The sequence below is a fragment of the Odocoileus virginianus genome, chromosome 15, assembly GCF_023699985.2.
Source record: "Odocoileus virginianus isolate 20LAN1187 ecotype Illinois chromosome 15, Ovbor_1.2, whole genome shotgun sequence".
Classification (NCBI taxonomy): domain Eukaryota; kingdom Metazoa; phylum Chordata; class Mammalia; order Artiodactyla; family Cervidae; genus Odocoileus; species Odocoileus virginianus.
The window spans coordinates 19323169-19395257 of NC_069688.1; the positions used below are offsets into that span (position 1 = coordinate 19323169).

Below are 72089 nucleotides of genomic sequence, written 5' to 3' on the forward strand. Positions count from 1 at the left end.
TAAAGTAATTATCCTCCACTAAAAAAAAAAAAAAAAAGGAATCTGCCTACCAATGCAGGAGACACAGCTTCGATCCCTGGGTTGGGAAGATCCCCTGGAGAAGGAAATGGCAACCCACTCCAGCATTCTTGCCTTGGAATTCCCAGGGACAGAGGAACCTGGTGGGCTATGGTCCATGGGTTCTCAAAGAGTCAGACAAGACTGAAGTGACTTACACACACTGTGATGCTTATATAAGAATAAACTTATACATCAGTCCAAGCCAAGTCTACAGAGATGTGAGGGCAAATGTAGACATTCTTTCCATGTCTAGTAAAGTTGTTTAATTTGCAGTCTGTTTATCCATAAATCCAAAGGGACCTTTCAATATGAATAACTTTTATAAATCTTTCTGCAGTAAAAATCTCTCTCTCTCTCTTTTTTTTTTTTTTTTTGCTCAAAAAATCTCTTTGGTGTTCACAGTAGTGAGGGCAAACACTTTGTTCTTACTCACAGAAAACTAGGAGCAATCCAGAAAAGATGGACTTGTTTCGGGCTTCAAGTTCCAGGAAAACTCAACTTCACTTGAAAATGGATAGGTTTTCAGACAGTCTGAGAACATGTGTTTTTTTTATTGTAGAGAATTTGTAGAGATTCTGAAGACAAACACATTTCATTGCTTTTCCTAATTTGCTCTTTATCAAATGTGTCGTCTAGATAGAGACCTTACCAAAAGTTTCTACCAAATTGTAATGAGTTTTTTCCATCAATATGCAATGAATAACTAAGAGGGCTTTCAGGAGAGCATATTGTCCACAGAATTAAGATTTGTGTCTACTGTTAAAACTTCCTTTGTTGGATATGTTAAAAAGCTGCCTACCAACTCCTTCTAAGGGAAGGCTCTATGCCCTGACAGTCCAGCGGTTAGGACGTCCCCTTCCAATGGCAGGGTGCAGGTTTGATACCTGGTAAGGGTGCTAAAATCCCACATGGCTGGAGGAGGCCTGAAAATCAGAACGTAAAACAGAAGCAGTATTGTAACAAATTCAATATCAGCCATGATCCCCTGTTTCCTTGTTTGTTATGCTTTTATCAAGTCTGGTGGCTTAGACAGTAAAGAGTCTGCCTGCAGTGCAGGAAATCTGGGTTTGATCCCCAGACCAGGAAAATCCCCTGGAGGAGAGCATGGCAACCCACTCCAGTATTCTTGCCTGGAGAATCCCATGGACAGAGGAGGAGCCTGGCAGGCTACAGTCCACGAGGCAGCAAAGAGTCAGACATGAGTGAGTGATTAATACTTTCACTTTTTCACTTTTTTCATCAGGTCACTGACTGTGAAAATAAATCCATACAGATGCCTTGCTTTTTATATATAACCACAGGTGACAAACCAGCAAACAGTTGGCAACAGGAATACTGCCAATTGTTTTTGAATATTAACAGTTAAAAATATCCAAGCATCAAGAGGACCTGAAGTGTCTCAGATTTCCAAATAAAATCCTCAGCTTTCTCAAGATGACTGGCATCAGAATAGAAATTAGCCAACTTTTCCCTTCAGATGTAACCTTTGAAAACATTGACAACCCAAGCCTGAGTACACCGGGGTCTGACACTGCTGCTCTCTGCCCTCTCCATCCATGTCAGATGTCAGGGCTTGGTTTGCAAGCGTCTGTCAGCTGGGTAGGCAGAGAACTGACATGTGACCCCCAAGGGCTGCCCTTTGTTTGCTGTGATAGGAAGGAATTGACCCCAGACCTTTGGCTGTGCCCCATCACAGAATCCTGGGGCAAATATTTATTTAACTACTCATCTTCCAAATAGTGTCTCCCTAAAATTCATATCCACGCCAAACCCCAGATATGACCTAATTTGGAAACAGGGTCTTTGCAGATGCTAAGATCCAGCTGAGATGGGGTGATGGTGCTTCAGAGGGGACCTGCAGGCGTGCTGGTGTCCTTGCAAGGGGGGCAAGAAGGCAGAAAAGACACAGAGGGAGAAGGCCACGTGGCCTAGGGCCGAGACTGGAGTCTTCATGTGAAGGAATACCTAGAATGGCCAGCCACCTCCAGAAACTAAGAGACAAGGAGGGAGCCTCCCCGAATTTCAGAGGGAGCCTGGTCCTGCCAACGTCCCAACTTCACCCTTCTAGTCCCCCAACCGAGTCCAAGTTTCCTGTTGTTTCCTGCTACCCATTGTGCGGTACTTTGCCTAGCAGTCCCAGGATCAAATCAGGGAGCATCTGGGGAAGATAGTGTTTTCAAAGGTTGGTTTCTACATATTTGAAACCAATGAGTGATGGGTTTTCTTTGTACAAGAGCGAGAAAGAATCAAGGATTTCCTCTCAGGCGGGGGCTCCAGCAACAGCTAGTCCTTGCAGGCCCTTCCTCATTCTCAGGGATGAACACTTTTCCACAGTGAAGGGCAGCCATACAGTGCAATCAGGGCCTCAAGGCCCTTCTCCCCAGGACCAGTGGAGTCCTCCCAGACAGGACCTGTGAGGCTCTGAATCTGGGTCACCCTCGTTGATGAAAGTCTCAGAGAACAGAGGCTGCTCGGGACTTCCCTGGTGGTCCAGTGGTTAAGAATTCACCCTCCAATGCAGGGGAAGATCCCTGGTCAGGGAACTAAGATCCCACACACTGTGGAGCAGCTAAGCTCTCGTGCTACAATTAGAATAAAGCCCGTATGAAAACAAAACCCCAGTGCAGCCAAAAAAAAAAAGATAGAGGCAGCTCTCTGCAAAAAAACATTGACACTGGGCCCCAGAGCATAAGCTTGTACAGGTTGCCTAACTTTCTGAAACCTTAAATCCTTCATCTAAGAAATGAGACCAGTGGTATTGTCTACGTCGTTGGCTTACATGGAGTTAAATAAGCTAATGCATAGAAACTGCTTAGACAGTGGCTGGCACCCCAAAGCACTTAATAATGGCAGCTATTGTCATTGCCTACTACAGCTGCAAATACCATGGCAATCCTCACCATGGTGATTACAATGATGACCTTGGCTTGCTTGCTCAGTCTCTTCAGTCGTGTCCAACTCTGTGTGATCCTGTGAACTGTAGCCCCCCAGGCTCCTCTGTTCATGGAATTCTCCAGGCAAGCATACTGGAGTGGGTTGCTGTTTCCTTCTCCAGGGGATCTTCCTGACACAGGGATTGAACTAGCACCTCCTGGATTGGCAGGTGGATTCTTTACCACTGAGCCACCAGGGAAACTCTATATGTCAATTACATCTGCATAAAGTTGAGGGGAAAATGTAAATATTTTGTTGGAAAATAAACCTGATAAAATTTGGAATTTTCTAAAGTCCCATGGTTTGATTGTATAGGCTTATTTCCACTTAAATTCTAATTAAAGGGGGCTGTTTATAAGTTAAATATTTTGAGATCCATTATGTACTGTATTGGTTTGCTAGGGTGGCCATAGCAAAGTACTATAGACTGAATGGCTTAAACAACAGAAACACGTTTTCTCACAGTTTTGCAGGCTGGATGTCTGAGATCAGGGCGTCACCAGGGTCGGCTGCCCCCTTGGCTGCAGACAGCTGTCTGTGTTCTTGATCTCCCTGCAAGAGATGCTCATCCCCTCTCTTTATAAGGACACCAGCTGCACTGGATTAAGAGTCACCCTAATGACTTCATTTAACTCCAGTACCTCTTCGAAGGCCTTATCTCCAAGTACAGTCATTTTCTGAAGTTCTGGGGCCTAGGACTTTACCACATGAACTTTTGTGTGGGTGGGGGCACAGTTTAGCCTATAATATGTGCTTTAATAGGCTTCCCTTGTGGCTATATGATAAAGAACCCGCTTACAATGCAGGACACCTGGGTTCGATTCCTGCATTGGGAAGAGCCCCTGGAGAAGAGAATGGAAACCCACTCCAGTATTCTTGCTTGGAAAGTCCATGGACAGAGGAGCTTGGCGGTTACAGTCCACAGCATCACAAAGAGTCGGACACAACTGAGCAACTAACACTTTCATCTGCTTTACTATTTTACTCTCAATTTTCAAATTAACATTTATCACAAATTCAGTGTAGACTAGATACATAGGAATGTAGGAGAAAAGCTTTATGAAGAAAGTAACTCTCAGGGAATGATTTTTTTTTTTTTAAAAGAAACCACTCAGAAGTGCCCAGCAGGACTATGGCCTCTTCTCCCAATCAAGGGCATTTCCAGCTGCACCATTTTCAGCCCAGCTCTGGAGTGACAAAAATACCTGTTTTGAGGACTAATGCCTCCAGGAAAAAGCTGACCCTTCCTGCTGGCCTCCAACTGCCCCCATTCCCGTCCAAGTTGGTCACAGGAAATCTGAGAGGAATAAAGAAGGAGGCAAGGATTAGGCTTACTCCAGAATAAACTATTTGTGACTATTGCTCACACCTTCTTGTTTGCAGTGAAAATTCAATTCAGTTCAGTCGCTCAGTTGTGTCCGACTCTTTGGAACCCCATGGACTGCTGCATGCCAGTCCTCCTTGTCTATCACCAACTTCCAGAGTTTATTCAGACTCATGTCCATTGAGTCCGTGATGCCATCTAACCATCTCATCCTCTGTCGTCCCCTTCTCCTCCTGCCTTCAATCTTTCCCAGCATCAGGGTCTTATCTAATGAGTCAGTTCTTTGCATCAAGTAGCCAAAGTATTGGAGTTTCAACTTCAACATCAGTCCTTCCAATGAATATTCAGGACTGATTTCCTTTATAATGGACTGGTTGGATCTCCTTGCAGTCCAAGGGACTCTCAACAGTCTTCTCCAACACCACAGTTCAAAAGCATCAATTCTTTGGTGCTCAGTTTTGTTTATAGTCCAACTCTCACATCCATACATGACTACTGGAAAAACCATAGCTTTGATTAGATGGACCTTTGTTGGCAAAGTAATGTCTCTGCTTTTTAATATGCTGTCTAGTTTGGTCATCACTTTTCTTTCAAGGAGCAAGCGTCTTTTAATTTCATGGCATGCAGTCACCATCTGCAGTGATTTTGGAACCCCCAAAGATAAAGTCTGTCACTGTTTCCACTGTTTCTCCATCTATTTGCCATGAAGTGATGGGAACAGAGGCCATGATCTTCATTTTCTGAATATTGAGTTTTAAGCCAACTTTTTCACTCTCCTCTTACACTTTCATCAGTGAAAATTAGGGGCCTTCAAAGGTAAGACTAGGATGTGTGTGTGGGTTTAGTTGCTCAGTCGCATCTGACTCTTGGCGACCCCATGTCAAGTTCAAGTCATTTTAATTGTTTTCAAACCATTCACGAAGTTTTAGGATTTCTTTCCCATGAAGCCATTGCATTGCTCATTCATCATTGGATTTCCCATGCACAGTTTTGTTGCAGTGGAGGAATGGCCAGGAATGAGGGTCCACTCCTGGATCCCAGGGTCTCCCTTAGGCCCAGACCCCTGCTTATGACATCTCCCCAAAGGTGTGGGAGCTGGGGGGCAGCCACCCCCCAGGCCCTGTCAGAACCTCACAGCCTGTGGATAGGGGTCCCACGCCAGCCTTGGGAGCTCTTTGCTCAACAGTGAGGGTGGGAGGATTTGCAGTTTGTGCGTCATACTGAGGGCACAGTTGGAGTGCGTGAGTGTGTGTGTACAGAGATAAACAGATATGCATGTCAGGTCATAAAGTAAATGCTTCCAGGCATTTAAGTGAGTTACTGCTTCTCTTTCACGGAGAACAGTGGAAGTACAACTTCTTCCACCCACCCCAACTCAACCATCTATTTTTCCCTGAAAAGTCTATTATCAGTCTTAAAGAAGAGTCATGTACACTAGACTCAAAATATTTTGAATTCTAGAGAGTAGACCATGAACCCTCCTGGTCTCCTTATTCTATTAAAACTTTAATAACCTGCTCTCGTGTCTAGTCCTGTAGCCTAGTGCCCCAACTGCCACTGACTCAGATCAAATAAATGTCACTAGTCTGAGGACAAATAATTATGGGCTTTTTGTTGTGTTGTTCAGCGTATTAAACATTATATAATTTGTCTTGGGATATATATTCACCATTGTGCTGAAAAGTACATATCTCATTGTGTTTCTGACTTCTGAATCCAAATTCAAGCAAGCTAACTTGATAATATATCATCAAAGTGGACATGTTCTTTTTTTTTTTTTTAAGTGCATAAAGAAGCCAGGACTGAGAACTGTTTAATAACATGTTCAAGGTCATCAAGTCAGCTAATGCAGGTGATTCCAAATTCAAATTGCTCTGGCTCACAAACCCACCATCTTTCAACTTTCCTACAAAGTAGTCAGTGATGACATTTCTATAATTTGATACCATAATATTTGGAAATCTGGGGTAACATACAATGAAATTTACTTTCTGCAAATGACTGTGATAGGGAGACATCTCTACATGAAACTTAGTCTCTGTGTTCTTACAAGATGCCTGCAATCACAGTTTTCACTGCTAATAAAAGCACTGATGTTTTATCTCCTGATACTGAGAGGTCTTTCATATATTCATTGTCTGCTGCTTCTGGTCCAGTGGTGGCTGGAGGGAAGGGGGTCTAAGATGAGTTTCTTAGAAGCTTTAGTATCTGTGTATTCTACTCCTTAGGAGGTCTTCCCAGGAGGCTCAGTGGTAGAGTCTGCCTGCAATGCAAGAGATGTGGGTTTGATCCCTGGGTCAGGAAAATCCCCTGAAGGAGGAAGTGGCAACCCACTCAGTATTTTTGCCTGGAGAATCCCATGGACAGTGGAGTCTGGTGGGCTACATTCCATGGGTTCTCAAAGAGTTGGACATGACTTAGTGACTAAACAGCAACAAATTCTTTAGAAAGGATGCCGAGTGGTGGGTGTACAAGGTTTGGAAGCCAGGCTAAGTCTGCTTCCAGGATGTTCCTTCTCATCACTTCTCCATCTGTACTGTGGACAGGTGACCAGGGAGGTACTGATGGGGGGAGGCGCTTACGTCTGAATGCTTCTGTCCGTGTGTCCCAGTTATAGCTGCTACATGACAGAATGGGAGGAAGCAACCACTTTGTTATGCTCAGAGACTCTGTGGGCAAGGAATTAGGAAACAGGGAGATGGCTTGCTGTCGTTAACAATGTCTGGGTTCTCCCTGGGCAGTGACTTCACAGCTGGCGGCTGGAACTGTGGTCTGGCAGGGATGCCATGGGGTTTCTGGGGCCTCAGCTGGGCTCTTACATGTCCCCACGGCTCTCACACCCACGGCTTCTCCATCTGACCTCTCCGAGGGCTTGTTTGGGCTTCCTCACAAGATGGCAGCTGGTTCCAAGAGCAAGCATCTCAAGAGAGAAAGGTAGAATTACACAATTCACTATTTAATCTCAAATCACACAACTTCCTTTCTGCCACATTCTGGGGATTGAGATAGCAACCCTGCTTTATCCAAGTTCAGGGGCAGGACATATGATGGGAAGAACGCCAAGATCAACCATGTTGTATGAAGGTCACTTGGAAAGAAAAATACTGTTTGCCATTTTGGAAAATACCATCTGCCATCATGAGTCAAATCTTAAAAATATACTTTCATAATGTTATAAGCTGTGTGATTTCCCAATGGTACAATGAGTCAAATCTTAAAAATATACTTTTATAATGTTATAAGCTATGTGATTTCCCAATGGTACAAATATGAAAAGAATAAATGATCTGGGACTATCGGCAGTTAAACCATTCATCCCATGAGTTTCTCCTTAGAGACCATTGGAAGTTGACTGTGTTAATATATCCACTGTCTGTGGCTGGATCTTTGTTCCTTCTGTTGTCCTAGGATATGGAAGCTCTAATACTTTATCCATGGATTGCCAATTAGGATCTGCTCTATGGGCACATTTAGGAAGACACTACAAAGCCTACTCAAGTGCACATAGCCGGAAAACCCAGTTCAACTTGCAGCTGAATCTCAAAACATGAATGTCTAGTGGTGCTTGAAAACCTTAGCCAAATCAATCCATAATAAAGACAATGTTGGCTCAATTTTCTTTATTCCCTGACAAAATATTTGAGATTTGTGTGTGCACCGTGGGCTAATTAAGTCCTCAATTACATTTGAACTAATATCTGAGTGACATAATCAAGAAAATCTCCATAAACCAAATAAATTTGCCTGAATATTGATCTAAATGGAAATACCCTGCAGTCCTTAAACAACGAGTCCTTCAAAACTAATGCTTATATACAGAGGAGCAATTTCAAAATACAACTTAAAGGAACACTGAGATCTATTTTTAAATCTGAAAATAAAGTTGGGAAGAGATATATCATAGAAAAAGAAAGAAAGAGGAAGGAAGGAAGAAAGAAAAAGGAAAACTGGCAAAAGACCTTGAGAGGGTCATCTTATCACTGTGCATCTAAGCAGAACTCAAAAATGAAAGCAGGTTATGGAAAAAAATATTTTAGTTTACAAAAAGAAAAGTCAGCACTAAAAAAAAAAATCTGTCCAATTATCTCAGAAAACAAACACTCTTAATTTTCACTCAAATGGAAACTTGCTCCAACTGGCACATGTCATGGCCTTGTGTGGTGCTGCAGGACAAATGGCAGAACCCTCTTTTCTGTAGACAGATGGAAACACATCATTCTATGAGTTTTCCTTTCACCATCCCTGTGTCACAATCTCTTCTCCATGCAATCAAATGCCTGGATCTACCCTCCTTGGAATGATGTCTAATTTAGACCTGATAGCTGCAGGATAAATGGAGCTATAAACAGCCACCATATGACAGAGTCTCATCTTTACGGAAGATATAAAAAGTGGTAAGACATGGAAGGTATGGCAGGTGTAGGAACGCATTAATTTAGTTGGCAGTGGTAACAGTACACCGTATTCTGTACTAGCAGTACCACTTTCAGTATTATTCCAACATCTTCAAATATTAATTTTTTTCCTAACAAATGTCACCTTGTGTTATTTATAAAATAATGTTGGTATTAGAACTCTTCTAAAGCATTCATTGTTTTATGGTTCATGTGTTAAATTTTACTTGCTAATTTTAAGAGTACCTTATTCTCCTTTATTCATCCAAAATTTGTAAATTTGAATGCTAACTGCTATTAATACTTGGGAATATAAATATTTGAAGTGTGGGTTTTCTTCTTGGCGGTGCATAAATCTGGAGCCCTGTCCCCAGAACAGAAGGAGAAATGTGACGTAGGTTGTCAGAGCGCCGTGTCCCTGGATCCTGTGGTCCTCACGCTACCTACTGCTGCCCTCCTGCACGCTCCCACACCTCCACTCACCCTCCTCCCACCTGCAAACACCTCCTACAGGTACTTTCCTTTCAAAGCTTTGGTCCCCATGTTTCTCTTCCCACCAGTTTCCTCCCCTTCCTTCCTGTAGAACCATCAAGGAAAGAGTGAAAGTTTGACTAGATGGACACACTGGTGGATAGCTGCTGTATTTCTCTTTCAAGAGTCCCTTTTGGGTGGATCCCTCCTTTCAGTGGAAATCCACTCTATGAGGTTCAAGGCAAACCCGTCCTCCCCGACTCCTCCATGCTGGTACACCCCTGGGGCTGGTGGGGGAGGACACATAAACGAGCTTTGACCAGTGGAGCACTGCATCCCTGGCCCCACCATAACAGGGATTGACTAGGAGATGGGGAGGCTGGAATCCCTTCCTTGGATGTATGGGAAAATAGACGGGCCCTTCTCTGCCTTGGGTATCGTGAGCTGTAAGGACCATGTGAGCCTGGGGCCGCCAGCACCACCCTTAGAGAGAGACTGCCTGAAAATGAAGGCAACACAGAACAAAGATACGAGGAGCGAAACAAAGCCCTGAAGTCATCATTTGAGCGTTGAGTCCAGCTGTGTCTCTCACCTGAGATACACCGCATCTCTGAGTTAAGAGGCAAACAAAGTGCCTAAAATTTACTACACATTGAGTTTTCCCTCCAGTCAAGTAAATTAACAATTTCCTTGAAAAATAAATTTCTAATCATGTTCAGCATATTCCAGCATTTTTACAACCAAATACATAGCATCCTGCTCAAGGAAAGGACCTTGTTTTAAATGAAAAACTATTTGCTTCCTTAGACTTTTTCCAATTCTATTTGGTCTCTCTTTTACTAGCAAGCTGGAGGATATACCAAAAGGGGATCTTATAACATACTTGAACTCCAATCGCTAATGAAAAATTGAGTTAAAAATTAAATAGTGATAAGAAATATGCTCTTCTAAGTGAGAATATGACTTGCTAGAATGTTCTCCTTAATTATCAAGGAGTCCCTTTTTCATTTCCCTTCCCTAAGTTTTTATTAAAAAAAAATCTTTCTTTTGTCAACATGCTGATTTTACATTGATCTTTGTGTGTTCAAACACCATGAGGTTTGGAGACCATTCACGACAGTGATGCGGTTGCATTTCCTTAGAAGCGGGACAGAAGCTGCATGCGTTTCCAGGAGTATTTGATTTTTTTATGTTTTTATTGGTGGAACAGCTTGAGTTTGAATTGCACATACTTTTCATAGTGAAATAGTGGCTTTTCATAGTGAAAGCAGTATGCATCAATTCTGGAATCATATGTTTTCCTAAGTGACTGATAAAGTGAAAGTGAAAGTTGCTCAGTCCGACTCTGCAACCCCCTAGATTATACAGTCCATGGAATTCTCCAGGCCAGAATACTGGAGTGGGCAGTCTTTCCCTTCTCCAGGGGATCTTCCCAACCCAGGGATCAAACCCAGTTCTCCCACATTGCAGGTAGATTCTTTACCAGCTGAACCACAACGGAAGCCCAAGAATACTGGAGTGGGGTAGCCTATCCCTTCTCCAGAGGATCTTCCCGACCCTAAACCAAACCGGAGTCTCCTGCATTGCAGGCAGAGTCTTTACCAACTGAGCTATCAGGGAAGCCCTAAGTAGGTTTCAGAATTTAAGATCACACACAGTTTAGATTCCCACCTGTTCTGTTCTTTTCCATTAATCGTCCACAACATTGTTGTGGGTGGAAAATTAAAGCAACACTTTATGTTTTGGAGACTCAGTGAGCATCGTTCTTGCTGAAGTGCAGTGTCATTAAAGAGCAGATGACTGAGCACAGCAATGGAAAGGCTGACTTTAGCAGGTACAGTTTTTATTTTCTTGCAAGGCACACAATCATATAGACAATGCACAATCATCACAAAGTACAAGCTATAAATCATATACATTAAAGAATATACAAATATGCCTGTTTCAGAGAAAAAAACTGCCTTAGGGTGAGCAGGTTCATGGCCTTTGGGGACAAGATTTTCCTATTTATGCTGAATCTTCCAAACAGCTCTTGCTTGGAAAATAAACCCCACTGAATGGACATACAACCCAGTCATAGTTTTCTCCTTAAAAAGCTCTAATTTATAGCCAGCTGATGTATTACTTTTATTCCAGTTATTTATCTTATGTCCCAATACTAGAGGAAGCATCTGTAAATTGCCAGGATAACAGTTATGCAGATTTAACGACTTCATTTCTCAGCAATGCATCATCAAATGAAACCATTTTCTTAAGATTTTTGTTAATTTCCCTTGATTTTTGAAAACTATCTTTCCAAACTATGCTTCCTTTTTAATATTAAGCCTAGAGTTTTGACTCAAATTTTGCATAGGGGATGCATCCAGATTCATAAGAGTATTCCAAGACACTAATGGTGGTTCTTATTCTCCTTCAGGTCAGAATTGCAGGGGTTTTTTTTTATCCTCATGGCTGCCTCCTGTAAGGTGTTTCCTTTTTATGCATTTTTCCTGACCCTTCACTAGGTCCTGTCTCCAAAAAGATTTTACCAGGGAGGAAATAATTCATGGAGGACATTGAATTCAAGGTTAGAAACACACATTTCTGGTCCTAAAGAGACACAGCAGACATTGCACTCCTTGTTGGGATGTGAGACAGGAACATCAAGAGATGGGACCCAGACACACACACAGTCACACATGGTACATGTACACACACACAAACACACATACTTTTGACAAAGAAATACATCTGTGTAAGTGGTACTTTTCCTAACAAATGTGATTCAGTTGACCATTCTTTAAAGTCCTGCCCTAAAATGACACAGCCATCCTCTCCTCTTCTGGCCTGGGAACAAAGGTGCTTATGACAAAGGAGATGCTTAGAACACCATGACCTCATGAGCACTGAGGGCTGCATCTCTCTCTCCTAGGGTGCAAACTTACATATGAAGAGCTACGTGATGCTCAGAGCTACACAATGTTCAGTCTAACATTTAGATTCTAGTCATGGCAAGATTCTGTGAGGACATAAGGAGTGTGAATTTAAGGAGATTTTCCTATTTCACACATCAGCAGGATTTCTTCCTGGAACTACCCTCCATGTAAATATCCCTCCCACAGAATGGTAAGAACTTTCAGCCATGGGGTGAAAGTCAACCAATGTTCAAGCCATTCCTATGTGCTTTCAGTTATAAGAATATAAGGACACCTAAGAAAATCAATGAAATGTAAGAAATGCTCAAAAGAACACTTCATTTTCATTAGGGAAAACTTTGCACTGCTGTCTTCACCCATCCACGTCAGGTGTGGTGAAAATCTGGAACACAAGCATCATCACAGTAACCTTGGAGAAGGAAATGGCAATCCACTCCAGTATTCCTGCCTAGGAAAGCCCATGAACAGAAGAGCCTGGCAGACTACAGTCCATAGAGTTGCAAAGAGTCAGACTTGACTGAGTGACTTAGCACATATGTCACGGTGAAATTCTGGAGCCACATAAAAGCCTCCCATGCAAGGTACATTTCCAAAAGGAGAGTGTGCACACAGTAGAGAGAAAGTCCACAGTGAACAGATCCTGTAGATGTAGTGATGTCTGTAGTTAACGTTTCACATTGCTATAAATTCCAGAGGGTGTTGCCCTAACATACAGGCTTAAAGAAGAGATGAGTGTTATTTCTAAATTAGCCCTTTCTTCTGCCCAGGCAAGCTTCAGAAAAAGCCATTACCTTGAAACCATAAATTTCAGGGGAAAGAAGGAAGAAGTTATATGTTATCTGGAAGTTCTAGCAAAATTACCCTAAATGTGCTCCCTGCTGGTATTATCTTCAGCAGGTGTGCTCCTCACGGAATACGGTGCCAGCTATGTCCCAGCACCAAGAGTGACATAATGTCCTCATTCTCCCACAATTAGGATCAATTTCACTTCCGGCTAAAAGCCACAAAATAGTATCTCAAGATTCACATGAGCAAGATGCCCTCCTTTCATGAACAGAGAGAATCTGGTAATAGTGACATGTTCATAAAGAGATACTGCTTATAAACTAGATTCTGCCAAGGCTACCACCTGGGAGCAAGTTAAATATTTCCTGATTCATTAACATATGAGTTCTGAGCCCTGTTAAAGGGCTGACGGTGCTCAGGGACTCAGAGGATGTGACACATGACTGATCCCAGACAAAAGCTTATGCATCAGCGAAACATCTCTGCATCAGCCCTAAATGACTTGGGATTTCATCAGCATGCCCCAGGGAAGCCGCTTGGTGGGAAGACAAGCCCATTCCTTATTTGCACGTATACTATTATTTACAGATGAAACTGTACATATTTTTGGTGGTATTGAAACCACTTTGTGTCTCTTAACAACAGGACGTGCTTTATCATGAGGTTATCTGTCTGAAGAGCATGCTAGAAACAAACCAACCATAGTTTTCAAGAAATTAAATGGTGTTGGAAAATACCTTTTGTATACTTAAATAACTCTGTAAACATCAGGATAATTTTCTGCCACACGTCAACAGCAGACACCCCAGGGGTGGGGTCTTAAGCTGAAATCCTCACCATGCAGCTGCAGGAAATGCATGTTCACTCAGCATAAAGTGAGCTGGGCAGGGCCCTGGATATGGGTCTTCTTCTTACCAAGGTCATTGCTGTCTGAAGTTGTGTCTGGACTGGAGAGCCAGGAAGCTCTGAAATCACTGCATTTTTCTTTTTCCTAAATAGAGCTTTTGATACCACATTGCTTAGGAAAGTCTCAGCAGAATGGGTCCTGAACTAAAGGTAGAGAACCAGAAGAAAAAGGCTTATTTCTTGGTTCATCAAAGGAAGGGGGAGTCAGCACCGCTTCTCTGCCCTAGAAGGTGCTACATCTGCTCGCTCAGATCTCCAATGCTCCATCCCCAGAGCCCTGATGTTTCCACCGACCTGAGTCGCTAACACAGCCTGCATCTTGCGATCTCAGAACAACAAGATTTCTAAAAGTTTGTTAAAATTTCTCCCTTTCCATCTCAGACTGCGGTAGTAATCTGAGTTAATCCTAGATCGTTGAACTCTTCTCTACCCGGAGGACTATAAGAGGACATCTCCACGACTAGTCATACTGGTTTATTTACCCCATCGACCTCCCTCACGTAGGCAGGATCCTGAACGGTATTTCTGACCCTGCTTGTGTTCTGGCGCTCCATCCTCATCTTAATGGGAAAGCAGAAGTCCCGGAAACACCGCTTGAAGTTTTCGTCAAGGAAGGCGTAGAGAATGGGGTTCAGACTGCTGTTGGTATAGCCCAGGGCGATGCAGAAGTAGTAGCTGGAGAGAGCCGCCGTGCTGTGGGCCGTGCTCCCCAGGGCCTCCACGAGGATGAAAATGTGGATGGGGGTCCAGCAGACGACGAAGACCGCCACCACCACCAGCACGAGCCTGGTGATGCGCCGCAGGTTGCGGTCTTTCTCCCGGGAGCCGGAGAGGAGGCGGACGCTCTTTAAGCGCAAGATCATGAGGGTGTAGCAGACAATGATAATGAGGACCGGAATGACGAAGGCGAAGACGAAGACACAGACCTTCATGAACAGGTCCCACCAGGAGTAGTCGTCGTCCGGGAACTGTAGGGAGCACTCGATGACTTCCATATCTGCAGGAGGGGACAAAGCCACAAAGGGGAAATCCGTTATCACTGCGGCCGCCAAGTGTTTCAAATGTGGATTTCAATACCTTCCATTACAAAGGTCCAATTATGGCGAGGTGATATTACCTGAAGCTGATCACCAAGCTAGGAGTGAGGGTGATGTGTATTACCATCCTTTTTTTTTTTTCACACATAGAACAATGAAGTCAGAAAGGTTACCATTCACTGTAACAAACACACTGCTACAGAGTAAATGAGATTAGCCAGCAGTGCAAATTATTTAGCAGCACGAATTATCCAGCAGTAAGAATTATCTAGTTGTGGAGGCTGGTTTGATGCTGATTATTTTCAGGAGAGCTACACTGTTAATTTACAGCAGGAGTACTTACTTGCATGCCCATGTATTAACAATTCTCCCAAATCTAAGGCTCTGGCAATAAAAGCTAGTGGTGGTTTAGTCACTAAGTCGTGTTGAACTCTTGCAACCCCATGGACTGTAGCCCACGAGACTCCTCTGCCCATGGGATTCTCCAAGAAAGAATACTGGTGTGGGTTGCCATTTCCTTCTCCTATCTGCAATAAATGATAAATATTGCAAAACCAGCCATTCGACTTAACAAAAGCCAACTTGTCAGAAAAACCTTCAGTGGTTTACAGGAAATCACTATGTAGGTCCATGAGCATGTAAACAAAATTTGTCTAAATATCACCAAGTTGCTGTGATTTAATAGAACCAGTGGTGGTCATTGTGATTAAAAGCACGGCTGAAACATGAGGAAACTTTTGAAGAAGAAAGAGACGGAGGAGGAGGAAAGGAGGAGAAAGGAAATAGAAGAAAGGGGAGGAGGAAGAAGAGAGTCAGCACTATCATCTTCAAGGAAATTCATGAATCAGACACATCTTTTACTTTTGCCAATGTTGACTATGTAACAGGGAAAACAAATATGTGACTACTTAGACAATGATTTTATTTTGCTCTGCTGTTCTTTGCCGGGCAGCACTCTCTTTGGAGTGACCATAATATTAGAAACAGCAGAGACTCAGGACAAGTACCTTTTAGAGTATTTTCCCAGAGGCCACCCACCCGCCCCAAGCTCTAGCCACTGAGCTCAGAGAAGGCTAAATTTTTTTTGCCCTGATTCTTCCTTACAGATAAAGAAACAGTGAATGATACTAAGCTGTAGTTTTTTATAATGAAAACTTGTCTTCTGACATTGGAAAATCTGCTTCAAAAATAGCACAAGGATATTTTTCAAACAGTGAAACAGCTCTATTAATCATGTTTTCTAAAACATCTTAATGTGCTCCTAATCATATATCCCTTTGTAAAACAAAATCTATCTTAGAATTTCAATTAGGCATGCTTTAAAACACAAAGAATATAATCATTTCAGCCAACTAATGAAGATGACTATTTCAGAGTCATTTTTATCAACAAAATACCAGATCAAACCTTCCAATAGTAAATGAAAACTCCCAGATTAACTTATAATTTTTGATTCCCTAAAAAGCCCTTGTCCTAAGTACTATTACTAGGAAAGCTAAAAGAAACAAACAAGCATCTCTCTTAGTTTTTGCTTTAGTATTTAGGGGGATAAGAACAGCTAAAATCACCTTTTAAAAAATTCACCACTATTATCATAGTTCAAAATGTATTTATTAAACAACTTTTAGGATGGCACATTGCAATCTGGCTTCTTTGAAGGTTTTTTTCTTTCCTGCTTAAATTCTGTGTATTCCAGCAGTGTCTTTCTTGTGGTTGACTTCAGCTTGAATGTCACTTTAAAGACATTTATACAGAGTTTCTATGGTGGCTGGGTGGTAAAGAATCCACCTGCCAATACAGGAGAGACGGGTTCAATCCCCATTCCGGGAAGATCCCACATCCTGCAGAGCAACTAAGCCCATGCACCGCAACTACTGAGCCTGTGCTCTAGAACCCGAGAGCTGCAATAGCTGAAGACTGCCTGCCCTAGAGCCTGTGCTCAGCAAGAAGAGAAACCACTGCAAAGAGAAGCCTGTGCACAGCATCTAGAGAATGGTCCCTGCTTGCCACAGCTAGACAAAAGCCCACGCAGCAATGAAGACCCAGCACAGCCAAAAATAAGTAAATAAGTCAACAAAATTATAAAAAAAGACAATTATACAGAGGTGGATCCATTTGAATAGTCCTCTTCTCTGAAATTTATATTCTCCCTCTATACTAATACTCTGGAGAAGGAAATGGCAACCCACTCCAGTATTCTTGCCTGGAGAATCCCAGGGACAGAGGAGCCTGGTTGGGCTGATGTCTATGGGGTCGCACAGAGTTGGACACGACTGAAGTGACTTAGCAGCAGCAGCAGCATACTATACTCATTGTATTTTTCATCATTATTCAAAGACAGAAGCTAGAGAGAAACCATACAGTAGCTCTTTGTAATAATATGTTGCCTTTCCCAATGCTTTTCTCTCTATTCAGAATGTAAACTATCTTAGGGTAGGGACCCAGTTTGCCTTGAATAATATTCAATTCCTGCCACACAAGGAGACAGGAACATATGGTGTTTGAGAAAAATAAATTGTTAAATAAACAAATGAATACCACATGGAAATCCTTGAAAATATGGACTCAGTGCAGTAGTTATTATGGAAGAGTAACCTAATAAGATAATCAAGGCAACCTAAGGGCTGATGTTTAATTTGGGGACATCTTTTAACTCTGAGTATCAGCCTTCTCTTGCATGTAGTAGGAATTCAAAAATGTTTAATGATTTAAATCATTTAAGTAGTGATTTAGTGACTGAACAATGCACTCAACAGTGGAATACCCAAATATACAAAGTATATATACACAGAACTAAAGGGAGGCATAGATAGAAATATAGTAATCATAGGGGAATACAATACCACACTTTCAACAATGGGCAAACAATACAGATAGAAAATCAATAAAGAAATGGCAGATTTGAAAAAATTAAAAATAAAATGAACTTAACAGACATACACAAAACATTTCACTCAAGAGCAGCGGAAGACAAATTCTTCTTAAGTGTGCATGAAATATTCTACAGTGTATATATATATATATATATATATATATAAATATATATATATATATATATACACACACACATACATACATCATATGTTAGGACATGGAGCAATTAACAAATTAAGAAGATCAAGATCATATCAAGTATTTTTTCTGACCACATGAAAATAGATACCAATGACAGGGAAAAAATGGAAAATTCACAAATATGTAGAAATTGAACAACACAGTCTTAAAAACCTAGGAGTGGAAACAGAACTCAAAAGGGAAATAAAAGATTGCTTGAGATGAATGAAAAAGAAATACAATATACCAAAACTGATGGGATATAGCAAAAGCAGTTCTCAGAGAGAAGTCTATAATAATAAATAGCTACATGAAGAAAAAAGTAAGATCTCAAATAAAACACCTAACTGTACACATCAAGGAACTAGAAAAAGAACAAACTAAGCCCAAAGTTAGTAGAAGGAAAGAAACGAGAAAGAATGAATCAGAAATAATAAATAGAGACTAGGAAAACAATAGAAACACAGCTGCTTTTTTTCTTAAGATAAAAATAACAAAACCTCAGCTACATTAAGAAAAAAGGAAAGAAGACTCAAACAAGTAAAATTATTAATATCAATGAAAGAGGCGACATTACAACTGATAACACAGAACTACAAAGGATCATAAAAGGCGACACTAAACAATTATATGCCAACAAATTGAACAACTCAGAAGAAACAGGTACACTTCTAGAAACATACAACCTACCAGACTGAATCTGAAAACACAGACATTGGTCTGAATAGACCGATAACAGATACAGAGATTGGAGCTAAAGAAAAGCCTCCTTGAGAGAAAAGTCAGGTGCCAGATGGATGCACCCAAGCATTTAAGATGCACTGGCTGAGACTTCCTGTCCAGGTGGCTGTGTTCTAATGCACTGACACCTGGCTCCTTTCAGCGAGTTTTCTCCACAAACGTGACTCTGTGAACCACCAATGCCAGTCAGCTCTGACTCAAGAGCATGGAGATGACCTAAAGGACTCTTCTCGGTCTGCAACACCACAATGAGCAGGCTAGCAGGTCTGGAGACAATCTCTCATCACATAATACAAGTGTGTTTTACAAAATAAAAGACACATGGAAAGGATGGAGCCCTCCTACAAGACTAGTTTTCTCACTTCCTTCTCTATTTGCTGCACAAACTAATCTTCTGCCGACACTGGTGCATCTTTTCTTCCATCACATCTGCACACATTCATCTACAGCAACTCCTTCCAGGAAAACCTGCATCTATCTTTATTTCCTTTCAAAAACCTAATTGAAACCCAATTCCTTGAGAATGTCATTTTCTGACAACAGTTACAGGAGTAGTGGTTAAGTCAACAGGTATAACGTGAAATGTAAAAATCAATTCTTTATTTGCCCTGGGAAAAACCATCTCTCTTCTTTTATTAGTAACCCCAGTCTTCTCACATTCATGGAGCATCTCCTTTTGAACCTAAGTTATTACACACCAACCCCTAAGGCTCAGAAAAGTTTCCTGCAATTTTATTTCATGTGTTGTGTGCACGAAGAAGCAAAATCCTGTGTGTAATTGTTGCTGCTGTTGTTCAGCTGCTAAGTCATGCTCGACTCTCTGCAACCGCATGGACTGCAGCACACCTCTGTCCTCCATTGTCTCCCGGAGTTTGCTTAAATTCATATCCATTAATCATATTAATGTAATGAATAGTAAATAGTAATTAAATTAATAATATCGTGATGTAATTAGTGGAATTAATCTTAAAGTTCTTCTCTAGTAAAGCTTGGCATTTCTTAAAATTTATCAAGTATTATAGCTTAACATCTGCAGTATTTACATTGTAAATTCACTTTAAAAGGAAAAAGATGCTTCATTTAAAAATGTGTACCATGCAGGAGAAGCTATGGTTTTAGCACCTGCCTTTTCACTACAACCTGGAAAGTCTCTACTTATCTGTTCTCACAAGTATCATGAACCTCTCATAACCTGAAGCATTTAGACACCTGCTAAAGCAATAAAGAGCTCCTCTCACCCCAGTGAATTTATATTAAAACAAAGATATTTTCATAGCTTTATATTTCACAAGTAAAGCTAAATTCCTAGAGCAGAAGTTCTCGCCTTGGCTGTAGGTCAGTCATCTGGGGAAATCTTAACACTCTTGACACCCAGACTGTGCCTCTGAATTAAACTGAACCCTCCAGAGAGGGACCCAGGCAGCAGGGTTTTTCTAAAGGTAAACTTCCAGGTGATTCTAACATGCATCCCAGAGTTAGAAGCACTTGTCCTGGAAATACAGAGAAAACATCAAGTCCTGTTTGCATGGGGTGAAAAGCAATGAGTCCAAAGTTTGATGGCCTTGCTCATCTGTACTATCATCCACTGTGAACCTGATTTTGAATGACCTACCTTCAGAAGAAGGCTTCCCTGAGGGCTCAGTGGTAAAGAACCCACCTGCCAATGCAAGAGACATGGGTTTGATTCCTGGGTTGGGAAGATCCCCTGCAGAAAGAAATAGCAACCCACTCCAGTATTCTTGCCTGGAGAATTCCATGGACATAGGAGCCTGACACTCTGCAGTCCACGGGGTCACAAAAGAGCCGAACATGACTTAGTGACTGAACAACCACCACCACCAAGTAAAGTTGCCATGGAAATTAACCCCTTAGGAAAAGGGGTGAAGAGGCAGCCTGTGATGTTAATGACTTAGGACCCTTTTTAGGGAGGAAAAAGAGGAGCAAAGTGTATCTTAGAATTGTCAGGATGCAGCAAAATTGTATTTTAAAAATCCACATGCCTGTGGTTCCTTACTTGTCCTCACCCCTCCAGGTTCCACAAGCACTTTCTAAGTAGGGGATGGGATGGTGTCTGTGTTCTGGCCACGCCATCTCCCATCTTGTGTTAGACGAAGGAAGGAATGCAAATTGTTTTCTTTCACATTTTCCATGAATTTAGGCATTATATTTCTTTTGGCTTTTGGCTTTTCTTCTATACATGAGTCCTACTTATTCCCAAAGTAAGAGTCTGTGTAACTAGAAGCTACATTCTAAAAATGAAATAATGTAGCTGAGTCACTTTTCTGTACACCTGAAACTACACCACACTTCAATAATTTTTCAATAAATCAGCTATACGCCAATGATTTTTTATTTTATGGACAATGACAAAATAAATCACAGAGTGGTTTTGTTTTTTTTTTTAATGGAAACAGCAACCTTTACCTTCCCTAACTTTGGTTCCTCCAAGGACTATGGCAGAGATGCCAACAGATGAAGACAGGATCCAAATACAGATGTTGATGATCTTCGCCTTCAGGGGTGTGCGGAAGTCAAGAGCCTTGACGGGGTGGCACACAGCGATGTAACGGTCCACACTCATCATGGTCAAGGTGAAGATGCTGGTGAACATGTTGTAGTAGTCGATGGAGATGACCACCTTGCACAGCACATCCCCAAAGGGCCAGGAGTTCATCAAATAGACCGTGCTCTGGAAGGGCATCGTCGTGGTCACTAGAGCATCTGCCAAAGCCAGGTTGAAGATATAGATGTTGGTTGCTGTCTTCATTTTTGTGTATCTAAGAGACAAGAAACAAGATCATTGCTTTCCATCTTCATGCCATACTTATGAGGTAAATGTTTCTCTAGATTACTGAATGTTTCATCCACTTATTCTTTATGTATTTATCATCCAGACATCAGGGGTAGTAGAAAAATGGGCAAATATTTCCAACTTTATTTAGCTTTTATTCTAGTGCTTTGTTCCAAAATCTATTTAATTGTAAAAGGGTAAAGAAATGGGTTGGATAATCACTGACTCAATTGACATGCATTGGAGCAAACTCCGGGAGGTAGTGAAGGACAGGGAGGCTTGGTATACTGCAGTCCGTGGGGTCACAAAGAATCGACATGGCTTAGGGACTGAACACAGCACAAGAAACAAGTAGGCTTCCCTGGTGGCTCAGTGGTAAGGAATCTGCCTGCCAATGCAGGAGATGCGAGTTCAATCCCTGGGTCCCAAAGAACCCCTGGGGGAGGAAATGGCAACCCACTCCAGTATTCTTGCCTGTGAAATCCCAGGGACACAAGAGCCTGGCGGGCTACAGTCCTTGGGATCACAAAGAGTTGGAAATGACTTAGCAACTAAAAACAACAACAACAAAAGAAATGAGAATAGATACACAAATGGACGAATATACATATAGATCTTGTCAACAAACTTGTGTGTCATATAGGTCTTTATTTTGTGACTAACATTTTAATTCTACACAAGATTGCTTGGCTTTCATTATTTTTTTTCCATTTATTTTTATTAGTTGGAGGCTAATTACTTTACAATATTCTAGTGGTTTTTGTCATACATTGACATGAATCAGCCATGGATTTACATGTATTCCCCATCCCAATCCCCCCTCCCAGAGGAATCATTATTTTTTAATACTTTTTTTTTCCACTGTGTAAAACAAAGATAAAACATACCCAACTTTTCCTCAAGATTACTTTGAGAAATCAGTCATTGTAATTATGTCTTTTGAAAATCTAAATGGTTTTTTATTTTTTAAATAATTCCATTTCAATGACTACAACACAACTAAGTGTAGGTTTTTTTAACCAGTGACCTACACCTTTTAATTTTAAATGTGTTATGTAAAAAAAAAAAAACAAAACAGGCTGAGTTCTCTTATACACAGTATAGTATGAAACATAATCTGGTATGGTATGTGAGAAATAAACCTGCTCCTTTCACTTTCACCTTGAGAGGTTTATAAACCATACAATTTGTTTCATCTTCCAACTGAGGGAACAGAAAATTTTAAAATAAGTCAGAAAGATTGCCTTTAAGCCCAAATTACTTCTTTCCATTTTCACATGATGTTTAAAACAAATTGCCTCTTCTACTAAAACTGAATTAATAAGATTGTTTTATTTAGAGAATGCTTCCTCAGGGATCTATAGGGCAGGAAATGTTCCAGACTACCTCAGCAGGTTTTCTGAGGCCAGATGCTAAGATATGGTGAGGAAATCCACAAGCAAATGATTTTCTACACACCTCAGGGCTGTGGACCTAATCACAATTAATTCAACCACGTCCCATGTATCTTCAAGGAGCCAGACTTTTTTCCATATTAGGGCCCTGAGTTTAACGGAAGGTTATTTGTAAGGAGCTGATTACAGAAAATGACTTCTGCTTGGACTATAAAGTATTATCAATGGTATCTGTTGATCATTGTGTCTGTGCTGTCTTTTTTTTAATGCCTGAGTAATATTCCATTGTGTATATAAACCAAATCTTCTTTATCCATTCATCTGTCAGTGGACATTTAGGTTGACTCTATGCCTTGGCTATTATAAATAGTGCTATTACGAACACTGAGGTACATGTAGCTTTTCGAAGTAGAGTTTTCTCCAGGTATCTGCCCAGGAGTGAGATTGCAGGATCATATGGTAGCTCTGACTTTTAAGGAAACTCTATACCATTATTCACGGTGGCTACACCCATTTACAGTCCTATGAATGGTGTAGGAGGGTGTGTTTGTCAGTCAATCGTGTCTGACTCTTTGCAACCCCATGGACTGTAGCCCACCAGGCTCCTCTGTTCATGGGATTCTCCAGGCAGAACACTGGAGTAGGATGCCATTCCCTTCTCCATGGATCTTCCCAACCCTGGGATTGAACCCAGGTCTCCTGCATGGCAGGCAGATTCTTTACCATCTGAGCCACTAGGGAACATTATCTGTTTAAATGCCATCTTCTTAAAAATATGGTTTTATGTTTGAAAAATGCATCTTACAACCCAGCCTCTTACTCTTTCAGTCCCTAATACTAGCAAAGACTTGAGCGAAAAACACCTGTGACTTCTGCCCTCAAGTTTTGTAATGTGATATTCTCCTCTATCTTTGCAAAGTTAGACTGATATTCTCTGCCTTTCACATTTAGGTGGGCCTGGGTTCTAGTCCTCAGTTTTCCCTCCAACTGACAGACTTTGGAGAGGTCACTAAAAACCCTGAGTTTCAGTTTCCCCACCCTGGAATGGGAAACTTAACACTGATCTCAGAGTGGTCCCGAGATAACCAAGGGAAGGTACCTGATCTGGATTTTGTCTGGAATTTATCTCATGCAGCCAGCTCCTCTCCCTGCTCTAATATGGGTGGAAGCTACCAGTTAACAGAGGAAGCAGAAGGGAACACAGTTTGTAGTTAACACCTCTGGTCGTATTTACCCAGATCAGCTTGAATAGGAAAGATAAAAGTAAAAATGAAGGCTGCAACCTTATGTGCTAGCACACCATGAATGGAAAGACACATGAGTTACAAGAAAACAGCATATGTGTCTTTTGGGTAGTCAAAAAATGCTGGATGATAACTTGCCCTGAGCTTTTCAAAAATATTTTTATTAGATGTGTGAAACTGCTTAAGGCTTGAACTTTCAAAGAGTTCAAACCCTGTCATCAGATCTCAGAATGAGACAGATGACTACCTGCAACAAAGACGTCTATAAATGACACTGATCGCAATTTAACTAATTGCAGCAGAAGCTGGTGCGCCCCAAGAAACAAGCTCTGCCCATACACCTCCTGTGGGAGCTCTCTATTACAGCCCGAGGGCCAGAGGCGTCTGCCAGGGACAGAGGGAGACGCTGGCAGCCCCTGCCGTGGAGACCCCTGCATCTGCTGACATTTGATGTCTGAGCATGGGGTGGATCATGCTCGTGACAGTAATTGTAATAACCGTTCATCTCCGAACACTCCCTGAGTCACACTCTGCTGTGCGCGCCACACGCCGTATCCCACTCAGTCCTCACAGCGACTCTGCGTGGTGGGTACCAGCATCCCCACTCTAGAAAGGAGGCGCTGAGAACCGCAGGAGGTTGTAAATGTCTCACGAGTCGCACAGTTAGAAGAGGCACTGCAGGAACTCAGACTCAGGGATTTGAGCTCATGCCCACATTCTTGCATCTCTGCAGCACTTCATAACTTCGTAACTTGACTTCCACGTATCCTATTTGATTTTCACAACAATTGCTCTTCGAGTTGCCCAGGGGATGTCTTTTCCCTAATATGACTGAAGAAAGTAGACTCAGGAGAGTAAATTGATTTTTCTAGTGTCAGAGAGGGAGGGGCCCTGTGGCAGGACAAGGAGGGGGCAGCAGGGCTCAGCGTCCACTCCAGGGTTCTGGAAGACATGTGCTTACAAGCCTACAACCCTGAAAAGGAGAACTCAACAGGTACAAGTATTAACAACAAATAGACTATGAGTACAAGGAATATATATTAAGCCTTTTATGTGCTCCACTGAACTGCATCCAGTGAACACAGGATTTTAAGACCTACCCCCAACCTCAAAGACAACCTGATTGAGCCCCTGGGTATGGGTATTGTTTGCGTTGAACCAGAACAGAACAGCATGTGTTATTTCAATTATTATCTGTCTGCTGGTGGAAATAAACGAGTGAGCTTTCTCACCACAATCAGATGGGAAATCACTTTCCATTTCATCCATGCTGCCTGACAAAGACTCACAAGTCTTTCAAGTAAAATGGCACTGTGTGAGTGGGAATTCTTGGCTTGTGTGGAGCAGCTGGGGGTGGGCTGGCAGCGGGCGGCTGCACTTTTCGGCATACACGCTGCAGGAGCGTGTGGCATTAAGAGAGCAAAGTGTGTGGGCTGTACCCGCTAAACTTGCCAGTGTCACAAACCTGGAAACACGGTGGGATGCGGGAAGCAGGCCAGGAAGAGGATCAGGAGGGAGCCCAGGGTGCCATCCATGAGGAAGTCAGCTCAGGGCAAGGTCATGGATGGTGTCCCCGGGAGCTTAGAATCTCCCCATCACACATGAACTCAAGGCCTGCCTAGCATGGTCCTCGTCAGACAGGATCGTTGAGTGACTTCTAAACTAGCAGCCATACACGCTGGTGTGATATCGAGGGGAACAAAGGAATCTGTGGAGCTCTCAGGAACCAATATCACCAGGCAGAGATTCTAGGAGAGCATGGATCTCACAGGAGGAACTGACCCTGTGACATTGCAGGCTCACAGCTTCCTGTCCTGCCTTGCACCTGGCCGATGCAGACAGTCCAAGTAGAGACTTCATTCTTGGAGCATTACTATCCCTTATTATTGAGGTGTGCTGCCCCAGTGTTTTTCCTTAAATTTAAATGAGGCTTTTTAAAATCAGGAGCTGCTTTTTAGCTTTGGTGTAGCATAATAATCTTGATGGTTAATCGCTATATATCTTTAAACACAGACACCTTTTCAGTTTTGTGGATTTCGGTTTTTTGTGGTTCTCTTCCCTGCCCTCGTCCACCAAGCTGACATCCTTTCTGCCTCTTCAGCTGGCTCATGCTCCCTCCCCAGCCACATCTTCTTATCATTTCAACACCAAGTCTCAGCGCCTACTCCATACACAGCAGCATCCTGGACACTGAGGCGACTGAAAAACAAGTTTACACAGATCCTGCCCCCAGGATCTTCTAAACTAATTGAGTCAAGATTGTAACACGAACTAGAAGAACAGACTGCCTGATGGGAAGGACCGACTCATTGGAAAAGACGCGGATGCTGGGAAAGATTGAGGGCAGAAGGAGAATCTAATCTCTAATAAGTAAAGGAATTCAGGGCCATATTCCAAAGTTTCTTAAGGAGTCAGAAATTGTACCAGAGAAATGACAGGATACTCTGAATTACGCTCCTTCCAGCAGCTAAAGATTGAAAGACATTCCAGTAAGTGTGGTTAACTGTACCTTGTGAGGGCAGGAAGCATCTGACATGAGGAGGCAGGGCCTGAGCCAGAAGGGAATACCAACATAAAATACAGCATTTGACCCCTTGGTAGACAAAGGCCATAATACAGGTTATGGTGTTTCAGCTTTTCTATGAGCAATGCCCGTGGTTTTCAGGAGAGGGAACTCAGTGAAGAGGAAGTGAGTGATCTCAAATTCAAGAGACCATGGGAAAAGTAAAATATGAGCCTTCTGACTAGACACAGAATCACGGCTTCAACATCACAAAGAAGCAGACACCCTACTGGCCATTTATCTGAGGAGATTCCTTTAATATAGCAAATGCCTAACGGCCAACAGAAAGCACCTGAACAAACGCTGATCTGGTGAAAAGATAAGTGTGACCTGCCCCACGGGCAACTGGCTGCTACTCCACAAGCCAGGGCTGGACCAGGAAATGCAAGGCCTGAACTCCAAACTCAGGAAGGGAAGGCCCTGCAGGCCCGGGGAGGAGGCACCCCTCTTTAACCAGCTGTGGGGGAACAGCCCAGTGAGAGCGGGTTTCAGCATCTTTTCTCTGTATGACGTATTCATCCTCCTGGGATGTGCTCCAGATACACAGCATTCTAGATTTTATGTTTCAAATAACCAGACATTGGGGACTTCCCTGGTGGGCCAGTTTAAGACTGTGTTTCCAATGCAGGAGGCGTGGGTTCAATCCCTGGACAGGGAACCAAGATCCCACATGCCATGTGACCTGGCTAAATAAATAAATAAAGTTTGAAAAAGTAAAATAAAATAGCCAGACATGATAGCTGTATCAATGCAAATTCTCAGGGGAACTTTTTTTAAAAATATGATGTTTGTTTCATTAAATTCTCCAGATATTTCCAGTTCGTCTCAATGAATTGGCTAAACATCCTTTTAGATTGTTTACTACTGAAATTATGGTTCTTTACTAAAGGGCAGTAGCTTGTGATTTAAAAAAAAAAAAAAAAAGGGAAATTGAGCTGCTGTTTCTCCGATGATCTGATTTTGAAATAGCCTCAATCGATAGTACTCTATAGGCATCGTATTCATGTAGGTATCAAGCCCCTGAAATTGTACCACAAGCGGAGCAAAAGCCCAGCCCCAACTCCTGGGACTGCAGGTACCCGGCTGGTAGTGAGGTGCAGTCAGAAGGTGGACAGACACCTCCTCGGGTCCTGCTGGGCTGTCCTTAAAGGTGCTGAGGGGTAGGAGAGGAGGCGCTGCTGAAGCAGTGCTTTCACTGCCTTAGCCAGGGCCCCAGGAACTGCTCCCCTCCCTGAAGTCACAGTCCAGTGCGTCCTGAACAGTCCAGTGCGTCCAGCAGTGCACGCAGGGTGAGTGTTGATCACGAAGGACATGGCAACCCACTCCAGTGTTCTTGCCTGCAAAAGCCCATGGACAGAGGAGCCTGGTGGACTCCAGTCCATGGGATCTCAAAGAGTCGGACACGACTTAGTGACCAAACACCAGCAGGTAGAAAACTATTAATACGCATCTCAAATGACTGATGCAGTGTTTCCTAGTGTACAACTCTCTGGATACCTAGATGTATGTAGAATTCTGGAATTATTTTCCCGTTTTCATACCGAAAACTGACCTAGCTAAGGTGAACCACAGGATGCCACCCAGAGACGACCAAGTCACTCTCCTGCTCTGTCTTCTGTGGGAAGGAAGAGCCCCCTGTATTAGGTGGAAAGCAGTACAGCAAAGCAGAGGTTAGAGTTGTGTTGTGAAGTTAGAAGAGTTAATACTCAACAGAATCTCAGAAATTTGCTGTTTGCTACAACCTATCTCTAAAGGCACATAACTCCAGCCATGCTTAGTCTGAAGGCTTCCCTGCTCAACTTCAGACCAGTTCCTTTGGGGTATCTCAATTCATCCACATGTTTTATGTTTTTCTCATTTTTCATTTAAATGCTGACTTGCTTGGTCAGTGGAGTGAGTTAAATAAAAAGGCATAAGCATTTTACAACATTATCCCTACTCCTAAAATCCATTCTTCTCATGTAAGTCTTCTTTATCTAAGATATAAGCCAGCATCCCCGCCAGAGAGAGAAACAAACAAAATACACTGGCTGACTTTCTGTTGAGGAATGCATGAGTGTTATTCTGAAACCATCTTTTGTTAACCTGGTATTTTATAAAGCCTGTAAAAGCTTCTACCTCTGAAACACAGAAGCCAAATCTTAGAAAGGAAACCATCCTTCAGACATACGACTTTTGGTTTTTAGCTGAGCACAGAGGTACGTCTCCCATGGAGCAGGGCAGCAGCAATTGAGTGTCTCCACAGGTTAATCTAGGGAGAAGGAGATGCCAACTGCCCAGTTCTCATGAAGATGCTGCCTGCTGCCCAAAGACATAGCTGGAAAGAAAACGGACAGAGGCTGCCATTTCCCAGCGAGAAGTCAGTCCCTCCTAAAAATAACTCTAGGATGGGTGCCAAGAAAACTATATCAGCAACACCATCCGAAAGTGATTTTGAAGACTACAACTTTGCCTGAGCCTGTTAAATCTTAGAAGCTCTGTACCTGAAAACCACGTTGCTTGTTTTTCCCTTTCTTTTTATTTTTTCCTGTTTTTTTTCCCCTTTCTCTTTCTTTCTTTCTCCCTCTCTTCCCTCCTTACTCCTTCCCTCCTTCCTTCCTTTAAGCAGCCATGCAGCCTCTGGTCTCTGAAACAGCTCCATGAAGATTTGGGCTTCCATGACCAGATGTCCCACACGGAAGGAAATAGTCCCATTTAGCTAATTCATATAAACAGTGGCAGTGAAGCCAATTTTCTCTTTTAAGAGCTTGTCAAACAGTAAAATTACTTCAGGACATTCAGGATAGGCTCTTCTGAAAATAACTTCTGAAATCATTTTTCCTATGCTTGCTTTAAAGGAAATGTTGAGCACTGATTCCAAGAGAGGATCAGGATAAATTACAACATACTTATTTTTTTCTAATCGAAGCCTAAGGTAAGCCTGCAGTTGAACAGGAAGCAGGGAGTAGTTAATGATGCCTACACACCTCTGCCTTTCCTCTCACGTCTCCCTGCATGTCGTCAGGTGACATGATCTAAATCGGCTCCCTTAACATTTGAGAGAATCTAGAAAATACCCCTTACAAAGTTACCCCTTTGGGGAAATTCCAACACTGCCCAGGCTGAATTACAGGGAAGCCAAAGTCTTCTACGAGCAAGACAAGGTCAGCAGAAGACTGATCCCTTTAATGTGTCTTTATTGTAGTAGCAAAGAATTAATGAAAACTAATAAGAAAAGGCAAAACTTATAAGATCAAGGACCAAATAATGTTCTGATTCCTGTAATTTTTTCTAATAATTTTTCCTTGCTTATCCTTACATTTTCTGGAGAAAGGAATGGCAGTCCACTCCAGTATTCTTGCCTGGAGAATTCCATGGACAGAGGAGCCTAGCAGGCCATGGGGTCACAAAGAGTCAGACATTACTGAGCCACTAACACTATCCTTACACTTAATTTAAAAAGAAACATACCTTTGTAAGAGTAAAGCTTTTCTTTAAATTAAACAAACAAAATACCCACTTCAGTATCCCTTGCCTGGAGAATCCCATAGACACAGGAGCCTGTCAGGCTACAGGTCATACAGTCAAAAAGAGTCACATGCAACTAAAGCAACTGAGCACAAAGAGATGAAATGAGCTAAAATTAAGGTAAAATGGGGTCATTAGGGTGGGCTCTGATCCAACTTGACAACTGTCCTCATAAGAAGAGATCAGGATACAGAGAGTAGAAGTGTCCACACAGAAGAATGACCACATGAGGACATGGTGAAAACGCAGTCACCTGCAAGCAGAGAGACCTCAGGAGGAACCAAACCTGCCAGCACCTTGGTCTTGGACTTCTAGCCTCTAGAACTGCAAGAGAACACAATTTTGTTGTTTAAGTCACCCAGTCTGTGGTCCTTGTTATGGCAGCCTTAGCAAGGCAGATTCACTAGAAATCTGAGAAACCTACAAGACAATCCCATAGAACCATCCAGAAGGAAGGAGGGCAAATGAGTCTGAAGTAGGGACAAATAAGTTGAAAGAGAGATACACAGGTTTAGGACTGTTCAGAATTTCCCTGACAGTTATAGCCACAAGAATGGATGATACCATCAAGAGTGATGGTCAGTTTGATGAGCCATCTTGGCCAGGCTACAGTCTTCGAATACTCAAACACTCACCAAGATGCTATTCTGCAGGTGTTTTGTAGATGTGGTTAAAGTCCGTAATCAGTTGATCTTAAACAAAGGAGATGATCCTCAATTACCTGGGTGGGCCTGGTCTAATCAGTTGAAGGGTCTTAACCACAGGGCATACAGTTTCCCTGAGAAAGAAGAGATTCCACCTTGGAAGTGCACTCTGCCTCTCCTGACGCCTATCCTCAGGGCTACAGACCTGACTTGCCAGCTCCTACAATCACCTAAGCCAAGTCTTTGTAGTAAACCCCTCCACACACACACATCTGCTACTGGTTCTGCTTTTCTGGTTGAATCCTGACTAACATGAAGAGAGTGCAAAGAAAGCTAAGAAGGCTCAGGAAAAGATGATTATTTAGGACACATCAGGGAAGAGGAGCCTGTGATAGAGACTGACGAGAAACCCAGTGTGTGTGGAAGGAAGTCAAGGAGAAGGTGAAATTGCTCCAGCATGTTGAATCCCCATGGACTTTGAGGGACAGCCAGCCTGAGACATCACCTGTGACGTGAGACCTACATGTCTGAGAGAGGAGCATCAGGGAGGAAACTCAAGTGCCCTGACTGAGGAACAGATGGACGACACCAAAGCGATGGCAGGGGTTATTCCTCCAAAAGGTTTACCCAAGGCAGACACGAGGAAGACAGGACGTTAGCTAAGGGAACATAATCTGTTAAATGGGTATGGGGAAAAATATCCATGGGCTTTCCAGATGGCTCCAGTGGTAAAGAATCTGCCTGCCAAAGGAGAAGACACAAGAGACGCAGGTTCGATCCCTGGACCAGGAAGATCCCTTGGAGAAGGAAATAGCAACCTACTGCAGTATTCTTGCCTGGAGAACCCCATGGACAGAGGAATCTGCCTGACTACAGTCCATGGGGTCGCAAGAGTTGGACACAACTTAGCAATTAAACCACCAACCACCAAGCAGCTTTACCAGCCTGGCATATATTAGGTGTTCATTAAATGTTAATCGTTTTCACCACGGGAGGAGATAGCCATATGTGTTGGAAGTTGTCGGTAGGGTGGGGAAAGGAACATGAGGTATCAGAGGTGGGGCTGCCTGGCAATGTCCCAGGTGTGGGCTGGGTGGGCATCACAGCATTCACTGCAGGTGACCTGCAGAGGAGAGGTGAACAGAACATGGGGTTAGGACCCTGAGGGTCACCATGGGCACCCCAGGGTGTTGGCAGGACCCAAGGACATGAATCAAGGGCTGAGGTAAGACCTTCCTGCACCAGGACCACAAACCCCTATACCTGGAGAGAGGGAGGCTGCATTGCTTAAATTTTAAGGTCTTCACAGAGAAAGGTTACAGAACCCTAATATTGGGCAACTAGAGCAGTTGCTACACATTAAAGGAGGAAAATCCTTGAAACATTAGATGATCTTCAGAAGATACTGGATGACATTCCAGGTGCTCAAGGGAGAAAAGCTATTTGTAAGGTAGGTCTACAAACAGTCAATGCTTCTTCCACAATCCTCACATCCTCCCAGGTCTGAGATGGCCATCCCAGACCTGCACCTGCCCCACCATCAGAGCATCTAAATTCTATCTCTAGGATGATTTTCTAGATGACTCAACGAGGACCCTTTTGCATGTTCAATATTTTAAAATAACATCCTTTTCAAAAGTGATCCTCCATCTTTTCAAGTGACACTGTTCAGCCAAGGTCAATCACAAAAACCGCAATTGAACTCCACCCTCTGGTTCTGCTCTGAGTTCTGATGAGCACACAGCAACTGATGCCTGGCTCCAACCTTCAGTCCTTTCTTTGCCTTAGCAAAATAAACCCAAGTGCATCAGGTTTTTTTCTGAGGTTTTATTTTTCAATTCTCTGGCCCTGTATCAGTCTGAACAAATTCTAAATGCTTCTTAATGCTCTTTGCTATAGATTTAAGCCAACTATTGTTTCGATATTTGGCTTTCCAAGATGATAATAGAACTCTTCACTCCTCAATTACTATCAAATGGAGTGGGCAGATGGATAATATTATTACATGAACTCTATAACTCTTTTTATATTTTTAGCTAAATTTATCCCCTTTTCACAAATTTTAGTCTTGGATGTCTTTGATATAGACATATTTAGCTTACACTTACATGTCTTTGTATTTATCTTAAAAATTCTAGTCAATCTACAATGATTCTTCTTTCTTTCTGACATGTTTAATGCTCCCTGTGGAGTTCTCTTTTCACATATTTTAGGATTCTTTATTCTTTTTAATCCTAGACTTCAGGGCTATACAAAGAGTTATAGAACAACTAAAAAGCCCTCTCAAACTCAAAACTTCAAGTTCTCTTTCAAGTGACAGTAAGATGTATTTGTTTCACTCAAGCACTTAAGTATGATGGAGCAGGAACAGAGTGGGTTTGCTCCTGGCATCCCCTTTCTCTGTAACAATGTTTTATTATAAAACAACGGCCTCTGTAGCAAAGATCTCCTAGAAATTTTAATTATAGTTTAGAGTGCAGCTGTCTTTTCTTTTCTCTTGGTTACTATAATCTTCTCTCTAATGGAAAGCATCCCTGAAATTACTAATGATTTGGAAGAACAATTTGCTTGTAAAATATTACCTCTTCTGTAGCCTGTACTCATCACTGATAGAAGTCCAGTGGAAGGCAATAAGCTATTGTGGAAAGCAAGGTCACCAAGCTATAGACACTAAATGTAGGTGAAAAGAGCTTTATAATATGTATTTGGAGGCTTAAAAGATGATTCTCAGTTCTGTAACACAGATGAGGATAAAAGAGGTGACATTCCCAAGTCAGAGAGAGAGAGAGAAAGGAAACAGGTATTTGAAAGATTCATGCTACCACAGATACTGTCTTTAAAGTTCATAATAAATAAAGAGTATGTTTCAAACCTAAAGTAAAGATTAAAAAAAAATTAGTTCCTCGTCCTTTCTACGCCTCTAAGCAGAGTGACTTGCATCCTTCCTTTATTCACAGGAACGTCTCATGTTTGTATTCACTCTCAAATGTGCAGCTGGAAAGCATGAAGTCTCCCTGGAAGGGAAACTTCTCAGAGGGCATCCAGACAATGGTAGGATTTCTGTTTTTTTCTTGTTTCCTTTGTTATGAGAGGCCAAAATAGAAATCACTTCACTTTCCAGAAAATTAGCATATATGTGAATATTTAGGTATTTATTATTGGAAACTGACTTCAATGTGCCCATAAAAGAACAATAAAAAGAAATCTCCAGTTCCCACAGTGGGAGATAAAAAGCAAAACAATTTTTGGAAACCTCCGGCACCCACACTTTAGGAGACAAATACTAGATGGTTTAGGTACCAAAGTGACTGGCATTCTAAACAAATAAGATGGCATGTCAGTACTACAAGGCTCACATGTGGATACCTAAATAGTATAGTGGATTTGCTTCATAAACCATAACACCATTCTGATGAGTCACAGGAAATCCTGAACTCTCTTCAGGGCATTGAGTGGGCATGAATTTTATCTAAAGAAATATTAGCCAAGGGCAAAACAAAGTGCTCCAAACTGGTGCAGGCAACCAGGCAGAAGGCCAGGCTAGTTTCCTTCTCAGGAGACGCTGACTTTGTCCCTTGCAGGGACACCCCATTATCTCCATCCGAAGGGCCTTCTGCAGGGATTTGGGGCGCAGGGGAGGGTCACTCTTAAACCTTCAAGTCACTTGCGGTCGCTTAGATTCGTCCTGTGCGAACCTCGCAGTCCCACAGCAAAACGTCTCCTAGGAAATCTTACTTGGAAGAGGCCGCCCTCTCAGCCTCTGCGGAACCCCAACGGAATGGGGTCCCCACTACCCTGCTGGCGTCCCTCCGTGCGTCCTGCTGACCAGCCCGACCCTCCCTCCGGCTGCGGCCAGTGTAGCGCGCCGGGCCCCCGCGCTCACCGGATGATCACGAACATGACCAGCGAGTTGCCCACCAAGCCCACGACGAACACCACGGAGTAGACGGCCGTGATGATGACCAGGATGACCGGGGAAATGTGAGCCGGCTCCAGCAGCACGTCCTCCGAGCCCGCGCTGCCGTTACCGTCCGGCGCGGCCCAGCCCGGGAACCAGCCGCTGCCGTTGGGGGGCAGGCAGGTGCTCGGGGAGCAGGAGGGGCCCGGCTCGCCGCGGAAGATCTGGACTGGGGGCTCCATGTCCGGCGGCTGCGGCAGGGGGGCGAGGACAGGCGGCACCTGCTGGGGCAAGAGAACCGACTGGACCCAGGAAGCGAACTTTGGCCGCGTGCGAGCCAGCGCGCGAGCGCGGCGGTGCCGGGGGCCCCAGACCCGCCGATGCCCACCCCGGCCGGAAGACCCCGGGGCGGCACAGGGGCACGGACCTCTCTCTGGGTGCCACCCCGGCCAGCAGCCGCGCCGCGGGTACCAGGAGGGGCGGAGATCGCGCTGTCCTGTGCCCCGGTGCCTGAAACCCCCCACCGTTTCCTAGGCACGGCTCCCGGGAGGAACTGTCCCCAGTCTGCGGCCCGGAGACCCCAGGGACAGGAGACCCCTGTAGCGCAGAGCCTTCGCTGCCAAGGACCGCGCTTCGAAATCCCAAGGCTCACCTCCGGCTCCAGAGATGCGCGCAGCGGAACAGCGATGCTGGACCTCGCGGAACTCAGCGTTCCCGAATCCCACGCAGCCCGCGGGTCGCCGCGCATCCGCAGCCCCGCGCCACTAGCTCTCAGACCCGGACCCCGCGCTCTGGCCGCCGACGCCGCTCCCCAACCCCCGAGCGCGTCCCCGCCACTCCGCGCGCGGCTCCCACGACCGGCGGCGGCTGTACCCGGCTGGACGCCGCGAGTGCGCGCGGGCCCCAGATATCCCTCCCCTCCCGACCCCGCCCCTGCCGCCCAGCCTACCCGGCTGCGCGCCCCCCGCCCCGCGCCCCCCTGCTCACCCCGAGCACAGCCTCGGTCCATGGCCCCCGGCCTCCCTGGTGCCTGACTGTGAACTTCTGGGCGATTCAGACTTAGGGTCAAGAAGGGTGCGCCTGTCCAGTGACAGTGGACACCAGTGTTCCTCACAATGTGTCTATTTCTGCTGCTGGCCTAGTGCTCAGAACACTTCTGCTTTCGGGTGAGGAAGAAAATGGTAATTTTATGTGAGTGACCCCTCCAAATACAGTAGCAAAATGATCCAATTGGGAAGACCCAGAGGGATCGGGTGGAGAGGGAGGTGGGAGGGGGGATCGGGATGGGAATACATGTAAATCCATGGCTGATTCATGTCAATGCATGGCAAAAACCACTACAATATTGTAAAGTAATTAGCCTCCAACTAATAAAAATAAATGGAAAAAAAAAAAAAAGAATAAAACCAGACCACACGGTTTTAATGGTTGATTTTGGCCACCCAATGCGAAGAGCAGACTCACTGGAAAAGACCCTGATGCTGGGAAAGATTGAGGGCAGGAGAGAAGAAAATGACAGAGGATGAGATGGCTGGATGGCATCAGGACTTACGGACTTGAGTTTGAGCAAATTCCAGGAGATAGTGAAGGACAAGGAAACCTGGCGGGCTGCAGTTCATGCAGTGGCAAAGAGTCGGACACCACTGAGCGACTGAATGGCAACAAATACATAAATAGAATATTGTGTCCCTTTCATTCTCCTGGATGCACGGGATGCACCCTGTGGTACCACCCGTGTGTCCTGCTGTCACCTGCCGAAGAGAGACATGCCCTTCCTCAGGCCAGGCCACAGTGAGGGTGCAGGTTGGTGACAGGGTCCCTTCTCCCAAAGCCATCACATTCCCTCATGAGGGCAGGTTTTCTCTGACACCTCCAAGAGCTTGAGCCCCAGAGAGAGAAATCCCATCCTTGTTCCTCCACATGACTTTGCCAGTGCGGGGAGCAGACTCTGCTGGTGAGAAAGGCCCTCAGCACAGTGACCAGAGGGTAAGAACGCAGGACTCAGTCACTGTGATGAGACCCTGAGGGAGACTGGAGAAGTCCCCTTCTCCCAGCCGCTGTGTGAAGGCAGGTGCCAGGAGACCAAGGTACCGGAGTTCCTGAGTGGACTCCTATCTAAGACTGACTGACCTCTGGAGACAAACAGAGCCCTCTGGCTCATGTCTGCACCCACACCTGGGCACTCATGGCCCAGACAGTCATCCCACCCATCGACGGGCAGCAGAAGGGAGCTCCCACCTCTTCTGCGACACAATGACCCCCCAAAAGAGATAGACCCCCCCAGAGTTGCATCCCAGCCTGGAAATGTGCAGCTCTTCTGAGAAGTGTGATGTGAGCCCAACTGTATCCCTTCAACCCTGGTGCCCTCGGAGGTTTGAAAATGTTTTATCACATCTTGTTCAGTCACTCAGTCGTGTCCAACTCTGACTCCATGGACTGTAGCCCGCCAGGCTCCTCTGTCTGTGGAATTCTCCAGGCAAGAATACAGGAGTGTGTTGCCGTTTCCCGTGCCAGGGCATCTTCCCGACCCAAGGATCGAACCTGTATCTCTTGCATCTCCTGCACTGGCAGGTGGATCCTTACCACTGCGGAACAGTGCCATGCACTGTTATAATACAAAGGCATCTTAGTGAGCCCCCTACCTGCGTGTCCTACACCTGCCTTTCCCGTGGTCATGGAGCAGGGGCTTAAACCTGAAACGTCTCACTCTGAAACTCTGGATCAAATTGAATTCACGGAGTTAAAACTCCAGTGCCAATCCCACGTCAGGCACCAGGTGATGGAGCGAGAGTTTCAAGGGAGGACAAGAATGTCAGGACAGTCATGGCTGCTGCTGTTAATAGCTTAGCAGTAAGGACACTGGGGGCCGGCTGGCAAAGGCTCTGTCCTTCTTTGAGGGACTGACTGATTCCGGGCTCAAAGGGAAACTGGTTTCCCAGGGTCTGAGGGACTCCTGGCTTTCTGTTTTGCCCTTGAATGGCCAGAGTAGGGGAGCCAGGCAGGACCCCCAGAGTGTGGCCAGGGCCTCTCACACATACAAAACCCTGCTACCCCCTGCCTCACTCACTCAGCCTCACCAAATCCACTGTTCTGTTTGCAAAGAGTGAAAAAACATTTTGACTTAATAAATATTCCTAATGATATTACTGCTGATGTTCCCCATACACTGTCTGGCATCTGCAAAACACATATTAACTGAATGAATTAAGAATATGTCATATTTCACATACAGCACAAGGAACTCTGCTCAATGCTATGTGGTAGCCTGGATGGGAAGGGAGTTTGGGGAAGAATGTGTGTGTGTGTGTGTGTGTGTGTGTGTGTGTGTGTGTGTGTTCAGTTGTGTCTGACTCTGCGACCCCATGGACTGTAGCCCACCAGGCTCCTCTGTCCATGGGATTTTCCAGTCAAGAATACTGGAGTAGGTTGCCATCCCCTTCTCCAGGGGATCTTCCCAACCCAAGGGTTGAACCCACATCTCTTGCATTCCTGCATTGGCAGGTGGATTCTTTATCACTAGCACCACCATGGATACACGTATATGTATGACTGAGTCCCCTTGCTCTTCTGCTGAAGGTATCACAGCATTGTTTATTGGCTATTCCCCAATACAAAATAAAACATTTTTAAATTAATTAATTAATTTCTGAAAGAATATGGCATACTTCACAGTAAAAAAGCAAATGCAGATGTGTGGGCTTGGAACCAGAAAAGATGCTAATGGAAGGTTAGCATGAATTTGAAAGGTAGCGTTAACTCGAGACAGTAATTATATTTGATTAGCATTTTCTTTCCCTTTTTCTTACATAAGTCTTCAAGCAAAATTATAAGCAAAGTGGCGGAAGTCAAGGGATAACAAATCTAGAGAAAATGGGTTGCTGGATTCTTTGTATCCTATGAAGCATAGTGCACTTTTAACATCAATGAATTCATTGAACTTAATAAAACTTAGTTCATGACTCCAAAGAGTTCAGACTCAGATCAAGCTTTGTATTTGGAGGCAGTGCTTGCTAGAAATGTTTCTCGTTTTGCAATCAATTTCATGATGATTCGGTTAGCACTCAGAGTCAGGAAACAAAAATCCCCTGAGTGGAGAAGCCATAATGGCTCCTGAATCTAATAATACCATCTCTGCTGACTCTTTTGTCTTATAAGACCTCCTCCAATTTCTAGCATTTTTAAAGCATGTACTGTTAAAATTAAAAACTTTTAGACTGCACCCAAAGAGTGATGTTTTAAAGGACTATCAAAGCCTAGGTCTACAAGGTACCAAAAAAAAAAAAAATACAATGTTTGAATAATCAACCCTTAGAAAGAGATAATTACAAGAATATTTTGGGTGACGCAAAGGTGAATCCTCTTTGACTTCATTTCTGACCTCCCCCCATTCCCCAGTTTAACAGGATAGTTGAACAGCAGAGGAAGTAGGTAAAGAGATGCAAGTAAATAAAATTATAACCAACATATAAATATTTTCAATAAAACAGCAAAGTTTGAACCCAGCTTTATTAGAAAAGTACAATTTTTCTTTCTGATTTCAAAATCTATGCAAATCTATTAAAAGATCATAGACTTCCCAGGTGGCCCAGTGGTGAAGAACGCACCTGCCAAAGCAAGAGACAAGGGTTCTGTCTCTGGGTGGGGAAGATGCCCTGCAGGAGGAAATGGCAACCCACTCCAGTATTCTTGCTGGAGAATCCCATGGACAGAAGATCCTGGTGGGCTACAGTCCACTGGGTCACAAAGAGTTAAACATGACTTAACAACTAAAAAACAGCAATAGCAGTATAAAAATTTGTACAAGCCTTTGATTTTGCCAGAGTACTTCCCGTGATAACATCTCACTTGGTCCTGATATCTTCCTTGTGCTTCATGCAGAATAACCCTTTCTGTATTTTATAATTAAAAGCAGGCTTTGAGGTGTTAAGTTGCATAACCATGATCATTTAATAAGAGGAGGTACTAGGGGCAGGATTGTTCCTTTAAATCCCACCCTGTGATCTTTTCACTGTTCCAGTTTGTACAGATACTGTAGTTTGAATGAAAGCAGAGATGAGTCACACAAGTAAAATTAAAATGTGAGCAGAATGTCAAGTGTTTGCTCTGACATTGAAGCATGAGCTGTGGCTTCGTTGTCCGCTGTGCAAGAGGTGGTTAATCTATTTTATGAAATGGAGATAAATACAATGGAAATTATGTTGAAAAATTACACCAATGTTAGTATGTTGAACTCCCGTTTTTAGGGGGTATATTCAGACAACTAAAGCAGAAGGAGGGTAGACTGATCAATTCCACGGTCGATTCAAAGAAAAATACTAAATAAGTGAAGACTGCACGTATGTTAATTCTGGGAAAAATAATTGATATGAACAGGATTACATAGCACACATGAAAGAAATACAATTATTTATAATTATAGAAATTAATAGTGTGATTTATCATTTAGTTGGTAAACATTAAGAAAATATCATTTATAGTTAAAATGGACAATGATTTTCCTCATTTAAAAAGGTGTGACTTGCTTATACCTTCAGTTCAGTTCAGTCGCTCAGTCGTGTCCGACTCTTCTCGACCCCATGGACTGCAGCACGCCAGGCCTCCCTGTCCATCACCAACTCCCGGAGTTTGCTCAAACTCATGTCCATTGAGTCAGTGATGCCATCCAACCCTCTCATCCTCTGTTGTCTCCTTCTCCTGCCTTCAATCTTTCCCATACATTTACATGGACCAAAAATCAGAACTATTTACAAAGATATTGTAAGTAGTCTTATCTCTGTTTTCCACATCCAACCTCCATTTCATATAAGTAAATTATTTTTTTTGTTTCCTTTGTATTTTGAGGATGTGCCTTTATGCACACGCAATTAAATTGCTTTCTCTACATTTTTACACACAAAAAATTCATTGTTCTGCACCATGTGGTCTTCATGTAACAGTATATACCACAGATAGTTCTATGTCAGTACATAGTTTTCTCATTCTCTTTAAAATAATTTAACTTTTTCAGAGCATTTCATTTCATGGACCTATCAGTTTGTGTAACCAGTCCTTCCCAAACAGTAATTTGGATCATTTTAATCTCCCGCTGTCGCAATCTCTCCAAGTCAACAGTTGTTTTACATTTTTATAGACATTGTGAACAATTATGTATCAATTTTTGATCTGATGGCTAGTTTCTTTTGTGAAGAAAAGTACATTACTCATTCCAGTTTAACTTCAAGACAATTGCATATGAATTAATGTTTCTAGTTTGGGTTGATGAGTACACACTGCTATATTTAAAATGGATAACCAACAAGGCTACTATACAGCACAGAGACCTCTGCTTAATGTCATGTGGCAGTGTGGATGGGAGGGGAGTTGGGGGAGAATGGATACATGTATACTTATGGCTGAGTCCCTTTGCTGTCCACCTAAAACTATCACAACATCATTAATCGGCTATACTGCAATGCAAAATAAAAAGTTCAAAGTTAAATTATTTAATTAATGTTTCTCTAACAGTTATTCGGTGGAACTTTGGCCTTTGAGAAGTTTATTGTACCCAAGTTTCAAAGGAAGCTCCTCAGAGACGCAGGCACTAGTGCTGTTATGAATCACCCTCAGCTCATGTTCTGAGAGTTAAATGACTGACACTTGTTTTAGGCACACTTGCAGATGATCCTGCCTTTTCTTTTCTGGCAGAGATAGTAATATAAATTTAGCTATGGGATAACATTCGTTTTTTCTTTTAAATATGTAAAATTTCTCAAGTGAGAAGATAAAAGTTCCTATGCAGAATTAATTCCATATATGTAGCTTTTATAATGAAGCAAAAGCATGAAATTGACTTCCAGGGTGCAATATGAAAGTGCAGTGGTATTAATACATAGATTATAGGGTGAGACTGAAATCTCCTATCTCTCTTCATTTCTCTGTCTAGAATTGTTGACAAATCAACTTTTAAAATTATCATACATATGCAAGTATCTAGTCATATTTTTGGATTATGAGACAAAAGTGAGTTGCTATAAGCTTAAAGTGATGTCATTAATCTAAGAAATAAGAAAAGAGGGAAGAAAGAGGGAAATAAAGAGGGAAGGAGGAAGGAAGAAAGAGTATATTGATACATATAAAATTATGCTTATACCAACAATATTACCATTTTTGAAAAAATATTACAGCATTGTTCCGTTTATAATTTCATTCAGAAAATTTGTTACACGTAGAAATTGTGAATTTTTAAAATACCTTTTGGTATTTGGAAATAGTTTGACAGTGTCTTTATTTTGTACCTAATTGTTCGTGAATTTTGTTGTTGCTGTTGTTTTTGTTGGCCACGCGGCATGTGGGATCTTAGTTCCAGTTCCCCAACCAGGGATTGAACCCGCAACCCTGCAGTGGAAGTGAGGCGTCTTAACCACTGGATTGCCCGGCCAGTCCCTGTGCTTATTTATATTGAAAGGCTGACTACCTCACTTTAGAGTCACTGCTCTTTTCTCTGAGCGCTTTGTGGATGTTGTCATATCACTACTGCTTTCTGGGCTCCAGTGTCTGTAAATCACATCAGCTGTTGGTCCGAGCATCACTGCTTTGCACACCTCTCTGTCTTTGCTTTCTGCCTGCTTTCTAAGATCTTTGCCTTTGCTCTTTCAGTTCTTTAACTACAATTATCAATGGCACAATTGATATAACAGCTATAATTACTCAGCAGGCTGCTTTCCCCCAAAATCCTGCTGAGAATATTGTGTTCCTCTTGACTACAAGTCTGTATGTCTTTCAGCAATTTTTTAACTTCTCAGCCATTCTTTCTTGAAATACTCCATCTTCCCTGTCTGTGTTCATTCCTTCTCAAACAAAGAGTGTCTCTTAAACCCCCCATTCTCCAGGTCTCTTAACGTCTCCAACACATTTTCCTCATCTCTTTGTGCTATATTATAGGTATCTTCAAGTCACTTTTCTCACTTACTAATTTCCTCTAAGATCCCTCCAATTTGCTCTCTGAATGATCCACTGAGCGTTTAATTTCAAGAATTGCTTTTTTTCTCTTTTGCAAGCTTCTACTACATCATAGGGCTTCCCTGGTGTCTCAGTCAGCCCGCTATCAGAATACACCCGCAATGCAGGATACCCCGGTTCTACCCCTGGACTGGGAAGATCTCCTGGAGAAGGGAATGACTACTCACTGCAGTATTCTTGCCTAGAGAATTCCATGGACAGAGGAGCTTGGCAGGCTACAGTCCATGGGGTCTCAAAGAGTTGGACACAACTGAAGCAACTTAGCACCTATGCGCATGTGCTGTATAAACATTTTTCTTTCTGGATTTGCCTGGAAATTCTTGGCACTTTTGCATTTTAGCTGCTGTCAACTCTGTTTCACTGCCAGTTGACTGTTGTTTGTAATTGCAGTTTCAAAATTAGCAGGTAAAAAAAAAATTAGCGGGTAATACACCATTTTCTCAAGGTAACCAATAAATCGACAGGGATGTTAAATTCAAGTCTACTGCTGATTCCTGCAGGGCCATTCATCTTTGGCATTTAACACCACCTGCCTATGCAGGAAATTAAGTATTGTCCTTTCCTCGACTATGAATGTTTTCTTTTAATGGTGATATAAATCGAGTGATTGCAGAGAAATAATAAATTACAAAGAAAAGAAAAATGGGCCTGAATGTGTGGCTTTTTGTGACTACGTGGCTTTTTTCAACCAAGTGTGATGAAGTGAAGGATTAATGTAATGAAGCAAAAATGTGATGCTTTTTATTAATATGCAATCAGTCTCAAGCTCTTGGGTTTCTGAGACATTTCTTTTTTCTTTGATGGAAATAAACAGATTATACAATGTATGACTTCCAATAGCCATTTTATTTTGCTTTCATTAATCTGGTTGGTGTCAAAGAAAAGTTAGAAAATGCTTTAGGTTTTGCTTTTCCTCGGCCTTTCGTATTTCATGTAGAGCATCACTGACACATTTTATAGTGATGAGTATCGTGTCATGTGAATGTGGCTTCTGGATTGAAGCAACAGCGTAAACTACTTGGGTTTTTGGAGAATGCAAACATGAAGGGAGCTTGTCAACAAGCAAATACCATGTTTGCTACTGTGGTACTCTAATATGCCGAGATAATCAGTTTCATTAAATGAGAACACAAGGGAACAAGGTCAGATCTAGTTAAAATTCCAATGTGAACTGTGAATTCCTTTTTCTGTGTGCTCCTCTCTTCATGATCACAGCTGCACAGACACCTGCTTCTTGCTGTCCCCCTGCCCCAAGTGGTTCAGGGTGTCCTAAATTTGGTGTCATCTCTTCCTTCTACCCACTTTCCCTACTCTTTTCCTCAATCCACCCATCTTGCTCTCCGAGCACTCAGTCAAGACTCATTTCAAAAGTAAGATGGATCTCCAAACCTACAGGATTTCATTCGATGGGCACCTGCTTTCCTTTATGTATTTATTTTGGCCACACCACGTGGCTTGCAGGATCTTAGTTCCACAACCAGGGATTGAACCCGGGGCCCCCGCAGTGAAAGCACAGAGTCCTCACCACTGGATCGCCAGGGAATTCGGCACCTGCTTCAAATCTTGACTTGTCATAGTAAAGAGCACCTTATTGTTTGGACTCCATTCTTGTTAGATTGTGTAGGTGTTTTAGACTTGAGGGATCCCCTGTGAAGATTCACAGACCTCTGAGATGGTAACAACAGCTAACATCATCACCAGCACTTTAAGCATGATCAGAGCTGAGCAAGGCTGTGGAAGGGTGACCTGGAGAGATACCTGAGCAGAGAAGAGACGCACTGCAGCCACCCACTGGGTACCTCAAGCCCCTAATGTGTACATGAGCGTGTGACCCCGGCAGGTACCCTAGACACCAAGTGGAATTGGAGACTGGCCACATGAAGGCACAGGCGCCTAAGTCAGGCTTGATCAGCTTCACAGTGCACTATGGGACTTCGTTCTTGAGGTTCTTAGATGACCAGCAAATCAATCTCATAACAAATGACAGTTGATGTGTGAAAAACTGCAAGTGCTAGTTGCTCAGTTGAGTCCAACCCTTTGTGACCCCATGGGCGGTAGCCCACATGATTCCTCTGTCCTTGGAATTTTCAAGGCAAGAATACTGGAGTGGGTAGCCATACCCTTCTCCAGGGAATCTTCCTGACCCAGGGATTGAACCCTCGTCTCCTGCATTACAGATGGATTTTTAACCATCTGAGCCACCAGGGAAGCCTCAAAATCACTTTCAAAAAAGCCATTTGTCTTCCACAAACCTCTGCTCAGTAGATCTGTCCTATCTCTGAGATCCCCGGCTTAGATCCTTGCTCTCCACCTAAACACAAGTTTTCATACATGGACATGCTCCCTAGTGAATGGACAGGACTCTTAAATAAACCTTTTCCCATTTGAGCATGTGCGAGAAATAAGTACTTTTTCCAGGTCTCTGTGCAGTGTGTGTTTTAAGTGCCTTACAAACATTTATAAAACAGCAGCTACAAAGATTTGACACTTGAAAGCAACCAGACCCTCCTGGCTGAGTTAACAATAACTGAGGCTTTGACCTTCCTTTGAGATAGTGAGGTCTGATTGTCTAGGACACCTTAGGAAAAGGGTTATTCTAAACTGAAGGGGCAGTGTTCCTGTGAAAGAGACAGGGAGTTTCTTTGTCTTATAAACCTGCTCGTGACTTCTATGAGTCTCCCAATTAAACAAAACTAACACAATAGAAAGCCATCCCCCTCTTGCCTTCTAAGGCGGGGAAAGCATCTTTCCAGCAGTACTGCTGTTTCTCACGTGACACATACAGATGGCCCCACAACATTCCCATGCCAGCTGATTCCAACAGCTGACAAGTACACATCCATAGTTCATGTTGTAATATAAAATATGTTTAAGGCACAAGGTACTTTGTATGTTTCCACGTACATGTAAGACCTATAACAGCACATGCAAGACCGTGAGTCTGTCTCCATCTTCCCATCCATCCCCTCCGACCCTCTCCACATGCTACCCACTCAGTGTTCCACCAGTTAACAGACCCAGGGCAGATGTCACATAGGCAGCTGCTGCCCAGTGACATGGGCGACCTGGGCATGACAGCCATGGTGCCCCAGAAGAGGAGCACGGGGTTCCGGGTGCACACAGTCTGCCAAAAGACCAGATGGGGCAGCAGGCAGATACTGACTCCGTGTGCACATTAGGGCAACTGAGAGGCATCTCTGGTTGGTGGAAAACCATGAATAGCTCATTATTGCCCATCGGCCATAGCAGAATAAACGTGTCTTGGAAAATAGGGAACATGGCATAAGAGAGATGTCTTCAAATCGTCACTGCTAGTATTTCTTTCTACAGTTCCTTCCTTCCTGAGACTTGACGGTCCACCCAGCACCTGAAAACCCTCCATCCTTCTGCTGGAGCTCATGGCTCAAGGCAGATACTTCCGATAGTTGCCAACACTGTTGATTCACATGCAGCAGCAGCAGCTAAGTCACTTCAGTTGTGTCCGACCCTGTGCGACCCTATAGATGGCAGCCCACCAGGCTTCCCCATCCCTGGGATTCTTCAGGCAAGAACACTGGAGTGGGTTGCCATTTCCTTCTCCAATGCATGAAAGTGAAAAGTGAAAGTGAAGTCGCTCAGTCATGTCCAACTCTTAGCGACCCCATGGACTGCAGCCTACCAGGCTCCACTGTCCATGGGATTCTCCAGGCAAGAGTACTGGAGTGGGGTGCCATGAGTCATTATTTATTCACAAGGTTGTTCATCCCAGGCATTCACCTACTATGTGCTAGATGCAATGCTGCCTCCTGGCAAAAGATCAGGGGAAATAACCATGGGGAAATAACCAGGTTAACTGACAAAGAGGTGAGGGCAGTGCCTTCATGAGGAAATAACCACATTAAGTGATTAAGGCAGTGACTCCAAATGCAGGCGTGTCCCAGGCTCCTCAGGCCTGTTGTGTCAGGAGGGGGTTCAGAGGAGAGGTGCTGGTAGTCAGGTTGCATCTGGAAGGGCGAGGGGAGCTCTGCCCGGTGGAGATTCAAGGGAAAGAGCTCAGGGAAGCCAAGCACAAGGCAGGGTCTGGGAATGAGTGAAGCTGGAGAGCAGGGTCTCACTGTGTGAAGACGGCAGAGGGGCAGGTGCTAAGGAGAGGGGGGAGGGTGGCTGTGAGTACAGGCTGCATGGGATCCAGGTCCTCACAGCATCACTAAGGCCCTGCAGCTTATTCCTCCTAAACAAGGTCATCGGAGCCCCCGTGAGCACCAGGACTGGGGCACTGTTTGAGCTGCATGGCTCAATAAATGTTAGCTCTCTCTGGATGTGCAGTGCTCCCCAAGGTGTGTCTTCTGGGCATTTTTCCTCACTAAGCTGTTTGTTTGGTTTGGGTTTTGTTTTAGGTGATGCAGAACCCATTCAAACAAGAGCGGAGTTTACTAGGAAAAGGTCAGCAAGTAACGCTGAGCCCCCGAGCGGTGGGTTCTGGGGTGACGCCTGCGCTGACATCTTGGTCAGAAGCCAAGGCTGCCCTGTCTGCTCCTGGGACCAGAGGACCAGACGTTGGGTGTTTTCTCGGGGATTCTCCCATATATTCTCCCTGTGAACCTGACCCTCTGTCCGCTCACATCCACCCTCCACAAAACCAGTGTGTTCTCCAGAATGAGAACCTGAACAGAACAACTCACTGCTTCACACCCTCCGGTCACCTCTCATTGCCTACAAACTATACTTCTTCCATCAAATCTCTTGCACACAACTTCTGTATCTTTCCTCTACCATTTTCATTGGATGTGGAGGGTTTATGGATCCATCTTCCTCACTGTTCTGTTTAAAGGCAAAAATTAGACACTATACCTTTGTATTTTTACAGACCAGTTCAGTGAATGAACAGATAGCTTTTAAGTAAAAATTGATTACTTAAAAGTAAATAACCCATCCTATACATTCGTGGCTCCCGTAAGCATGGACATATTTATGTTTAAGGGTGAGAAATGGAATATTTCCTGGCATATCAGTAAACAAAGGATGTCACCATCATGTCATCAGAGATTGCAGCCACCTTGGGCGATTGCAGCCACCTTGGAAGGTGAGCCCCTGAGCCCTGAGGGAACTCAGGAAGGAAGGAAGGATTATTTGCCCTCTAGCAGCCATCAGACGGCAGCCACCCCCCCCCCCAGGGTGAGCCCCAAGGAGGCTCAGGAGGTGAAAAACACAGGATACTGACCCCCAGATAGCTGAGGTGCTTAGGAGAGGAATCATTTCAATGAACGTAGACTATTACATCCTCATACATAGAAACACATTAAATTCCTTAACTTGAGATATCTGGTTTTATTTAATTAACAATAATCTTTTGAGTAGACACGTATGGATGTGAGTTCAGTTCAGTCACTCAGTCGTGTCCGATTCCTTGCGACCCCATGAACTGCAGCACACCAGGCTTCGCTGTCCATCACCAACTCCTGGAGCTTACTCAAACTCATGTCCATTGACTTGATGATGCCATCCAACCATCTCATCCTCTGTCATCCCCTTCTCCTCTCATCTTCAATCTTTCCCAGAATCAGGGTCTTTTCAACTGAGTCAGCTCTTTTCATCAGGTGGCCAAAGTATTGGAGTTTCAGCTTCAACATCAGTCTTTCCAGTAAATATTCAGGACTGATTTCCTTAAGGACAGACTGGTTGGATCTCCTTGCAGCCCAAGGGACTCTCAAGAGTCTTCTCCAAGACCACAGTTTAAAAGCATCAATTCTTTGGGGCTCAGTTTTCTTTATAGTCCAACTCTCACATCCACACAAGACTACTGGAAAAACCATAGCTTTGACTAGACGGACCTTTGTTGACAAAGTAATGGATGTGAGAGTTGGACCATAAAGAAAGCTGAGCACCAAAGAATTGATGTTTTTGAACTGTGGTGTTGGAGACTCTTGAAGAGTCCCTTGGACTACAAAGAGATCAAACCAATCTATCCTAAAGAAAATTAATCCTGAATTTTCATTGGAAGGACCAATGCTGAAGCTGAAGCTCCAATAATTTGGCCATCTGATGTGAAGAATGGACTCACTGGAAAAGACCCTGATGCTAGGAAAGATTGAAGGCAGGAAGAGAATGGGACAACAGAGGACGAGATGGTCGGATGGCATCACCGACTCAACAGACATGAGTTTGAGCAAACTCCAGGAGGTAGTAGGGAAGGGAAGGGAAGGGAAGAACAGGGAAGCCTGGTATGCTGAAATCTACGGGGTCCCAAAGAGTCGGACGCGACTGAGCAACTGAACAACAACAATCTTTTGACTTCGGACTACTTGCCCTTTTTAAAAAACTGCTACATATCCTGGATCCCCTCTGGCCTCCTTGGAGCAGTTCTCTCAGGGTTACCTGAGGGTTCTTCAGCCCCCCTGAACCTTCTCTGAGTTCCACAGGGCAGCTTCCAGCAGATGCAGGGAGGGGAAGCAGAGACAAGGATGGAGCTGCCAAGAGACAGTAGGGCAGCCCTGGGGCAGGTCCTGGGCTCCCCTCGAGGGAGGCATAGAACAATGTCTTTGAGCTGTTTTGCAGGTACCAAAACCTCACTGTGTGGGAGAAGCTAATCGTGTGCTGTCTTACAAGCATGGAGACCCTTGACTGGTTGGAAACCAGAAGGTTTATGCAAAAGACTGTAATTAATGGACAGAGGTTTAAAATCTGTGACTATAGATTCCAAAATAAGATAGATTCTTAGTTGATATTTCAACATGTTATACTAGCATGAGTATGCCAGTCTTAGGAAACGCAGGATGAAACAAATGTGCAGTGCCAATCAGAGTCTAGAACTGGATATGAAGCTAAAATGAGTGATCCTAGAGATGCAAACATGGGAATGTGAGTACAAATCCCAATTTCAGACCTGAAGTCAGATCAGCTGGGAAGACACCTGATTCTAGGACACAAGACCCTTGTCCAGACAAAGGGAGGTCAGGGGCGAGGTGAAGACCCCAGCAGCACACAGTAGAGCCGCAGAGATTAAAGAACAATGCAATGCAAGCACTTAGAAATCAGTCATAAATTAACATGCATGTAAGAGTTTTATGTCAATCGGAGGGTTGGCAAGAAGGAAGCAAGCAACCTTGAAAAATAGGAGCAAGGGGTTGGAACTCCTTTTACCGGAATGTCTTTTACTGGGCACTTGGGGTCCAGAAAAGGAATTTAGTCAAAGGACTAGAGAACAGCAGGGAAAAACATTCAGGAAGGTGGCTACTGGATCAGATCATTCTTGATAGTGAACCAGTAATAATTTTTGCCAACTAGTCAAGGCTATGGTTTTTTCAGTGGTCATGTATGGATGTGAGAGTTGGACTGTAAAGAAAGCTGAGCACCAAAAAATTGATGCTTTTGAACTGTGGTGTTGGAGAAGACTCTTGAGAGTCCATTGGACTGCAAGAAGATCCAACCAGCCCATCCTAAAGGTGATCAGTCCTGGCTGTTCATTGGAAGGACTGATGCTGAAGCTGAAACTTCAATACTTTGGCCACCTCATGTGAAGAGTTGACTCATTGGAAAAGACCCTGATGCTGGGAGGGATTGGGGGCAGGAGGAAAATGGGACGACAGAGGATGAGATGGCTGGATGGCATCACCGACTCGATGGACATGAGTTTGAGTAAACTCCTGGAGTTGGTGATGGACAGGGAGGCCTGGTGTGCTGCAATTCATGGGGTCGCAAAGAGTTGGACACGACAGAGTGACTGAACTGAACTGAACAGAATAATTTTTGTGTTTTCTGTAGCATTTTCTGGACTACGGGAAACATTGTTTTTACAAGAAGAGGCAGAATTGACTCATACAAGTGATAATTGAGAGAACCCAACTGAGAGATTAAAAATCTGCAAAACAGCAATAATACAAAGAAAGCATGTGATTCAGACAGTTTCGGAGAATAACAACCAAGTCTTCAAGGATCAACTAATCCCACTGCTACTTTTATACTGGGTAGTTCCAGGTAACATTTCAGCAGGCAGAACAACAGCCAGCAACCTAGGACCACCTGGTACCCCAGAGTTCCTAAAAGCAACAACTTCTTCTACTTGGAATTCAGTTTCTTTGGAAAAGCTATTATCTGGTCACGCAACAACTGCAAAAGAGCTGCAATATTGTGAAACTTATGGGGTGAAACTGAGTAACAACACAGCCCTCAAATAATGGGGATATTTAATCTTTGCCATCCTCAGCTAATGGGCTTCCCTGGTGGCTCAGTGATAAAAAAGCCACCTGCCATTGCAGGACATACAGGTTCGATCCCTCAGTCAGGAAGATCTCCTGGAGAAGGAAATGGCACCCCACTCCAGTATTCTTGCCTGGAGAATTCCATGGAGAGAGGAGCCTGGGGGGGCTGCAGTCCATGGGGTCACAAAGAGTCAGACATGACTTAACGATTGTTGTAGAAACCAGTACTCGATAAACCAAGCATCACACTCGGACAGTTGGAGAACTCAGGTTTATTAAGCCAGCAGGCCCAGAGGAGTTAACCCTCCAAGCTCTGAGCCCCGAACAAAGGGGTTACAGAGTTCTTATACATGCACAGGCATGATTAAGCAGGTTTGCAGGGCCTTGGCAATTGCAAAGAGCAAGACAAGGGTGAGTGAGATAAGTTCCAGTTCCTAGTATTGTGAGTCCCCACTTTTTGAGACCATATGACCTACATAATCCAGACTTTGCAAGGAGCAAGCTGAGTTACAGAGGCAGAAGGAGCAGGAGGTTATGTAAAATTTTCTTTTCCTCTTCAAGATAAACAACAATAATCCTAAACTAAATGTGCTCCAAATGCTTCAATTGTTTCTCAGATGACATGGTTTAAGGACTCTTAATCATCTTTAAATGTTTCCATTAAGATATGATTCACGTACCAGCTAACTCATCCTTTTAAAGTATACAATTCAGTGGCTTTTAGTTTATTCACAGAACTGCACAGCCATCACCACAATCAATTTTAGAACATTTTTATCACCCTCAAAAGTCTTTCCTTATTTCCTCTCTAACACCTCCGCCCCCTCTAACCACTAACGTCCTATCTCTGTGAATTTTTCCCTGGAGATTTCATGTAAGTGAAATTATACAAAGGTTGGTCTTTAGTGACTTACTTCTTTCACTTAGTTATCAAAGTCTATCCATGTTGTAGGATACATTAGTACTTTATTTCTTTTTATTGTGGAATAATGTTATTCAATGTTATAATAAGAGCAATATTCCATTGCTTATACATACACATTTTGCTTGTCCATCCATCGGTTGATTTTGGACTGTTTCTACATTTTGGCTGTTATGAATAATGCTGCTATCAGCATTCATGTACAAAGTTTCAGTGTGGACATATGTTTTCAAATATCTTCGGTATATACCTAGAAATGGAGGTTATGGATTGTATGGTAATGCTATATTTAACTTTTGAGGAATTGTCAAGCTCTTTTCCACAATAAGCTGTACCTTTTGACATTCCTACCTACAATATGTAAGAACTTCAATTTCTCTACATCTTCACCAACATGTTTTCATTATAATCATCTTAGTGGCTTATTCCAACCATCAAAGTGAGTGTGAAATAATACCTTGTGGTTTCAAGTCTTATTTCCCTAGTAACTAATGAGATTGAACATCTTTTTATGTTCTAATTGGCAATTTGTATATCTTTTTTGGAAAAGTATTCACATTTTTTCCCATTTTTTAACTCAGTTGCTTGATTTTTTTTTATTGGTAGACATTTTATTTAAGTCTAGTTATTTAAGTCCACTTTAATTTGCCTAAATCTTACTTGCTTACTTTGTGGCCCAGACAGTAAAGAATCTGCCTGCAGTGCAAGAGACCTGAGTTTGATCCCTGCGCTGGGAAGACCCCTAGGAGAAGGGAATGGCAACTCACTCCAGTATTCTTGCCTGGAGAATCCCATGGACAGAGGAGCCTGGCAGGCTACAGTCAGACACGAAAGAGTGACCAACACAATTTCCTCTAATTATAGAAAACACAGAAATTCCTTGCACCTTTGTTTCTCCACCCATCAAAAGGAGGTAATATTACCGTCAAAATGAGGTAATATCACAGAACTTGTGTGGGGGTTATTTATCACAGTGACTGAGCCATGATGGGAGCTCAGGAAATGAGACAAATTTAAAAGGACTTGTTGATGGTTGAAGGTAACCATGGTGCAATTAGGACTCTTTATTTGGGGGTGTGAGATAGCATTTATGGAAATCAAAGATAACATAATTATGCTTTAGGTTTTATCAAAATGAGTCACGAAATTTAAAAAATCAGGATGGTATTAAAAATCCCCAGAAGACATATCAGGCTGTGATATAATTACACAAATATGATAACGAGTAACTAGATAGAAATGTTTTCAACAGGAAAGAGATTACAAGACAAGAATGTTTAAAAAGTACAAAGAATAATCATTTGAAATGCATGATTATATGGTATTTACATCCATTTTATATGGTTTTTGAGATCAACAAAGTGCCTGGGAAAAAAAAACATTCTATTTTATCAGAATTAAACTCTTTTCTCCATTAGGAAATAAAATATCCTTGGAGATTTTATTTACTTCCTGGTGAAGCAGGAAAGGATTTGGGAACCAAAAACCTCCATCTCTGGTCAAGGGATTAAACCGATTCTGCAAACATCCATATAGTTGTGGATCTTGTAACAGTGATCAAGTGTGTACCAAGCTGACAACACTGTGAGTTATTCACGGATGGATTGCTGATAGCTCCTGTTCTAGTTTTCCATCCAACAGCCATGTTACTGAGCAACTTTGAAGGTTTTGTAACTGGTTGGTATTTCAAGAAAGTCCCCAGAGAAGATAAAACTACAAGTGCCTTTTCCAAGTTCTCTTGGACCAGGTCACATCACTTAGTGAATGAACTTCTGTTTAAGACATAAACACAACCAAATTTAATTGGTACAGGAAAACGCCTCAAAAAGAGATGATGGCAGCATTTGCTAAAAGAGTAGGTTTCCCTGGCGGTCCAGTGGTTAGGAATCTGCCTCCCAATGCAGGGCACACAGATTTGACCCCTGGTCTGGAAAGATCCCTGGTCCAGGAATCCCACTGAGATGCAATGGGGCAGCTGGGTCCGTTGTACTTCCCCAGGTGGTGCTAGTAGTAAAGAACCCACCTGCCAATGCAGGAGACTCGGATTCGATCCGTGCATCAGGAAGATCCCCTGGAAGAGGGCACGTCAATCCACTCTGCTATTCTTGCCTGCAGAATTCCATGGACAGAGGAGCCTGGAGGACTACAGTCTATAAGATTGCAAGGAGTTGAACACAACTGAAGGGACTTAGCATACCTGAGCCCTTGCAACAAAACTGCAGAGACCACATGCTGCAACCACTGAGCCCAGGTGCCCTAGGGCCTGCGCCCTGCAATAAGAGAAAGCACTGCAGTGAGAAGCCTGTGCACACTGCGACCAGAGAGGACTTCCACACAAATTGTAATGACCATCTTATTGCCAGGTCATTATATTTTAACCTCTTAGTCTTTCATGTAAAATTAATAAAAAGAAGCAGTTTACAATTTATAAGACTGTCCATATATAAGGCAGGAGATAAAACCAACTTCAGTTCAGAGCATGTCGGTGACATAATTTTTCTCTGCTTTCCTCCCCACAGAAAGGAATCAAGAGAGGGCATCTTCCACACAGGCCCTACCTACTTCCTTCTGAAGAGCCTCACCAAGACAGGATTCTAACGCAGATCAAACTCGGCCTTTCCATATTAAGTGCAAGCAGTAGAGATAAGGTGCGGCTTAATCAGCCCCCAGACTGGATGCAAATTATGTTCTTTCTCTCCTGCACCAATGTTATAAAAAGAAAATGCTGCTACTCATTTAACCTCAGACCATGTCTATCACTGAAAGGAAGAAAACATAATTATGCTCATTTTCCAGGTTAAAAACGAGGTACAATACAAATTAAACGCCTGACCTTGTGTCAAAAAGCGAATCCGAGCGGCAAATCTATTAGAAATTCTTAAGCGCAAGCCAGGATATTTTTCAATTCATCAAGCTCTGTGTTCTAAAATGTCTGTTCTGAAGCCAATTTCTTCTAAATGGTTGGAAAAAGGAGAACGAAAGGCTAGGTTTTGTTGTTTTCACCCTGCCATCTCCTGACTTTAGATGGGGAAATAATGGAAACAGTGACAGACTTTATTTTGGGGGGCTCCAAAATCACTGCAGATGGTGACTGCAGCCATGAAATTAAAAGACACTTTCCTCTTGGAAGAGAAGCTGTGACCAACCTAGACAGCATATCAAAAAGCAGAGACATTACATTGCCAACAAAGATCCATCTAGTCAAAACTATGGTTTTTCCAGTAGTCATGTATGGATGTGAGAGTTGGACTATAAAGAAAGTTAAGTGCAAAAAATTGATGCTTTTGAACTGTGGTCTTGGAGAAGACTCTTGAGAGTCCCTTGGACTGCAAGGAGATCCAACCAGTCCATCCTAAAGGAAATCAGTCCTGAATATTCTTTGGAAGGACTGATGCTGAAGCTGAAACTCCAATCCTTTGGCCACCTGATGCAAAGAGCTGACTCATTGGAAAAGACCCTGAGGCTGGGAAAGATTGAAGGCAGGAGGAGAAGGGGACAACAAAGGATAAGATGGTTGGATGGCATCACCAACTTGATGGACATTAGTTTCAGCAAGCTCTGGGAGTTGGTGATGGACAGGGAAGCCAGGCATGGTGCAGTCCATGGAGTCACAAAGAGCTGGGCACAACTGAGTGACTGAACTGAACTGACCTTGGTTGTAACTGTTACTATTAATCATGCCCTTTTCTGAACGACCATGCACCATCTATTCTTTTCTTAACATGTTGGTCATTTTTCACCTCATGTGTTAAAACAATCGCTGTTTGTTATTCAGAATAGATTCTCTGATTATAAGAATGATGAGACTTTTATACCCTTATACCTCTGAAGTATACCTATATTGAAAATAATGGAAATGTTACGAAAGGATTGAATAATAAATGAGACCATTCTCACCACTAGTGAGAACCATGTCATTTCCAGCATGACTGTGCTTCAGACAAATCAGGGGCACAAGGACACAGACACAGACGGACAGCGGGTCACTCACAAGACTCTTTTTCAAGAATATGGGGTGGGGGGGGGAGAACTAAGATGGCAGAAGAATAGGAGGGGGAGACCACTTTCTCCCCCACAAATTCATTGAAAGATCACTTGAACGCTGAGCAAACTCCACAAAACAATATCTGATCGCTAACAGAGGACATCAGACACCCAGAAAAGCAGCCCATTGTCTTCGAAGGGAGGTAGGAGAAAATATAAAAGATAAAGAGACAAAAGAGCTAGGGACGGAGATCCATCCGGGAAGGGAGCCGTAATAGAGGAAGTTTCTAAACACCAGGAAACCCTCTCACTGGTGGGTCTGGGGGAAGTTTTCGAATCTCAGAGGGCAACCTAACTGGGAGGGAAAAAAAATAAAACCCACAGACTACATACCTAAAAACAACTCCCAGCAGAAAAGTACGCCAGACGCTCGCATCCGCCACCAGGAAGTGGGGGCAGAACGGAGAGGAGCGCGCGGCATTGCTTAGGGTAAGGACCAGGCCTGAATTTCCTGAGAGCAATCGGAGGGAGCTAAGGTGAGATAACAACTTAAACTGTGGGATGGCAAGAGAAAGAGAGAATTAACTTGGGGAAAGCCCTAAATTTAGGCACTATCCGCCTGTTCCCAGAACGAAGGACTGAGTGAATACCAGAGAAGAGCTACCCGGCGGCGGACCGGCCCATCCCCCACTGCAGGCAGGAGGCAGGGGGGAGGGGGAAGGGGCAAACTCGGCCCTAGAGATGACACCCCATACAAAATGGCAGACAGGCTTCCAGTTTCTAACCAAAGACTTCCTGAGATTCTGGATGGTCGACATTTGCCGGGAGGGTCGCAGCTAGAGTCCAGCTTAACAGAACAGACACAAGGCGCACCCGACTGCTGCGCACGGAAACTGAGGCTGGGACCGCAGAGGGGAGAAGGCGCACCACACCCGGGAGAGTGCACCTGTCAAGCTCCCGGCTGCCTGAGCTGCTCCGACCGGGGAAGGCACAAAACGCAGGCTCAACCGAGTCTGCGTCTATGTGGAATACCCAAAAACCTGAATCTGAGTGGCTTAGGCCTGGGAAGTGCACGCAACTCAGGGCCCGCTCCCTGGAGAGCAGCCTGGAGCCTGAGCAGTGTAGACAGGGAAAGCACACACCCGTGAGCGGGGACAAACCCAATGTGGCCAGAACACTGCGAGTGCTCCCCACACACGCCAGTGACATTTGTCTGCAGCGCCCCTCCCTCCCCGCAGCACGACTGAACAAGCGAACCTAAACGAGAGACCATCTCTGCCCACCTGTGTCAGGGCGGAAATTAGACATAGAAGAGACCTGCAAACAGAAGCCAAATAAACAAAGGGAACCGCTTTAGAAATGACAGGTGCAACAGATTAAAAATCCCTGTGGTTAACACCGACTACACCAGAAGGGGCCTATAGATATTGAGAAGTGTAAGCTGGAACAAGGAGATATCTGAAACTGAACCGAACCCACAGTGCCCACAACAGCTCCAGAGAAATTCCTAGATATATTTTTACTATTATTATTATTTTTTAATTAAAATTTTTTTCTTTTTTTTTTAAGTGCTCTATTACTCCTCTATTACTCCTTAATTTTCATTTTTATAACCCACTATAACCTGCCAAAAAAAGAAAGACCCTATTTTTTTCCATTTATTTTTATTAGTTGGAGGCTAATTACTTTACAATATTGTAGTGGTTTTTGCCATACATTGACATGAATCAGCCATGGATTTACATGTATTCCCCATCATGATCCCCCCTCCCACTTCCCTCTCCACCGGATCCCTCTGGGTTTTCCCAGTACACCAGGCCAAAGCACTTGTCTCATGCATCCAACCTGGGCTGGTGATCTGTTTCACCCTAGATAATATACATGTTTTGATGTTGTTCTCTCAAAACATCCCACCCTTGCCTTCTCCCACAGAGTCCAAAATTCTGTTCTGTACATCTGTGTTTTTCTGTTTTGCATATAGGGTTATCATTATCATCTTTTAAAATTCCATATATATGCGTTAGTATACTGTATTGGTCTCTATCTTTCTGGCTTACTTCACTCTGTATAATGGGCTCCAGTTTCATCCATCTCATTAGAACTGATTCAAATGAATTCTTTTTAGTGGCTGAGTAATATTCCATGGTGTATATGTACCAAAGCTTCCTTATCCATTTGTCTGCTGATGGGCATCTAGGTTGCTTCCATGTCCTGGCTATTATAAACAGTGCTGTGATGAACAATGGGGTGCATGTGTCTCTTTCAGATCTGGTTTCCTCGGTGTGTATGCCCAGAAGTGGGATTGCTGGGTCATATGGCAGTTCTAATTCCAGTTTTTTAAGGAATCTCCACACTGTTCTCCATAGCGACTGTACTAGTTTGCATTCCCACCAACAGTGTAAGAGGGTTCCCATTTCTCCACACCCTCTCCAGCATTTATTGCTTGCAGACTTTTGGATAGCAGCCATCCTGACTGGTGTGTAATGGTACCTCGTTGTGGTTTTGATTTGCATTTCTCTGATAATGAGTGATGTTGAGAATCTTTTCATGTGTTTGTTAGCCATCTGTATGTCTTCCTTGGAGAAATGTCTGTTTAGTTCTTTGGCCCATTTTTTGATTGGGTCATTTATTTTTCTGGAATTGAGCTGGAGGAGTTGCTTGTATATTTTTGAGATTAATCCTTTGTCTGTTGCTTTGTTTGCTATTATTTTCTCCCAATCTGAGGGCTGTCTTTTCACCTTGCTTACAGTTTCCTTTGTTGTGCAAAAGCTTTTAAGTTTCATTAGGTCCCATTTGTTTATTTTTGCTTTTATTTCCAATATTCTTGGAGGTGGGTCATAGAGGATCCTGCTATGACTTATGTCGGAGAGTGTTTTGCCTATGTTTTCCTCTAGGAGTTTTATAGTTTCTGGCCTTACATTTAGATCTTTAATCCATTTTGAGTTTATTTTTGTGTATGGTGTTAGGAAGTGTTCTAGTTTCATTCTTTTACAGGTGGTTGACCAGTTTTCCCAGCACCACTTGCTAAAGAGGTTGTCTTTTTCCATTGTATATTCTTGCCTCCTCGTCAAAGATAAGGTGTCCATAGGTTTGTGGATTCATCTCTGGGCTTTCTATTCTGTTCCATTGATCTATATTTCTGTCTTTGTACCAGTACCATACTGTCTTGATGACTGTGGCTTTGAAGTAGAGCCTGAAGTCAGGCAGGCTGATTCCTCCGGTTCCATTCTTCTTTCTCAAGATTACTTTGGCTATTCGAGGTTTTTTGTATTTCCATACAAATTGTGAAATTATTTGTTCTAGTTCTGTGAATGATACTGTTGGTAGCTTGACAGGGATTGCACTGAATCTATAGATTGCTTTGGGTAGTATAGCCATTTTGACAATATTGATTCTTCCAATCCATGAACACGGTATATTTTTCCATCTATTTGTGTCCTCTTTGATTTCTTTCATCAGTGTTTTATAGTTTCCTATATATAGGTCCTTTGTTTCTTTAGGTAGATATACTCCTAAGTATGTTATTCTTTTTGTTGCAATGGTGAATGGCATTGTTTCCTTAATTTCTCTTTCTGTTTTCTCATTGTTAGTGTATAGGAATGCAAGAGATTTCTGTGTGTTAATTTTATATCCTGCAACTTTACTGTATTCGTTGATTAGCTCTAGTAATTTTCTGGTAAAAGACCCTGTTTTTAAAGCGAACTTCATATATATTCCTTAAATTTTTTGTGTCTTTGTGGTTCTTTAATATTGTATTTTTAAGAGTCTAACCTCTACTCTAGATTTTTAATCTTTGTTTTTTAGTATTTGATATCAATTTTGGATATTTAAGAATCCAACCTTCAGTACCCATTTTTACTCAGGAGTGTGATTACTGGTTTGATCACTCTCTCCCCCTTTTGACTCTCCTTTTTCTCCCCCAGGTCACCTCTATTTCCTCCCTCCCCTTTCCCTTCTCAATCCAGTTCTGTGAATCTCTGTGGGTGTTCTGGGCTGCAGAGAACACTTAGGGAACAGAGTACAACCGAGATCTGTCTCTCCTCTCTTGAATCCCCCTTTTTCTCCTCCTGCTCATCTGTATCTCCTTCTTCCCTCTCCTCTTCTTCATGCAACTCTGTGAACCTCTCTGGGTGTCCCTCACTGTGGAGAATCCTTTCACCATTAACCTAGAAGTTTTATTATTGGTGCTGTATGGAGGGAGAAGTCTTGAGGCTACTGAAAGAATAAGACTGAAATCCAGAGGCAAGAGGCTTAAGCCCAAAACCTGAGAACATCAGAGAACTCCTGACTACAGGGAACATTAATTAATAAGATATAATCCAAAAGCCTCCATACGTACACTGAAACCAACCACCACCCAAGAGCCAATAAGTTCCAGAGCAAGACATACCATGCAAATTCTCCAGCAATGAAGGAACATAGCCCAGAGCATCAATATACAGGCTGCCCAAAGTCACACCAAACCCATAGATTCATCTCAAAACTCACTACTGGACAGTCCATTGCACTCCAGAGAGAAAAATATCCAGCTCCACCCACCAGAACACCGACATAAGCTTCTCTATCCAGCAAACCTCGACAAGCCAAACATCCAGCCCCACCCACTGGGAGAAACCTCCACAATAAAAAGGAACCACAGACCACAAGAATACAGAAAGGCCACCCCAAACCCAGCAATCTAAATAAGATGAAAAGGCAGAGAAATACCCAGCAGGTAAAGGAACGTGAAAAATGCCCACCAAGCCAAACAAAAGAGGAGGAGATAGGGAATCTACCTGAAAAAGAATTTAGAATAATGATGATAAAAATGATCCAAAATCTTGAAAACAAAATGGAGTTACAGATAAATAGCCTGGAGACAAGGATTAAGAAGATGCAAGAAATGTTTAACAAGGACCTAGAAGAAGTAAAAGAGTCAATTAAAAATGAATAATGCAGAGAGGAGCCAAGATGGCGGAGGAATAGGACGGGGAGACCACTCTCCCCTACAGATACATCGAAAGAACATTTGAACGCTGAGCAAATTTCACAAAACAACTTCTGATCACTAGCAGAGGACATCAGGCGCCCAGAAAAGCAGCCCATTGTCTTCGAAGGGAGGTAGGACAAAATATAAAAGATAATAAGGGAGTCAAAAGAGCTACGGACGGAGACCCTTCCCGGGAAGGGAGTCTTAATAGAGGAAGTTTCCAATCACCAGGAAACCCTCGCACTGGCGGGACTGGGGGAAGTTTTCGGCAATCTAACTTGGAGGAAAAATTAAATAAGGCCCACAGATTACGTGCCTAAAAGCAACTCCCAGCAGAAAAGTACCCCAGACGCCCGCACCCGCCAGCAACAAGCGGGGGCAGAACGGAGAGGAGCGGGCGGCATTGCTTAGGGTAAGGACCGGCCTGAAGACCCTGAGAGCAATCGGAGGGGGCTTTTTTAAACTGTGAGATAGCAAGGGACAAAATTAACTGGCCCGAACACACTGCCGGCGGTTCGCAAAACAAAGGGACTGAGAAACTCCAGAGAAGAGCCGGCCCATCCCCGCTGGAGGTAGGAGGCAGGGGGGAGGGGAAAAGGGCAAACTCAGCCCCTGAGAAGCCACCCCCTCCCACACTGCAAACAGGCCCCCGGTTCCTATCTAAAGACTTCCTGAGACCCGACTGGCGGCGCGCGCTGGGGCTGCGGAGGGGAAAAGCGCGCCGTACCCGGGGAGAGTGCGCCCAAGCCTCTGGCTGCCTGAACCGCTCAGGCCGGGGAAGGCACAAAACGCAGGCGAAACCGAATCCGCGCTTTTGTGGAGTACCCAAAAACTGGAACCACATTCAACGCAGGGCCCGCTCCAAGTAGAGCAGCCGAGAGCCTGAGCAGTGTAGACCGGGAAAGCACTGACACCCGTGAGCGGGGCAAACCCAGTGTGGCCGGAACACGGTGAGTGCTATCCACACAGAGCGGTATATGTCTGCAGCGCCCGGCCCTCCCCGTAGCAGGACTGAACTGAACTAGCGAACCTAAATAAAAGATCACCTCTGCCCGCCTGTGTCAGGGCGGAAATTAGACATCGAAGAGACGGCAAACAGAAGCCAAATAAACAAAGGGAACCGCTTCAGAAAGGACCGGTGCAACAGATTAAAATTCCCGAAGGTAACACCGACTACACCGGAAGGGGCCTATAGATATCGAGAAGTGTAAGCTGGAAAGAGGAGCTATCTGAAATTGAACTGAACCTACACTGACCGCAACAACTCCAGAGAAATTCCTAGATATATATGTATATATATTTTTTAATTTAAAGAAAATTTTTTTCTTTCCTTTTTTTATTTTTTCTTTTTTTCCCCTTTTCTTGTTTTTCTCTCCTATTTCCTTTTAAAGTCCTCTAATACTCCTCTATTATTCCTTAATTTTCATTTTCATTTCACTATAACCTTTCCAAAAAAAAAAGAGAGAGAGAAACCCTATTTTTAAACCGAACTTCATATACATTTCTAATTTTTTTGTGTGTTTTTGTTTTTAAATATTGTATTTCAAAGAGTCTAACCTCTACACTAGATTTTTAATCTTTGTTTTTCAGTATGTGATATAAATTTTGGACATTTAAGAATCCAATATTCAGTTCCCATTTCTATTCAGGAGAGTGGTGATGACTCTCCCACTTTTGACTCTCTGTTTTCTACCTCAGAACACCTCTATTTCCCCCTTTCCCCTTCTCTTCCCAATCCAATTCTGTGAATCTTTGTGGGTGTCTGGGCTACGGGGAACACTTTGGGAACAGATAACTGCGTAAATCTGTCTCTCTCCTCTTGAGTCCCCTTTTTCTCCTCCTGTTCACCTCTATCTCCTTCCTCCCTCTCCTATTCTTCATGTAACTCTGTGAACCTCTCTGGTTGTCTCTCACGGTGGAGAATCTTTTCACCATTAACCTAGAAGTTTTATTATCACTGCTGTATAGTTGGAGAAGTCTTGAGACTATTGGAAGAATAAAACTGAAATCCAGAGGCAGGAGACTTAAGCCCAAATCCTGAGAAAACCAGAAAACTCCTGACTACACGGAACATTAAGGAATAAGAGACCATCCAAAAGTCTCCATACCTACACCAAAACCAACCACCACCCAAGAGCCAATAAGCTCCAGTACAAGACATACCACGCAAATTCTTCAGCAACGCAGGAACATAGACCTGAGTGTCAACATACAGGTTGTCCAAAGTCACACCTAACACATAGACCCATCGCAAAACTCATTACTGGACACTCCATTGCACTCCAGAGAGAAGAAATCCAATTCCACGCACCAGAACGCCGACACAAGCTTCCCTAACCAGGAAACCTTGACAAACCAATCGTCCAACCCCACCGACTGGGTGAAACCTCCACAATAAAAAGGAACCACAGACCACAAGAATACAGAAAGCCCACTCCAGACACAGCAAACTAAACGAGATGAAAAGGCAGAGAAATACCCAACAGGTAAAGGAACATGAAAAAAGCCCACCAAGTCAAACAAAAGAGGAGGAAATAGGGAATCTACCTGAAAAAGAATTTAGAATAATGATAATAAAAATGATCCAAAATCTTGAAAACAAAATGGAGTTACAAATAAATAGCCTGGAGACAAAGATTGAGAAGATGCAAGAAATGTTTAACAAGGACCTAGAAGAAATAAAAAAAAGTCAATTAAAAATTAATAATGAAATAAATGATATCAAAAACACTCTGGAGGGAACCATGAGTAGAATAACAGAGACAGAAGATAGGATAAGTGAGTTAGAAGATAAAATGGTGGAAATAAATGAAGCAGAGAGGAAAAAAGAAAAAAGAATCAAAAAAAATGAGGACAACCTCAGGGACCTCTGGGACTATGTGAAACGCCCCAACATTCGAATCATAGGAGTCCCAGAAGAAGAAGACAAAAAGAAAGGCCATGAGAAGATACTCGAGGAGATAATAGCTGAAAACTTCCCTAAAATGGGGAAGGAAATAGCCAACCAAGTCCAAGAAACCCAGAGAGTCCCAAACAGGATAAACCCAAGGCGAAACACCCCAAGACACATATTCAAATTAACAAAGATCAAACACAAAGAACAAATATTAAAAGCAGCAAGGGAGAAACAACAAATAACACACAAGGGGATTCCCATAAGGATAACAGCTGATCTATCAATAGAAACCCTTCAGGCCAGAAGGGAATGGCAGGACATACTTAAAGTAATGAAAGAGAACAACCTACAACCTAGATTACTCTACCCAGCAAGGATCTCATTCAGATATGAAGGAGAACTCAAAAGCTTTACAGACAAGCAAAAGCTGAAAGAATTCAGCACCACCAAACCAGCTCTTCAACAAATACTAAAGGATCTTCTCTAGACAGGAAACACAGAAAGGTGGTGTAAACGTGAACCCCAAACAACAAAATAAATGGCAACGGGACCATACCTATCAATAATTACCTTAAATGTAAATGGGTTGAATGCCCCAACCAAAAGACAAAGGCTGGCTGAATGGATACAAAAGCAAGACCCCTATATATGCTGTCTACAAGAGACCCACCTCAAAGCAAGGGACACATACAGATTAAAAGTGAAGGGCTAGAAAAAAAAATTCCACGCAAACGGAGACCAAAAGAAAGCAGGAGTCGCAATACTCATATCAGATAAAATAGACTTTCAAATTAAGTCTGTGAAAAGAGACAAAGATGGACACTACATAATGATCAAAGGATCAATCCAAGAAGAAGATATAACAATTATAAATATATATGCACCCAACATAGGAGCACCGCAATATGTAAGGCAAACACTAATGAGTATGAAAGAGGAAATTAATACTAACACATTAATAGTAGGAGACTTTAATACCCCACTCACAACTATGGATAGATCAACTAAACAGAAAATGAACAAGGAAACACAAACTTTAAAGGACACAATGGACCAGCTAGACCTAATTGACATCTATAGGACGTTTCACCCCGAAACAATCAACTTCACCTTTTTCTCAAGTGCACACGGAACCTTCTCCAGAATAGATCACATCCTGGGCCATAAATCTAGTCTTGGTAAATTCAAAAAAATTGAAATCATTCCAGTCATCTTTTCTGACCACACTGCAGTAAGATTAGATCTCAATTACAGGAAAAAAATTATTAAAAATTCAAACATATGGAGGCTAAACAACACGCTTCTGAATAACCAACAAATCATAGAAGAAATCAAAAAGGAAATCAAAATATGCATAGAAATGAATGAAAATGAAAACACAACAACCCAAAACCTATGGGACACTGTAAAAGCAGTGCTAAGGGGAAGATTCATAGCATTACAGGCCTACCTCAAGAAACAAGAAAAAAGTCAAATAAATAACCTAACTCTACACCGAAAGCAACTAGAGAAGGAAGAAATGAAGAACCCCAGGGTTAGTAGAAGGAAAGAAATCTTAAAAATTAGGGCAGAAATAAATGCAAAAGAAACAAAAGAGACCATAGCAAAAATCAACAAAGCTAAAAGCTGGTTTTTTGAAAAAATAAACAAAATTGACAAACCATTAGCAAGACTCATCAAGAAACAAAGGGAGAAGAACCAAATTAACAAAATTAGAAACGAAAATGGAGAGATCACAACAGACAACACTGAAATACAAAGGATCATAAGAGACTACTACCAGCAGCTCTATGCCAATAAAATGGACAACTTGGAAGAAATGGACAAGTTCTTAGAGAAGTATAACTTTCTAAAACTGAACCAGGAAGAAATAGATCTTAACAAACCCATCACAAGCAAGGAAATCGAAACTGTAATCAGAAATCTTCCAGCAAACAAAAGCCCGGAACCAGATGGCTTCACAGCTGAATTCTACCAAAAATTTAGAGAAGAGCTAACATCTATCTTACTCAAACTCTTCCAGAAAATTGCAGAAGAAGGCAAACTTCCAAACTGATTCTATGAGGCCACCATCACCCTAATTCCAAAACCAGACAAAGATGCCACAAAAAAATAAAACTTAAGGCCAATATCACTGATGACCATAGATGCAAAAATCCCTAACAAAATTCTAGCAAACAGAATCCAACAACATATTAAAAAAATCATACACCATGACCAAGTGGGCTTTATCCCAGGAATGCAAGGATTCTTTAATATCTGCAAATCAATCAATGTGATACACCACATTAACAAATTGAAAGATAAAAACCATATGATTATCTCAGTAGATGCAGAAAAAGCCTTTGACAAAATTCAACATCCATTTATGATAGAAACTCCCCAGAAAGCAGGAATAGAAGGAACATACCTCAACATAATAAAAGCTATATATGACAAACCAACAGCAAGCATCACCCTCAATGATGAAAAATTGAAAGCATTTCCCCTGAAATCAGGAACAAGACAAGGGTGCCCACTCTCACCACTACTCTTCAACATAGTTTTGGAAGTCTTGGCCACAGCAATCAGGGCAGAAAAAGAAGTAAAAGGAATCCAGATAGGAAAAGAAGAAGTGAAACTCTCTCTGTTTGCAGATGACATGATCCTCTACCTAGAAAACCCTAAAGACTCTACCAGAAAATTACTAGAGCTAATCAACGAATACAGTAAAGTTGCAGGATATAAAATTAACACACAGAAATCTCTTGCATTCCTATACACTAGCAATGAGAAAACAGAAAGAGAAATTAAGGAAACAGTACCATTCACCATTGCAACAAAAAGAATAAAATACTTAGGAGTATATCTACCTAAAGAAACAAAAGACCTATACATAGAAAACTATAAAACACTGATGAAAGAAATCAAAGAGGACACAAACAGATGGAGAAATATACCGTGTTCATGGATTGGAAGAATCAATATTGTCAAAATGGCTATACTACCCAAAGCAATCTATAGATTCAATGCAATCCCTATCAAACTACCAACGGTAGTTTTCACAGAACTAGAACAAATAATTTCACAATTTGTATGGAAATACAAAAAACCTCGAATAGCCAAAGCAATCTTGAGAAAGAATGGAACCGGAGGAATCAGCCTGCCTGACTTCAGGCTCTACTTCAAAGCCACAGTCATCAAGACAGTATGGTACTGGTACAAAGACAGAAATATAGATCAATGGAACAGAATAGAAAGCCCAGAGATGAATCCACGAACCTATAGACACCTTATCTTCGACAAAGGAGGTAAGGATGTACAACGGAAAAAAGACAACCTCTTTAACAAGTGGTGCTGGGAAAACGGGTAAACCACTTGTAAAAGAATGAAACTAGAACACTTTCTAACACCATACACAAAAATAAACTCAAAATGGATTAAAGATCTAAATGTAAGGCCGAAACTATAAAACTCCTAGAGGAAAACAGGCAAAACACTCTCCAACATAAGTCATAGCAGGATCCTCTATGACCCACCTCCAAGAATATTGGAAATAAAAGCAAAAATAAACAAATGGGACCTAATGAAACTTAAAAGCTTTTGCACAACAAAGGAAACTGTAAGCAAGGTGAAAAGACAACCGTCAGATTGGGAGAAAATAATAGCAAACGAAGCAACAAAAGATTAATCTCAAAAATATACAAGCAACTCCTCTAGCTCAACTCCAGAAAAATAAGTGACCCAATCAAAAAATGGGCCAAAGAGCTAAACAGACATTTCTCCAAAGAAGACATACAGATGGCTAACAAACACATGAAAAGATTCTCAACATCACTCATTATCAGAGAAATGCAAATCAAAACCACAACGAGGTACCATTACACACCAGTCAGGATGGCTGCTATCCAAAAGTCTGCAAGCAATAAATGCTGGAGAGGGTGTGGAGAAAAGGGAACCCTCTTACACTGTTGGTGAGAATGCAAACTAGTACAGCCACTATGGAGAACAGTGTGGAGATTCCTTAAAAAAGTGTAAATAGAATTGCCATATGACCCAGCAATCCCACTCCTGGGCATACACACCGAGGAAACCAGATCTGAAAGAGACACATGCACCCCAGTGTTCATCACAGCACTGTTTATAATAGCCAGGACATGGAAGCAACCTAGATGCCCATCAGCAGACGAATGGATAAGAAAACTGTGGTACATATACACCATGGACTATTACTCAGCCATTAAAAAGAATTCATTTGAATCAGTTCTAATGAGATGGATGAAACTGGAGCCCATTTTACAGAGTGAAGTAAGCCAGAAAGATAGAGACCAATACAGTATACTAACGCGTATATGTGGAATTTTAAAAGATGGTAACGATAACCCTATATGCAAAAGAGAAAAAGAGACACAGATATACAGAATAGACTTTGGGACTCTGTGAGAGAAGGCCAGAGTGTAATGTTCTGAGAGAACAGCATTGAAACAAGTATACTATCAAGGGTGAAACAGATCACCAGCCCAGGTTGGATGCATGAGACAAGTGCTCAGGGCTGATGCACTGGGAAGACCCAGAGGGATCGGATGGGGAGGGAGGCGGGAGGGGGGATCGGGGTGGGGGACACATGCATATCCATGGCTGATTCATGTCAATGTATGGCAAAAACCACTACAATATTGTAAAGTAATTAGCCTCCAACTAATAAAAATAAATAAAAAGAAAAAAAAAAAGAATATGAATGTAACTTAGCTCTTCTGTTGTCCCCTGTATGGAAACAGTTCCTCCCCCTACCACCCCTTAATAATCAACGGGAGTTAATGCCCACAGCATGGGAAAAAATAGAATGAATTGTAGGTGAAAGCTCCATTTTCAAACAATTTTTAAAGAGGCAACTTACTTGTTCATAGCCATTAGTGACTGGGTATAAATGAGAATGTGCTTCAATGTCCACAGATGTTCTTCAGCATTCAAGATATTTTACATCAGAAATTTCATGTCAGCCCACACTTTTGTGAAATGATGTGTATGGGGACTTCCCTGGTGGTCCAAGGGTTAAGAATTCACCTTCCAGTGCAGAAGGTATGGGTTCGATCCCTGGTTAGAAAACTAAAACCCACATGCTTCGTGGTCAAAAGTAGAAGCAGCATTGCAATAAATTCAATAAAGACTTTTTAAAAATGGTCCACATCAAAAAAAATCTTTAAAAAATAATGTATGTTATTGTGTTCTCACATTTATTAAAAAAATAAGTAACATTAGCAATGGGAAAGTAAATAGGAGCTTCAATGTTCTATAATTGTTCTTCTTTAATGTGGGCATTTGGTGTGTGTGTGTATGACTGCGTTGTGTGTGTGCACGTTGGCCTCTGTGTGCACACACAACATAAGTCCCACTGGGCATTGTGGTTCCAGGGACAAAAAAGAATTTATATTAATATACTCTTTCTATGAAGCTTTTTATAATTAGGCGGCACGCATTTTCCAGACAGCTAACCTGGGCCAAATTACAACTTGTGACCACTGAAAATTTTGAAACTAATTGATCCAGGTGTCAAAGTCCTTGACATCAGCTGAGAACACCATATCTCCTATGAACAATGCTATTTGTCCAGGCAGCAACAGCCACTCTAGGCAACCTTGGTCTATCTTACTTTCCATCTTCCATTTAATTCAGTTGCACACATTTTAAAAAGTTTAATCATCTTCCCTTTAGAAAAGAGCCCTGTTAGTACCTGCAATCATTCCTTTCAATTATCATGCTTGGCCTTCAGAAGGAGGGCATTTCAATTTCATGGTCAACACAGGATGCAATTTTACACTTGAAAATAATGTCAAGAGCTTTCTGTAATGGACATTGAGATAGCATTTCAGCTGCAGATGACCCATCGCTTTACTGACTGGAAAGAAATAGAGCTTTTGAGATACACTGTAGAATTTCTAGGAAATTTTGGAACTGGATTTTGCAGACTAATACTTGGCCTGACAGGTACATCAATTAGCTCATTAACCATTATGAATAAATGCTGTTGACAGAAATAACTAAAACAGAAATCAGTACTGTTGACCTGGTCATTACTCCTTTTCCTTTCTAAAGATTTAATGAAATGCATCCTTTTCGCTCTCTATTGTTGATTAAGCAAAGATCCTGAAGTTGAATTGGTATCTACATGTATGGACTGACCACCAGCATTCTTCAGTATGAAGCTTTAACAATAAAATAGATATGAGGTGTCTTGAAATTAAAATGTATGCTTTAAAAATGCAATTTAGGACTCTGAGAGCTCAAGTCTTCTAAAAAATGTTCGGGACTTTCCTGGCGTTTCAGTGGTTAAGACTTTGCCTTCCAATGCAGAAGGTGCGGTTTCAACCCCTGGTGGGGGGCTAAGATCCTACATGCCTCATGGCCAAAAAACCAGAGCACAAAAAACAGAAGCAATATTGTAACAAATTCAATAAAGATTTAAAATGTAGCTTTTATTCCTAAAAGTTGCTCTTGAAGTATGACTCTTTGCTCTGAGGAGGACCCAGAATGCTTTGCCCTTCAGCCACGGACACCACCAAAGCTGCAGTATCTCAAGTTTTAAAGATGTGTTGACAATGAGACATCACTTCACACCTGTCTGAACAGCCACGACTCAAAAAAAGAGATAACCAGTGCTGGCAAGGATATGGAGAAGAGGGACCCCCCCTACCCTGTTGATGGGAACGTAAATTGGTCAGGCACTATGGAAAACAGTAGGGAGGTTCCTCAAAAAAAGTAAAAGTAGAGACCATAAAATCCAATGATTCCCCTTCTAGGCATTTATCTGAAGGAAATCAAATCTCTGCCTTCAAATGATATCTGCACCTCCATCCATGTTCATTGCAGTATGATTCACAATAACCAAGACATGGAAACAACCTGTGTCTTACAGTGAATGAATGGATAAAAACATGTGATCTGTATACACACTGGAATATTATTTAGCTGTAAAAAAAAAAAGGAAATCCGGCCATTTAAGAAAATAGGGATAGACCTTGAGGGCATCATGCTAAGTGAACTAAGTCTGGCAGAGGAAGACAAATACTTCAGAATCTAACTTATATGTGGAACCTGAAAAAACCAGATTCATACATACAGAGAACAGGGCAGTGGCTGCCAGAAGTTGGCGGGGGGGGGGGGGGGGGGCAAACTGGATGGAGGTAGTCAAAAGGTTCAAACTTCCCATTACTTGTCAATTATACTTCAATTTTTTCAAAATGGGTTGAGCAATCACTCCCTGTAGGAAGGAGTCTTTCACCTCCATGAAAGGCAGTGTTCCCATCATGGTGCTGACATTTCTCCTTCACGCTCCACTCTGTGTCCCCAATACTTCCAGCAGTTCTAGTCATCATAGCATGTTTTTTTAGCTGGAGGATAATTGCTTTACAATGTTATGCAGATGAATGGATAAAGAAGATGTGGTACATATACACAATGGAATATTACTCAGCCAGTAAAAGGAACTCATTTGAGTCAGTTCTAGTAAGGTGGATGACCTAGAGCCTGTTATACAGAGTGAAGAAAGAAAGAGAAAAACAAATATTGTATATTAACACACATATATGGAATCTGGAAAAATGGTACTGATGAACCTATTTGCAGGACAGGAATGGAGACACAGATCACAGCATGCTTTAAACACAAATTTCCAATCTGATGGAGTCATGAGATGATTGATTACAGAGTCTCACCTCCTGTTTAATCCAAACAGCTGGGTTTTAAGGGACCACAGACCTCACTGTGGCTGTTCATTTCCAAGCTGTCTATATCAATGATAGAAGCAGACAAATCTAGGTCAAAAGCATCTAGAAGCACCGTGGGAAACACCCACGTGTGCACAGGACCATGCAGACAGAAGCACAAGGGCTCAAACCAAAAAGCCAAGACCTGCTCAGAGGCCATGAGTCTTGGGAAGGAAGACCTTTTCCACTGATCACCCTATAAACACAGGCTCAAGGCAAAGAAAAGATCTGCTAATTTCTAACAGACAAGCTTCCAGTGCTTGGTTCACAGAATACACGTGGCAGACACCAAACTCCACCCAGAGATTTCAGGACCCAGTGAGCAGCACTGATGAGCCAGATGGCTCGAAGTCTGGAGGAAAGTCACCCCACTAAGACAAACCACTTTCGCAAATGATTTTGGCAATGATTTACAACGAAGTTCATCAATCAACTGCAGATAAAGGCCACAATGGAGAGGATAGCCTGCAGTGTCACAGGGTGAGTCAGAGCAGAAAAGGGGACTCCAAACCCAAACCCCAAGTGCAATCAGTGTCAAAACATGTTCCAGCCATGGGAGAAAATTTCCTCCCCCTTGAATGATTCAGAAGCCGACTTTCCAGGTTAAGCACTGACAGAAGGGTTCTCTTACAGATACATATATGCGTAGGTCACTCACTCATACATATGTTTAGACATTAACTGAGCAAATGTATATCAAGTGACTAAATGGACCAAGCACTATTTTCACTCCCAGAA

The 72089-nt window shown here is 42.8% G+C and overlaps 1 protein-coding gene across 4 annotated transcripts; it reads right to left on the minus strand.

Moving 5' to 3' along the window:
• Positions 1 to 11005: 11005 nt before the first annotated feature.
• OPRK1 (opioid receptor kappa 1) lies at positions 11006 to 35814 on the minus strand. 4 transcript variants are annotated; one of them, XM_070477106.1, is made up of 4 exons: positions 35651 to 35814; positions 34649 to 34944; positions 21047 to 21399; positions 11006 to 14787 (listed from the first exon to the last, which is right to left on the minus strand). In XM_070477106.1, the coding sequence occupies exons 2-4, from the start codon at positions 34903 to 34905 to the stop codon at positions 14255 to 14257; spliced, it is 1143 nt and encodes a 380-aa protein (XP_070333207.1). In that variant the 5' UTR covers positions 34906 to 34944; positions 35651 to 35814; the 3' UTR covers positions 11006 to 14254. The 4 variants fall into 4 exon arrangements, with proteins under 4 accessions (XP_070333207.1, XP_070333208.1, XP_070333206.1 ...); XM_070477107.1 differs by having other exon boundaries at positions 34649 to 34947; XM_070477105.1 differs by lacking the exon at positions 35651 to 35814 and adding an exon at positions 35316 to 35527.
• Positions 35815 to 72089: the final 36275 nt, after the last annotated feature.

Bases quoted from the DNA above. Each gene is read 5' to 3' on its own strand.
- OPRK1 (XM_070477104.1), bottom strand. From the start codon at position 35,411: ATGCGCGGCGACCCGCGGGCTGCGTGGGATTCGGGAACGCTGAGTTCC. The intron at 34,948-35,315 runs GTGAGCCTTGGG...CTCTTGCCCCAG, and splicing joins GCGCATCTCTGGAGCCGGAG to CAGGTGCCGCCTGTCCTCGC. The intron at 14,788-21,046 runs GTAAAGGTTGCT...CCCCTCCTGCAG, and splicing joins AGGAACCAAAGTTAGGGAAG to ATATGGAAGTCATCGAGTGC.